The 71,388-nt window shown below is 32.4% G+C and overlaps 5 protein-coding genes, 2 long non-coding RNA genes and 1 pseudogene across 16 annotated transcripts; 2 read left to right on the top strand and 6 right to left on the bottom strand.

The window, feature by feature from the left end:
• Positions 1-12,461: 12,461 nt before the first annotated feature.
• On the top strand, positions 12,462-18,699 carry LOC129311033 (transcription factor MYB88-like). Of its 4 annotated transcripts, none has more exons than XM_054952975.1 (14): positions 12,462-12,649; positions 12,920-12,970; positions 13,158-13,352; positions 13,437-13,483; positions 13,582-13,638; positions 13,780-13,852; positions 14,113-14,168; positions 14,263-14,442; positions 14,534-14,697; positions 14,855-15,000; positions 15,597-15,733; positions 15,826-16,028; positions 16,138-16,283; positions 17,950-18,699. In XM_054952975.1, the coding sequence occupies exons 3-14, from the start codon at positions 13,257-13,259 to the stop codon at positions 18,058-18,060; spliced, it is 1,416 nt and encodes a 471-aa protein (XP_054808950.1). In that variant the 5' UTR covers positions 12,462-12,649; positions 12,920-12,970; positions 13,158-13,256; the 3' UTR covers positions 18,061-18,699. The 4 variants fall into 4 exon arrangements, with proteins under 4 accessions (XP_054808950.1, XP_054808951.1, XP_054808949.1 ...); XM_054952976.1 differs by having other exon boundaries at positions 12,463-12,649; positions 14,534-14,658; positions 16,132-16,283; XM_054952974.1 differs by having other exon boundaries at positions 12,464-12,649; positions 13,155-13,352; positions 16,132-16,283.
• LOC129311035 (uncharacterized) lies at positions 14,359-19,384 on the bottom strand. The gene is made up of 2 exons (XR_008593220.1): positions 19,019-19,384; positions 14,359-14,745 (listed from the first exon to the last, which is right to left on the bottom strand). It is a non-coding gene; the product is annotated as an uncharacterized LOC129311035 (long non-coding RNA).
• A 476-nt stretch (positions 19,385-19,860) lies between these two features.
• Positions 19,861-22,405, bottom strand: LOC129311034 (UDP-galactose/UDP-glucose transporter 3-like; annotated as a pseudogene).
• Positions 22,406-32,056: 9,651 nt separating this feature from the next.
• On the top strand, positions 32,057-35,060 carry LOC129311203 (probable serine/threonine-protein kinase PBL3). The gene is made up of 6 exons (XM_054953322.1): positions 32,057-32,366; positions 33,162-33,499; positions 33,614-33,749; positions 34,020-34,156; positions 34,243-34,366; positions 34,488-35,060. The coding sequence occupies exons 1-6, from the start codon at positions 32,306-32,308 to the stop codon at positions 34,937-34,939; spliced, it is 1,248 nt and encodes a 415-aa protein (XP_054809297.1). The 5' UTR covers positions 32,057-32,305; the 3' UTR covers positions 34,940-35,060.
• Positions 35,061-35,239: 179 nt separating this feature from the next.
• Positions 35,240-37,260, bottom strand: LOC129310859 (probable serine/threonine-protein kinase PBL11). Its single transcript, XM_054952766.1, has 7 exons — positions 37,188-37,260; positions 36,970-37,053; positions 36,584-36,885; positions 36,225-36,360; positions 35,988-36,124; positions 35,680-35,877; positions 35,240-35,593 (listed from the first exon to the last, which is right to left on the bottom strand). The coding sequence occupies exons 1-7, from the start codon at positions 37,258-37,260 to the stop codon at positions 35,240-35,242; spliced, it is 1,284 nt and encodes a 427-aa protein (XP_054808741.1).
• Positions 37,261-48,661: 11,401 nt separating this feature from the next.
• On the bottom strand, positions 48,662-49,244 carry LOC129310521 (uncharacterized). The gene is made up of 2 exons (XR_008593131.1): positions 49,024-49,244; positions 48,662-48,923 (listed from the first exon to the last, which is right to left on the bottom strand). It is a non-coding gene; the product is annotated as an uncharacterized LOC129310521 (long non-coding RNA).
• A 4,279-nt stretch (positions 49,245-53,523) lies between these two features.
• LOC129312007 (F-box/FBD/LRR-repeat protein At3g26920-like) lies at positions 53,524-56,823 on the bottom strand. Its single transcript, XM_054954543.1, has 3 exons — positions 55,157-56,823; positions 54,919-55,056; positions 53,524-54,419 (listed from the first exon to the last, which is right to left on the bottom strand). The coding sequence occupies exons 1-3, from the start codon at positions 56,153-56,155 to the stop codon at positions 54,102-54,104; spliced, it is 1,455 nt and encodes a 484-aa protein (XP_054810518.1). The 5' UTR covers positions 56,156-56,823; the 3' UTR covers positions 53,524-54,101.
• An 8,893-nt stretch (positions 56,824-65,716) lies between these two features.
• LOC129310447 (protein IQ-DOMAIN 29) lies at positions 65,717-70,441 on the bottom strand. Of its 7 annotated transcripts, none has more exons than XM_054952294.1 (8): positions 70,262-70,441; positions 70,028-70,126; positions 69,473-69,585; positions 68,480-68,773; positions 67,955-68,143; positions 67,717-67,797; positions 66,367-67,318; positions 65,717-65,964 (listed from the first exon to the last, which is right to left on the bottom strand). In XM_054952294.1, exons 3-8 carry the CDS (start codon positions 69,557-69,559, stop codon positions 65,933-65,935), a joined length of 1,635 nt encoding a protein of 544 aa, XP_054808269.1. In that variant the 5' UTR covers positions 69,560-69,585; positions 70,028-70,126; positions 70,262-70,441; the 3' UTR covers positions 65,717-65,932. The 7 variants fall into 7 exon arrangements, with proteins under 7 accessions (XP_054808269.1, XP_054808268.1, XP_054808267.1 ...); XM_054952293.1 differs by having other exon boundaries at positions 70,257-70,441; XM_054952292.1 differs by having other exon boundaries at positions 69,473-69,608; positions 70,257-70,441.
• Positions 70,442-71,388: the final 947 nt, after the last annotated feature.

Consider the following 71,388-nt stretch of genomic DNA (forward strand, 5'->3'; position numbering starts at 1 on the left):
AGTAAGTTTGCTCTGTAAAAGTTAAAAGTTTGCCAATATATATGATCCTAGAAATTCTGTCCTGTCCTTTTTTTTTTTTTTTTAAGGTCCCAGTAGGTGTTGGAGAGGGAATCGACTACGTATTTGGAGGACATGAATTCAGATAAAAAAGGAAGGCTAAAAAAATAAAATAAATAAAATAAAAAGCTTTACAAACATCAATCAAACCCACTTACAGATTTCAATTATATTCTTACAATGACCACTCTATTCAGCCAAGTTCTGACATAATATTGCGAAAGGGCTCTTTTAAAAGGGATCAATCATTATATACAGCTAATACTCTTTCCCTTTATCTCTCCTCCTACACTGTCACTTTGATTCTCTCTTGCTTGAGATTGCATGCAGCGTCTGCAGCTTTCTTTTCCTTCATTCTCTGATTCCCTATTATGAACATCCACTAAAGGACTTACACCTTGCTCTTTGTACTGCAAAATTAGGTAGGGCTGACAAGAAAAGACAAAATTTACTGGTGCCTTTCTGCTTGGGACACCTTCCTGGAAATTTCTCTATGCCTTCAGAACTGCTTAAGACTAAGCAAGCCGCTAGTTCACTTCACCTTCATGAATTTGTCTTTTCTTTGATCACAACTGTTTTCAGGCAACATTTTGCCATAATCTTAAGCTAGAAGATATTGCAGTTCTGATTTCAAAACTTTCAATTCAGGTCACCAATCTGCCAATTCTCTTGGTCACTTTCACAGAAACTGTTTGAAATTCAACAATTGTTGCTTACAGGACCCTTAAGCTATGATGGTCAATAGGTCACTGCCATAAGAAATGATATGTTATGCCACAATTTTTTGGACCGAGAAATAGAGCAAAGTCCCACATTCAGTCATCCCCATACTTTCTTCTTCAATAGTTATCAATATCATACTGAAACACTCGGGCAGTGCAAAAGAAAAGCGGCCAAAGGGACCAACCTCTAGTCACAAAAGCTACATGAAAACTGGGGTTTCTGCTTCATTGAGACTTTTGACCATCTTCAAGAACTCTTTTGTTTCAAGTTTTTTCTATATATAAAATATACACATATAGTGCTTCAAAAGCAAGAATATGCAGAAGTGTGGGTAGCAGGGGCAATGAGATAGAAAGAAGAGGTGGTGTCAAGTCATGGTAGAAGCAGAGAGCATTACCTGCTATAAGCCTCATCTTTATTGAAAGAGGATAAAGAGATAGGCCCATTTGGATCATGATAGAATGTGATTCATCCTCAGTTCATCTTTGCCACTTGCTTTGCAGGTCTATCATGAGGCCCCTATTCTCCCTACCTAATATTTGGCAAGCACCTACCTCTAAAGTTGGTGTCAAAATCAATTTCATACACTAATTCATTCAGCATTAATGAAACAGTATTCTGTTCTTATAATTCATATTATTTTGATCAGTCCACGGTCTAACTTCTTCATCACCACCTTATTACAACATCATCTGGCTCTATGAAAATTGGTTTGGTTATTCCTCGAGTCTTAAATAGCTCCTATATTTAGCGGCTTGCTACTTCATGCCCATTAAGATACTTTTACTTTTTTTTTTGGCCAAAAGATACCCGTAGTCCATACCATTTGGAATCAGAGGCAGTGGATCTATGTCACTTTCTCATGGAGACTGGAATTCTCAACGCTCAACACTTCAACTTAACGGACCCCACTTATTTATTATATGTGACTTTCTTGCTAATTATGTTTTTCAGACTCTGAAATTGACAGGGATATGACATAACATGTTCTCTTAACTGCCAATGGATTTCCTTAATGTTATGGCAGCGTCCTTGTGGCTGCAAGTCAAATAAAATTGAAGTTTTTGAATTCAAATTTATCAGCATAGGTAGCTTAAGCTGATACTATCAGGACCACTAAGACACTATTGGAATTTGAATTGGAAAGGCAGTCTGATTCTGATCAGTTTCCAAATTCCATAATATGTCTGGGAATCACAATATGTAGAAAGGCACAGTGTTATGATAACTTTACCATTGCAATACTGGTTTTCTGCAGAGAAGCTTCTGTATTTCTCTGCAACACAAAAATAGCAACATAATTTGAAGCAGAGAGTTCTTGAGAGCAATAGTAACATGGGAATCTTGTTATCTGAAAAGGGTCACAGCAAAAAGAGCTGAACTAGGGGGATATAAGGAAGGAGGGAGGCATAGGATTCCCAAAAAAACTTTTTCTTTTCTAAGAGCGTGGTATAGTAGAAAAGATAGGGAGAGAAAGTGAGTGAAGTGAAAAACAAGCCCACAGAGCCTTGAAAAGGTGGCTCTTTAGTATCAGAAGGAATAGGACGTGGTTCCCACAAGGATGTAGGAATCCCAAGTCGATGAACCCCAACATTAACATAAAGCTAAAAATAGATATATTATATAATAGAATTGGGCTTCAATTTCTGTTCCACACGTGGGGCCCTTGCTTCTCCTGGTTATCTTTCGTATGGGATCAACCAAAGAATATCTTCTTTTTCTTCTTTTGATCTTCGATTTTTAAAATGGAAACAAAGAAAAAGAGGGTTTTGGTAGGGACAAACATGCTTTGTGTTTGTATTAGCTGCTAATTTTTCTTTTGTTTCATGCCTCATGTCATGCTGGAAAACTCTTTAGATTAGTGGACTTCACACTCACTCTTATCTAACTCTTTCAAAAAATAACAAAAGAATTAAAATTGATTATACCCTCTTTTCCTTTTCTGCAGATTCACCCATCAATTTCTTTTGGCCAGATTAAGTGGATCTGTTTCTCATTTTATATATGAAATTAGACACTCAAGAATTATGAACATTAAATGAAATTATAAACATATCATGTCCACATAAGATGAAAAGTGCTATTAAAATTGCTTGTGAAAAAAATAAAAGGAAAAAAGAGGTTGTGTTTGTGCTGTTTGATGAGGTTGTTGAGAATATTTTGTAATAAAATACAACTTTATATGTAGGGTAAAATGCTGTCTTTTTCCAGCCTTCTTTTTGGAGCTTCTTGTCCACTTTCTTTGTAAATCCAAAGATTTAACTAAAAGGGCATGATGAAAGGAGGCCTAAACAAATCTTAATAGCGTCCTTTGGAATGAAAAAAGTATTGTAGGCTGAATAGCGTATGATCAATTGAATGTCAAAAGACAAAGCACAAACATAAAGAGAAATTAATATGTACTTGGGCTAAAATTTAAACACAGTTCACACACTAAAAGGTAGTTCACCAGCTAAAGTTGCTGTCCTTGGCAATGCATTTTTCTTTTTCTTAGTTTCTCTTCTGTAAGAAAAAGTAAAAATTGGGTAACATGGTTTGAGGCTTAAATGCCTTGATTATATATATTAATTCATGCACCCACAGATCAATAAACAAAGTAGTTTTGAAACTTTCCATTTATTCCATTTTAATTTATTTATTTTTTATGTTTCTCTCATTGGCTTTGCTACTTTATTTATAAGCATGTTTTCCTCCTTTTTTCCCACATGCTTTATGCTTTGTCTTATGCTCAGAAAATTAAAGAAAGGGGAATGATTGCTTACCCATTTGTGTGAAGAATGTAGAGATCTTATTATTATGAAAATATATCTTTTTCCACATGTGTAAAAGGTCTAAAGAAGAATTGAGGACATGAATTTGGACACAATGAACACAAGCAAGATCAAGGAAAAGCAAACTTTATTAGCATCAATAGATGATATTGCATTCTTCCGTGTGCTAGATAATTAGTTAAAAGATGAAATTCACTTCATATTTTCTGTACTAAACACACACAGAGGTCAGGCAATATTGAAAGCAAACGATGACTTGGGACAAAAATTTGATGAGAGGGTCACCACTCTGCAGATCCTAGTAAGTAAAATAACAACAATCAAAATCTCACTTTAGATGAAGCAAATCCATTTCCAGATATAAAAGAAAGTGATCGGATTGTGAATAAGAACTAAGGGTCCTGATACAAAGTTGTGGTAAAGTGAAGCTACATAGGCAAATCGAGAGATTAGACCAAATAAGTGGATGGCAATCAAGTTATGATAAGCTCATTGAATATTTAGCAGTTAATCATTTCTTGTTACATTTTTCTTTTTGTTAAGATTAGAGAGAGAGAGAAAGAGAGAGAAGCCCCACGTAGTAAGGTTGTGTCTTTTTCTCAAGAATTTTTTGTTTTGTTTCATTGCCCTAATTTTGCGCAAAAGAGAGACGTGGGACAGATGATTGGGTGGCAGTTTCAGGCTTGACATGATGAAAGTGTTATGAAAAGAAGATGCACAAGCCCCACTCTTTCTCATCAAACATCAATCTCTTTGGGAACTTGGGCCTCTCCACCAAGCTCTCTCCATCCTCCATTAATGATCTTTTATACTGTCATAATTGATTTGCATTTTAATTTTGATTTCAGATTTTAAAATTTTCACCTTCAACCACACACCACTCATAACTCTGTACCTTGTGAGATGATATTACCAACTTAATCAGTCTCCAGGCTTGCCTGCTTCTACAGTTGCTTATGTCTGCTACTTTTCTGGTATTGCACGTACTCTATGATCATGTGAATGTCTGCATTAATTTGTATAAGCATCTTAAATATTATTCTTTTACACATCTGCTCTTGCATTACATTTTCGCTTCTATATATATATATATATATCAGTTAACCCTTGCAGGGTATTACTTATATTCATTGATTGGTATGAGACTGATTTGATTTTGAGTTGTAACTATCCTACCAACAGAGATACTACTTTTCAACTGTTAGTAAGTAATTAATCTTTTTCAATGCATAATCAAAAAGGGGTTTCAATAGTCATGTAGTAGATAAGCATGGAAGCAAAGGAATATGTAAACATATGGATCAAATGAGCATCATTAATGGGTCCTGGTCCTGGGGAACCCTTTGCATAAGGAAGAAAAGGCCATTGATGAAATTATGCCTAATAGAACATATATATTGCTTTGAATTAGCTAGGCAGCTAGGAAAATGCTAATTCAAATAGACCCGTCAAGAAATTTCCTGTAAAGTCCACACATAACTGGCCATGTATGGCATTTAAAAGTGTTGTAATGTTAACCAGTCTATTTTCAAAGGGCCCCTTCCTTGAATGCAATTAATTTCCCCTAACTTTGCCTGTTCATGGCATGGCCATCACTATCATGAAACTCACAAAACAATATTAGGTAGGAGCTTCATGGTCGCACTAATGCCAATCCACAAGGACCCAACATTTTGCTCTCCCGTGAATGTGCCATATATTTTATGAACAAAATCTAGCTGTGACCAGTACAAAAACCAGAATTGCTAGGGCCATATATATCTATTCAAAAACCCCACTGTGACGCCATTTTTGGCCCCATCATTGAACGTTTTGAATTTATTCTATTGTACACATGCACACGGGACGACTTGTAGATTTTGTGTGTGTGTGTGGGGGGGGGGTACTATATATATATATATTCTTATTCAAATATAGACAATAATTAATAGTCTGTAAATGGGTCCTATTAATCTCAGGCGTGAGATTTGTCAAAGATTAAGATGAGTGTTAACGCGTTTCAAGTAAATTACTTTTACGGGTTTGGTGTGATCTCTTTAAGTCGATCAATGACACGCAACATGCATATAAATTTGATTTGAAAATCAAAAGGAAGAAGAGGAAGGAGGGGCGATAATAGGCACTAGCTGTTAGGGTTTTGTAGGTAATAAGAGGAGTGAGAGAGGAATGGACAAGTAAGAAAGAAACAAGGCACGAAGTGGGAGATCAATCAATAGCCGAAAACTGACAAATTCATGGCATGATGGAAGGAGAGAAGGAGGCAAAGGTTTCACCTTTTTGAAAACTAACCATGCTTGCTGTCATACGTATATATTATGCTCATGCGTATTCACGTTGTGTTACGTTTTTTGAAAAACTTTGAAAACGAGAGAGAGAGATGGAAGCTTTATTGTTTCTTTGATTTCTTCTTTTGTGCGTGTGGTCTCTTGTTTATTTACTGTCTTTGATAAATGCTGCTTGTGGGACAAAACATCACCGACTCTGTTATTGTAGTGGACGACTGGACGAAGCTAGCTAGGAGGTTACCATACTAATTCTCATCACTTGCTCTTTTTAAAACCATCATCTTCTTCCTTTTCTATCTTGTTGGGCCTTCCCCTTCAGATTCCCTCTCACAAAAGTTCTCTCCTTTATATAATGGGGATACCCTCACACGACAAAAAGAAACCTAGCCTTTTGTTTCTCATTTTTTTTCTTTTCCATATATCGTCATCTACTACAAATATGTCTTTATCATATTTATTTAATGTAATTATATATTACTGAATTCATACTTGAGATTTTAGAATAAATTAATTTAATTTTTTCATCTAGTTAAACCAATCATTTCTCGATTGTTTTTCACTTTGCACTTCATGCCTCATATTGTATTAGCTTAAGAAATACATGCATGAGTTGAGAAGATTAGAATGGAAAAGTTAGAATGAAATATTCATTATGTCATCAAAACCCTAGGTTTAGAAAAAATCTCCTCATCTTTTGTTTTGGGCCACGAAGCGGCCTGACCTCGCCCTTAAAATAAGACCAAGCAAGAGTATGCGGATGTCTTAGTCATTTCTCTTTCATATGGTCATTCCCAACAATTTCAAATTGTTTACATTTACGAAAATTATCGGGCATGATACATTTAAAAAATATTAAATAATATATATAATATAAAATATAAAAAAACCATACTATTCATAAATATTTGCTTCTTTTTAATTCAGGCCTGCAATCTAGTCAAATTTTTTTAAAAAAAACCACTATATATAGTTGTCATTTATTTTGCATCATTATAAAAAATTATCAACATAAAATATTAAAGCTAAAAAACTGGATTATTTATAAATTATGGATAGTAGCTCTTGCCGGATCTTTCATGAAATATTTTTAAGGAAATTTTACACACATTTTATTGAATTCCATGTAATTTTATTTTTATTCCTTTAATATTAACCACATATTTCAATATAATTATACATTAAAAAGAAACAAAATTTTAAAAAAAAACTTTTAAATTACGGTCTCTTAAAAAATTGATTTACGATGCCTTTTTGAGTAAAAAGGGGAATTCATTTCTCAAAAATAAAAAATTATATATCTAGCCATTCACAAGTCCTTCATACGTCATGTTTTCACTCTCATTCGCTGTGTTGAAATTTTCTTTGATTCTTTTAATCTTTTTATTTCATTTCTTTAGAATTTGCTGCGGATGATGTGATTGAAAAAGACTTAATAAATATTTCTTTTAATCCCCCATCATTTATATATTTCTTTAGGATATGGATTTGATAGGTCCATGAAGAGGAGAGGGACGCTGAGGGGTGTTTGGGTACTTTAAATCAAGATGCCACTTTTGGCGGGAGATTTGGGTGCCAAGACAGGGACCAATGAGGTGTCCATTTTTGTAGTTTTCCCATTTTGGGCTCCACCACCACTTCCCCTTTGTTTTTTTTTTGTTTTTTTCCCTTTTTTTAAATAAAAAAATCGTCTAATCAGTAATCTCCATTTTCAACATTCAAAAAAGCTTCATTCACCAGGATTATTCACTCTTGCTCCTCCTTTTCATTCATTCTCCACCTGTCGTGCCCGATTGTTGTCCACGTGGCACCGTGGAACTGGTTGGTATGACCTTTTTCGTCAGTTACCAATGATTTATTATTAATTAATAATGCAAAAACATCATAGGCTTGGTACAACCGCATATTGAGGGTTATTAGCTCCTAATACTATTTTTGACACCTATGTGGGATATTCATTGCCTGAATTTAAAAAAAAAAAACAATTTGTTGTGGCCTTCGGGGTGTACAATTAAGATTTTAAATTAATTAAGGTTGTTTTGCTCAAAACAAATTAATTAAGATTGATTAATTTATCATTGGTCGGCTATTTTGAGGCCCACAGCATTTGAAAAAATTGACGAATAAAATGTAAAATGATGGTAAATAAAAACAAAATGTTGGCTTTGTTAGGTTGAGGTCAATTCAATGACGTTAGTCGCGTTGTGTGGGCTCTCATTGCATCCCTGTTCTCCGTTTTGCCGTGGCCGTTTATTTTTTTTATTTTAAATTTTCTTTTCTCTTTTAAAGATAATAGCTTTACTTTTGTTGTTCGGAAATTAATCATTTATTTAGTTGTCTTTGTGAATTCCTTGCGTATTTTGTGTTGATGGCGTGTGGCTATATGTCTATGATGATTAATGAGCAGAAAGTTTTGACTTTCTTGTGAATGGCAGAATTTAAAATGTTTTATTATTGATCATACAATCCTTTGCCTCAGTCAATCCGAATTGCTTGTTCAAGAGTTAATTTTCAAACGAGAGAATTTTATTAAAAGATTGCCGATGTGACTTATTTGAAAATTAGGTCTAGAACAATTTAAATTTGGTCTAATTGAAATTGAATTATAAAGTAAATTGATTAAAATATACTTCTTTATTTAAATTGAACAAGACCTATAATGATATACTAGACTTCACAAGTAACAACGAGGAATTAATAAGTAATATTATGTATCTAAAAAGTCAATCACATTACTTAAAAAGTAACTTAACAAGTAATGATTTATAATAGATTAGATGTTCAACAAGTAACATAATGGCCTATTTTTTGGTTGTCATTTCTAATTCCTAATAAGTGATTGTATTAAAGTCAAGTTTTACATTGTGACCTCAAAACCTCATTATTGTTTACATGTTTGAGTCGCATGTTCAAGGGACTCGGTGTTGGTAAGTGGCTTTGATATAGGAAGCTTATAAATCGCATTTGAGGGAAAAATTATTAGACTGTTCAAGTGTGAATGAACTTAAGATAACATGAAAAATCTCACATTGAACAAAACTAAATTTAAATAACTGATGTAAAATAAAAAGAAATAACCTATAGCTTAAGCTTTAAGTTAAAATGTGATATCCTTTTATTAATTTTACTTTCCCTCTTTGTTAAATGTAACAATACAAGAAGTAATCTCCCTATTTAAATTGCATGACCATGAGCTAATTAATTAACCTTGGTAATTATTTTTTCATTTACTTTCAAAATCAATTTTTTTTTATGAAAAAAGTTTAAATAAGTCATGTCTTGGAAGCCTACTAGGGCTAAGGCATGTCTCCATACTTAAAAAGCATTTATAAGATACACTTACAGATCATCCACTAACAAAGTCCTTAATATAATCTTATGAATCATTAGTCAAATTTTTGCCAACTAGTCTAATCCTTGCTGGCACAAACTATATAAATTGATTCATATTATAATCTTTGTGATAATACATAAATAAGATAAATTATAAATAAGATAATTTTATATAAATAATATATAAAATTTGTAATAATTAATAGTATTCACAAATTATAAATAAGATAACTTATTTTTCAAGATTCACGTAATTTTACAAGTATAATTAATAAATAATGATAATATCAATGATTAAATTTTATTTATTTTACAAAGTTATTATCATTTTTTACATTTGTCTTTGTTAACATAAACTCTCAAAACTCAATCAATTAAAATTGACATAAGTAGTAAGAGCTTTTATTACTTAAATAAGTAGCTAGTGGTTTAAAGCGCAACTCGTATGTATTTAGAAATTTAGTTGGGAGATGTTTACACTTTGCCTCCTGTACCTTGAGGGAAATAATTTTAACTGTCGATGGAGTCTACTTTTTGTGCTGTCAAAAAGAGAAAAATAAACTCTTAAAACTCAATTCGCTTGAATTTTTTACATATAAATTAACAATGAAATATGATAAGTTAAACGATGACATAAAAAAAGTAATAATATATGCATGGGCGTTTGTTAAGACTTAATTAAATGTGCTAAATATCTTGTGATTAAAATTTCATATGTTAATAGGTAAATGATTAAAAAATTAATTAATATTAATATAGATTTAAATTCTATTATCAATATAAGGATTTTATTGATATGTATTGTATTATATAACTATCTTTATAAATACGCCGTGAGACTTTAACTCTAATAAATTTTCTTTTAGAGTAGAAGAAGTATGTTCTATTGATAGTAGCGATTATTTTCCTTGTGATACTAAAAATAAATGATAGATCTCTTTTAATTAAATTACTACATATATAATAATTAATATTTCAATGCCTAACCACTTATTTAAGTGATAGGAGTCTGAACATTAACATTAACTTTAATTGATACCTGTAGAATTTTAGAACCCAGCCACCAATAATTGCTTTGTTTTGGGAAGAATAATTTCAAAAATTGTTGATCTTTTGGACAATTTAAGTTTTAGAATTTATTTTTACAATTTTTAAAAATTACGAACTTTCCATGAAAAGCCCCCAAAGTAAAATGAAAGCACATGACATGAACATTTTCCCCTAAAGGTGAATGAAAGCACGTGACTTGAACATTATTTAATTTCAAACTGAAGAGTTAGAGTGGGTTGTGACCTGCCACGCTTAGCTGGTCATAGTTAGTCACGTGCATTCAACTGTCATCGACTCGATCATCGATACATCATCAATCGCTCTTCGATTTCATTATATCAAATTCTATCATAAAATTTATAATATGTTGTGTTATTTACAAGTTACAAAGCAACAGGTTTCATTTATCAAAATTTATACAATGTATGAAAATAATGACCTTTTTTTTAAATATAGATACTCAACATGTTTTGCTTTGTTGTCGTGTTAATATAATAACAAGGATTTAAAAAAAGCAAAACTAATATATAATAACATTATGAATTTATGATAACCTGCTGTAGTTATTCATTGGTTGCACGGATGCATTCTCACATTCAAATATGATCAAATTTGGCTGCTGAATGAACCTAACACAGATTTAAAAACGAGTATTAATTATCAATAATTGAAAGTATTAAGTCAATACTCAACTTTTGAGCCACGTGCTAAATTAACCCAGTTTTTCATTTTATCTTTAATATAGAGACATGTCATACTTGTATCACAAAAAAAAAAAAAGATATGTCACACCTCTGAATTATTTTGGTGGGGAGGGGAACAATATAAATTAATCTTCTTATACATTTTTATGTATTAACATTAAATGACATTTTCTATTTAATAATATAAGGACTTTCTTAAAAAGAGTCATTAAATTTATATTTTAAAAATAATATCAATAATGAACTTCTAATTGATTTTTACTTCGCTGTGATGAAAACAGTAATTTACTTTATTTGCAATTTATAAAACAGGACAATTCCATGCAATATGAGACACCTACACTTAAGATTAAGAAAACAACTTTTGTTTATTTGACCTGAATTTTTTAGAAATATATACAAATTTAATTGGCTAAAAATTAAACGTGTACAGTATTATGAAATGGAAAATTACACCACACTTTTTTGTTTAAAGAAAATCAACGTACGCCCGTATTTTTAGTTTTATTTTTATTTTGCGTGATCACTGGGTATAAAATATGTATTCAATATAGCACACGTCTACACGCAATATACTTTAAGAGTTCTATTCTATTGTTGACTTTTTTATTTCTAGAATGTATTAAAATAATTTAAACACTTAGTTTTTTTTTATTAATATTTATCTATATTACTTTTCAAATACCTACTTAAAATTCAAGTATGTTTATATTATTTATTTTTTATGTGCTCGATTTGTTGAATATAAACATAAATAGTTAAATACATATGTAAGTCTCACACACTCATATCCTTATACTTGTAAACTTCTCGAATCGTCCCCTACTTGTGCATGACGGGCAAAAAGTAGTGAAACATAACTTTTAAATTCGTGTAATATGTGCTAACACAAGTTTTTATTTAAAAAAAAAACTTACTTTGTTTCAAAAATATAATTTTTTAAGATTTCAACATACAAATTGAAGAATGGAGTTAATAAATTAATACATTAAACTAGTAATTGCATCGCCAAACTTATTCCTAATTATCATGTTGAATAAATTTAAATTATTGTAATAAATAAAGGTATACTTATACATATATATTAATAATGCTGGACATTTAAAATGACTTATAAAATAAAATAATCTTTTTATAAGAAATATTTCATTTAATTTTATTTAAAAGTTACTTTTAATATGTTGTACTAAAATTTAAAAATAAAACTTATTAGATTTATTTTAAAAATTAATAAATTTTTTATTTTTATATTAAATATAAATATTTTAACAAAATTCCTTTGGTCTCTCATTAAGTGCATTATATTAAAAATAATTTTTTTTAGAATACATCATATAAATTCGACCCTAAATAATTGATGATTGTATTAATGCAGTGTACAGAAGAGTGCACGCAGCATTCCCTACTTTGCTCATGGAATTCAGCGTTTTATTCAAACCAGGCCTCATGCCCGCGCACTCTCCCCACAATTAATCCCTTCATTTTATTATATTTTAATCAATCTTTATTCCTCTTTTCTAGATTTCTTTGTAAGAATAATACGACGCCATGACCGTTTTCAAAAAGTAGAGAGAGAGAGAGAGAGAGAGACAGAGTGTGTGTCTGAAACCAAATGAAGCCACATCACTCCTCTCTGCTCTGAAACCTTTCAATCAATCTCTACACATCCACTTACCAATTCCTTAATCACTCACTAGTCACTCGCTGCATTCCTTCATTCGTTGCCCAGGTATTTGTCTACTCCCACGCCCACTTGCTTCAAAGCTTCCACCTCCTTTTGCTTTCTGATATTCCCAAAGCTCCTCATTTTTTTTTCCTTTTAGATCTGTGCACTTTTCCGGGTAATCGATTACATACCAAATATATACGATTTTGATTTGATCGTTCAACCCTACGCGCCCTGTAGTCATCCATTCATGTATTTTTCATTGATCGTTTTCCTATCTGCAACGTTTCACTTTCACCTAATTTGAGCAACGGGTTTTGCTTTCTTTTACAGAGGATATAGGATCCGAGGCCACTTGTTTGGAGGGTTATGTTATAGCTTTTGGTAAGTTAACTTTTAAGAATGGAATTTGTGCTCATTACGGTTCCGTTTTTGAAAAAACCAATACAGAGTTTTTATTAGTAGAAGCGGCGTAAAGTTGAATGAAAGAGAAGGAAGAGGAAGCAAGAAGGGGGTTTTCCTTTTATAATAAATTTATATAAAAAAAAGTTTCATATTTTTATAAAAGCAGAGAGCGTCGGGTTTAGCATGCAGCTTGGCTCCAGTCAAAGGTAGGAGCGTCCGACAAGGAGAGCCACACCATTACAATAAACCCTTCAAGCACAGAGATATGAGGAAGCTGAAGCAGCAGCAGCAGCAGCAGCAGCTGGGTGAGCAAGAAGAATCTCAGAAGAAGGAGCGTCATATTGTGACGTGGACTCAAGAGGTCTTTCTATATTATATTCTATTTTAATCTATTTATTTATTGCCAATCCACTTCGCTATATCATATGTGGTGCTTGAGTTGCAGGAAGATGATATATTGAGGAAGCAGATAAGCATCCATGGAACTGAAAAGTACTGACTCCCTTTTCACTGTTTTTTTGGGTTACTAGTGCCACCATTTTCCTGGTTATTTGAATCTAAGGGATTTGAATTGCATTAACTGTGTGCAGTTGGGCAATTATTGCATCTAACTTCAACGACAAAACGACAAGACAGTGCAGAAGAAGGTGAGTTTTTTTGTTTTTCCAAGTTGACTGAGGTTTCATGGAATCCTCTGTTTCATCCTTTTACAGTCCAGATTTTTTTTTAAATGATTTATCGTTGTTTCAATCTGATGATGCCAAAGTAATTAGTTGTTAACATATCAGATGGTACACTTACTTGAACTCTGATTTCAAGAAAGGAGGATGGTCACCGGAGGAAGACTTGCTCTTATGTGAGGTAAACTGATGATTTGATGCCACTTCAAATTTTGGATTTCTTTCTTTTCTTTTTTCTTTTTCCTTTTTCCTTTTTCAAACCCTTTTTATGTTTTCCCCCAACTCCTACATTTACTTGAGGGATATCACATGATGGCAATATAAGATTCATTACTCATCAAAATCGTCTATTTGAGTTGCTTAGCAGATGATAGAAATTACATTTCACCAGAAACTTTTTTGTTCCCCTGTTTTCATCTAATATCATATTGCTCTACATAGGCTCAGAAAATATTTGGTAACAGATGGACAGAAATAGCAAAGGTGGTTTCAGGCAGGTAAACAAGAATCCAGTCTCCGATTCATGGAAGCATTAAATATACAATATTCCTGTTGGTGACAGTTAAGTTCAATGTAATGTTTTCTATCCAGAACTGATAATGCTGTGAAAAATCGTTTCTCCACTCTTTGCAAGAAGAGAGCAAAATTTGAAGCCTTGGCAAAAGAGAATAGCACTTCGTTCACTAATTCAAATAACAAAAGGACTATTTTCCAACAGGGTGATAACAGAGAGTCAACATCAGAGGCTGCAGCACCTACTAAGAAGATGAGGTGTGCATTACACTTATTGGTTTCAAATAAGTGAAATGAACATTCTATAAAGAACATTGATAAATATCATTCCATTTCTATTTCATTGTAGGAGAGCCCATATCCCTGACGCTGCAGAAAAGATCAACTTCGGAGATAGATCCCATAAGCAATATGAAGCAACAATAAAACAGCAGTCAAGAGCACTGTTTTCGATTTTGGGTCAGAATTTGCCAGGTCAGCATGAATCTTCCAGTGCCAAGATCAGCAGTGATGGTAATGTGTTTAAATTGGACGTGGGACTTATTCTTGCTATTGTTACTCCTGAAATAGAAAAAGCGGAAGGATTAGAATGTGACTCTTGGAGCTAGGTTATCACAGGTTTTGGAAATCATTTTATGCCAATATGACTCAGTTTGTTTCGACTTTTCAGCCCATAATTGCAAGACTCAAGGAACATTTCTTAAAGAGGATGATCCAAAGATAAGCGTGATAATGCAACAGGCGGAGTTATTAAGTTCACTAGCTCTAAAAGTTAATACAGATGATGTGGGCCAGAGTCTTGAAGACGCATGGAAGGTGAGGGGTTGGGCTGAGATTCTGACCATTGTGTGCTTTGAGTATTGAATACAACATTGCGTGGTTCTTCAAGAATGATCTTCCTGGTTTGTTATATCAAAAAAGAAACGTAACTAGCCAGGAGTCAAACCTGTTCGTAGGAAAATCATGAGAGCCATTTAACATAGCTGATATTGACTTTGAAAACTCAAATAACTTCACTATTCAGCTTGTTAGCATATTTTTTAGATACTAATTCAATTCTGCAAGACCTTAACACATTCATTGCTATGCACAAGCTGATAGTTATGACGCTCACCCAGTCAATGGGGAGCAATTGCAAATATTAGGCATTACAAGTTCCTGCTATTGCCTGATAGCAAGCGCTATCTGAATCATTTATATTGCTGATGTTATCTTTAAAACTTAAGAAATAGCTTCATTGGTCAGATTGGGAGTATACAGTCAGTGTTAAAAGCTTAATAATGATAAGTCCTGAAATTTAATTATGTATCACAAGTTGTGGTCCCTAAAGCTCAGTTCAGGAGCATATAAAGAAAAACGTAGTTGTTCATATTCTTCCAACATTTTTTGATGCTTTAAAGTGATGATGCTAGGTTCTTCAAGAGTTTCTGAACCAAACCAAAGAATCAGATATTCTTAAATATAAGATTTCAGATTTACAGCTCGTAGATCTTAAAGACATTATGGAGGAATTTAAGAGTAGTAATGAGGGGAGCCAGCAATGTTGGAGGTATTTTTAAGTATTGAAAATTTAATTTAATGCAGGCTCAACCTGTAGTTTTTTGGGGAAAAAAAATCTAATAGTTCTTAAATTTGTTAAAGGCAACCAGAACTATATGAAGACTCTCCAAGCAGTTCTGAATACAGTACAGGATCAACTCTTCTGCCCCATTCAGCAAGTGATAATCTGGAACACTCTCTGCTTCAGGATATTGGAACTGACCTAAAGCCTATCCAACTTGGAGATCAAAAAAGAGTTAGTGAACGTGGGAAAGAAGATCTCTCTTCTGCAACTATGGGTCAAGGTAAGATAACCCTGGGCCACTATAAGGGCAAATATTGTTTTCTAATTTGTGGCAAGCTAATGTTGTCATGAATCATAATTGGCAAATAACATATTTCTTTCAGTGGCAGATATCTTCCCATCTTGTGAGGAACAAATAAGCAATGATGGCATTGCTTCTACCTCATCAAGCACAGAGTTCAATTCCCCAATTCAAGTTACCCCTATGTTCAGATCTTTGGCTGCAGGAATTCCCAGCCCCCAGTTTTCAGAAAGTGTAAGTTACCCATGCACTTTGAAAACGTTTAACAATCTTAAGGTCCAACAGCTAAATTATGGTAGCATTGAGTTGTGAAGATTATAACAATCCTCGTAAAACTATGGGAATTTGGGAGACAAGTGAACCCTTTTGTCAACTGTAGTAATTCTAATAGTTCTTATATAGTTTCAACATTAACTGGCAGCAAGGCTTCCAAAATGCTGTTTTGTTATTAGGTTACTTGAGTAACCTAAGGGTCATTTTTGGCAGTAGCTATAGAGTTGGCTGCGGATGGAATTTATCTGTGAAAATCGTCAATATTCGCGCAACAAGTAATGCAGTTGCCTTATCACCCTTAGGATTTAGAATAGTGGAATCAAGATGATTAATTAATTATTATTACAACTGGAAGCTGACTTAAATTTGTCTACAAATGTGCTTATAAAGCAATCAAGTCAAATAAGACTGACTGGAAATGTTTCTGCCTTGCCAGAACAATATGCAGTTTGTTCTGGCCATACATTAGGTTTTTTGTTCTTCCAGTTCAGATAAATTTTAAAGGGAGGTAAATTTTCCGGTGACACTGAAGCTCTGCTTTTTGAATCTGTAGCTTAACGGATCTCGTTGACGAAAATATTTTATTTATCTTACTAGTACAAAAGTTTCATTAAGACTTCCTTTTTTTTTTTTGGAACACCCAAACAGTTTCTTTCAAAAACAATCTTTTTTTTTTTTGCGTAAAAAAGTATATCTTATTGTAAATAAATAAGGAGTATTTCAAATGAATAAATTACACTCATGACTCATTGCTTTTAGTCCCAAATAAAGAACAATTACGATAATTTTTGTCACAATGGTGTAAACCTATGGTTAAGTGCTCACTAATTTTGCTTCTAGTTTCGGATATGTTGATAATCTAAATGAAGAAACTGATTTATTTCCTTGTAAACTATTGATTAAAAATGTGGACAAGGGAGACATTTACCTGGCTTAGGGTTAGCCTATAACACAGAAAATTACTAAACCGAGAGAGAGAGAGAGAGATCAAGACGTCATATTAAGTGACAAGAGTGTAAGCTGTTGAGTATTATCCCCATCATCTCCTTATAAGATTGAAGGAGTGTAAGCTGTATGGTGTATGTAACTTTGTCTATTCTGCTGAGCTACGTGGATAGCATGTTACTATACTGCTGAATGGTCAAAGGTATTATTGCTGAGGTAGTAATAGAGTTTCACATCTAGTGTACAGAACAACATAGTTGGGAGGGGTCTTGATCTTCCCTTTGCTCTCCATACCTTAAGGGAGACTAGTCTCTGCTATAACGGAAGATTCTCTTAATCCCACCAAAATAGAGTTTCACATCTCAAATATGAAGCAAATTCTTTTCTTACTCATAAAAATATGTTGCATACACCCTATTATATTATGAGCAGGGGTGTTTATCAGCTGATGTACTTGGAATTATTCACATGAAACTTCCATTGTACTATTATCAGTAATCTTTGACTCAACAGTACGAGACACGTCCCAAAAGTTGAAGAATCTGCGTTAATATCCCAACGGAAATAAAATTACAAATACAGACACATGCACTTGTGCATATCTGTTTTTTTCCCCCCAAATATATCGAAGTTTGTTGTACGACTAACCCCTTGTTTCTTCTTTCTTTGACAACTTCTGCAGGAAAGGAACTTCCTAATGAAAACGCTTGGAATGGAGTCCCCATCCATGAACGCCGGTGCCAACCCCTCACAGCCACCACCTTGCAAAAGAGCCCTACTACACAGTCTATAATCTAATCCCTCTATTCAGTTGGTAATGGACAAATCAACACTCCCTTTCCCCTTCTAGGTTCCTTTCTCCCTACCCTTTGCAATTCGGACTGAGTTCTTTGCTTGGTTTTGAGATGAGATCCATCAGATTGCAACCTTATGGTCTTAATGATCCTAAAATTTTGAAGGCACCATCCTCTTCCCCTCCCCAAGAATGCTCTGGTGCGTTCTTGTGAAAATTAGACATATCTAACAATGTCATTCCTCCATACCCCACCAGTCAGACTTACCTTTTCTTTGGTAGTTGCACTAAAAACTAGTTTGCTTAGTGTGTGATTATTTGGCTTGTTTTTCTCTTGATACCATTCTGGGTTTGTTTTGGTTCAATCCAGCTCTTGGTCATGATTTGTTTTTTTGTACAGAGTCTGCTATGTAAGCAGCATTCATCCTGAGTGTGTATACACCGGCTCATCGCCTATCCTATTCAATATATGAACAGAAACAGAAATAGAAGAGAGAGAAAAAATTAACCAATGGCAAATTGGATTCCTATTTGTTGTTTTGGGTGTGCATAAAGTATAGAATAATATATATTTGGATTTTGATGTACTGAAACCTCATAACAGTTGGAGTGGAAATGCATTTTGGTTTTTGGCGTGCATTTACTGTTTCTGTACTCTCTTTACTTTTCTGGATTAGCTCATAACAAAAAGTGAAGAACATCTCTGTAGAAGAAGAGTAGAGTTTCGCATGGACTCCACCACCCCCGTTTTCCCATAAAGAGGATAAAAACGAAAGATAAAAACGCTAGAAAACCATAGAATCATAGGAAGCCTATGTCAACCAACTTATTGATGTTCTCTCTTTCACACTCTTCTGCAAAAGACACAAATATTCAGCCACAAAAACTTTCATATTGTGTTTGCAAAAAACCAATAGGAACTTAACAAGAAATGAAGAACGAAATGAAGGGAACTTACAGACAGAAAAGCTCGTACTCTGGATCTGGCAGAGGCTTGCAGACCCCTCTCTCTCTCGCGCACATGGGTACATGGTTTGTTCGCCATGGAGTAGTTCAGTGAAGAATTCTGGGAGAAGTTGGTTGTTATTTAGTAAGGAACAAGAGGTTGTGAGAGGTTAACGGTGGTGGAAGACAGAAGGCATATCATATAATAATGACGAAAGCAAAAGTAATTGGTTAAAAGGAAGCGAGGGAACTCTCCTCAAAATAAAGTTACATTCATTTGTCCCTTCACTTTATCAACGGAAGGTGCACCACCTCTCCCCACTTTCCATTTACTTTCATTTTATCTTGCCCAATAGATTTTTTTTTTTTAAAAAAACAACTGATATGTCATATAAAATCTATAATCACATTATTCATAAATTACAGATGGTATGGCTTTTTTTTAAAATATATATATGTATATATAATATGAGAAAATGTATTTAGTACTACTTATATTTCACATACATTTACCATTGGTTTAAGTTCCCATATTTCGAATAGAGATATATGTCAGTCAATGATGCAAGTAACGAAAGCAATCATTCTTCTAAAACCTTGACTTGTCTGTTGTCATCCCTACCACTTTCTCCACATGGATCCATATTGTACAGTAAATTCACATTTCAACATTAGTGCCTAATTCTTCGTATTAATTGTTTTAGAGGAGTGGAAGGGTGAGACCTCAGAATGTGATGCCATTCAAACTAACCCTGAAGTTTATTTAAGCAGAATTGAATATGTTAATCTGGAAGATGTCATTACTTTGACGCGATAATGTTGGGATAATCTCAACCCAACAAGAATCAGACGAAATAGGTAATTAACTTGAAGATTAAATCTGGAAGTCATGTTTACAATTACAGACCGTACAGCTCTACTATAAGTTACAAGAAGCAACTAATAATAACCGGAAGCGAATAAGACGACACTGGCCCCAAATTGCACGGCTCAAAAACGGAAAAAGAGAAAAAAGCAAAAATAAAACTCTAAGTATAACGACAATTGGCTTAATGCACCTTTCAAAAGTAAAGGAGATGATAACAAGGAGGTTGAGCAGGTGAGCTGAAAAGGGTCAAAAGGTATTAACGTTTAAATTCAAGATTGCTCAAGGATCTCTTTTTTCATGTCGTCTTTCTCGTCGTCTGAGATCTCAGCAACTTGTGCCATTTGAGGTAGATCTGGTAAGACAATCCAGAGAACACCATAAAAACGCATCTCCATTGCATGGATGACAAGGGATTCCCGCTCATTAATGACGAGACTACAATGCTAACAAACTTGCGAGTGGTGGTGATGGTGGTGTTTGCCAAAGATCCAAATCGGCTTATCGTCAAAAAGACGAAGTTCTGGCCCACCGCACCACAGCAACAATATAGAAGAATATCCCATGGTGCCTCTGGATGCTGTCTGCAAAAGCGGATTGCCTCATATCCACGCCCGTAAGGCAACACAAACATGTATATCATATTGTATATGGTGCCCCACAAATTCATGCCCAACATTATAACCCAAGCACTTGTTTTTGGGTACCTGAGCAACACAAATCAAAACTTTAAAAAGTAATTACCATAATAATTTAATTTAACATCAACACATCAAACAGAAACTCAAATATTTAACTTAGCAAATGCAACAGACAGTTCAGTGTTTCCCGCAACAAACATCGGAGATGTACATATAACAAGCAAAAGAAATTATACATATCAAACATGTCCAACCAGAGATAATATTAGGGGCAATATTGCCAACATCCAACCAGATATCTCAATCTCATAGAGGTAGAGATAGAAGAGAAAGCCAGAAGAAAATATATAGGTATGCGTTTTAAGCTGCACAGGCTAGACCAGCCAGCAAGTTAATCAAGCAAGCCTCAAAATCTGTTCCAATCAGTTTGGATGCCTTCTTCCGCACTGTATTGGATTTCCCTTTGACAAAATCATTTCATAACTTCTTTTTTCTTTTCCTTTTTTTTTTCCCAAGAAATTTCTTTCAAATAATTAACACAGAAGAGCCGCTAAAAATGCAGTTTTACACTCATGACACAAGACACGAGAGGGAAAGAAACAAGCAGAACAAAGAGAGAAGCTCAGTCGAATTTGGATAGCCATATGCCAAATCAATACATGGAAATGCTTTCCCTTCCATTACCTTGCTTTTAAGGAATCCTGAGTAGCATTTGTAAATCCATCAAAGGCAAGATTCAGGAAACATAGCCCATAACCGAGGGGAGCATTTGGATGTGCAAGCTTTTTGATAGTCTTGGAGCTTGTCTGCAAATCAAGCACGAAGACATAAGAAACTGTAAGATGGAGCTATATTCATGGTTCTAACCTGTTCTTCCAAGAAATGGAGAACAACACTGCGGCAAAAAAATGTAAAATCATTCGCTTGGTTCTTCTAAGAAGTTCCTAACCTTTAGAAGTGCAAATGTCGATACCCCTCCAGCAACAAGGAATGAACAAAGGTATTCCTGAAAAGCGTATCTTATAACATAGACAATTGCACCCATCAGCATGACTGCATGACGTAAAACAAATAACATGGTAACATTTAAATTGTAGAGTACTTTACATAGTAACAGATGCAACTGGAGTAAAACGGAAAAAGTAGAAAAAAGAGAAGGCAAAGCACGAACTACCGACCTGGAATCATTTTTGAGGACTTGGCAAGGACCTACAAGTAGTAAAAATAACATTATGACGATGATAATCAAAATTAAAAGACAAAAAAAAAAAAAGAATAAAAGAGGCTATGAAAGAAATTTGAATAAGACCATACCTGCGCAGGGTAACTAATATATTTCAACGCTTCAATTCCCATTGCTGGGCCAATTGTATTAGTAATGCCAGCACTCCAGTAAGACCACCAAGGAGCACCATCAGAACTTTCGCCGGACCATATCTTTATCACTGGTGTAATAAACCAATAGGGTCAAAAAAAGAAATATTTACAAACCACTGTACGCAAATTATAAATAGAAGGAGCAATTGGAACATAAACTCACTAATGTATGACCAGAATAAACATACTACATTCTGCGCCAAGTTTAGAAATGCAAGGTGCTTAAACCTCTGGCCATCAGGACCAAATTGCTTGGTCGACCTACATATGACGAAGCATGAGATACATTAGAATGTTAACTTAGAAAGCATGCTGCAGAAACTCACATGTGGATTCAAATAAAACTTAAAGAAGAGATCGAACGTATCAACGGCAAATTAGGAAAAGAATAATCTGCACTGACAGAGTTTCCTGGAGAAAGCCCTGGTAGATATAGGCAGATCCCGGCTATACAAAACAACAAGAGTAATACACAGCGGATTCCGGCGCCGTGAGCCTCCATCAATGCCCAACAACAAGCCGCCGGTTTCTTTCTGCAAGATTGCCTTCTGGCAGAACGGAAGGGAACAAGGGAGAGAAGAAGGAGAAAACGACCGTGTTTAAGGGAGGCGACGTCATTATGTCGATGAAGGGAAGCGCGGCAAGTTACGCAGAAATTCCACGTGGTGACATATGATTGGATGTGTCCGCGCAGTTCTCCAATGAGAGTGGCGGTACCAAGTCGTAAGTTTTGCCCGGCAAAGTTCTCTTGATCTCCACCGTTCAATCGAAAGCACCTTCGTGGAGCATCTTAAAAATTATAGTTACTGAATTGTCGATAGATTTTACTTCTATTACTAACCCAATTCATGAGGCTAGGAATTAGTGAGGCTAAAGAATGTACTAATATTTTGACCAGAATTTAGGTGAGTGTAATTTATTAAGACTAATGCATACTTTCAAATTTAATGAACACTTGCGAAAATAATATAAATTAAATTCTTGTTAATTGGATTAACTTTTTGTTGATATATGTTTGATGGTTGAATTGTTGCTTTGGGAGGGACTTCTTGGAGCTTTCCGTCTCTACACTTTTGTCTGGCCCAAACTCGGCTCTTAAACTTTTCTTTTGGGCCAAGTTTCCATCTCCGTCACATGATGTATATTTTTCCTCAAACAATTCCAGTAAAACATATAGTACAAGATTAATTGAGAATAATAAGATTGCGAAATTGGAAAAAAAAAAATGATACTAGTTCGGAATTCATAAATTCACCAAGTGGAGCCAATAGTGAAGGTCGTTTTTTTATTACATGGGCTGGCAACTAAGAAGGTCTCTGTCGCCATTATCACGTTATGGCATAAAATATTAATACGATTATCAAAATTTGGTTTCTATAATTGGTCATCTGTGCTCTTCACGCTACAGTTATTGCCAACGACTTACGAGAATTATACACTAAAATATATAAAAAAATAAAAGATAAAGATAATAATCAACATGATAATATCAATGATTCAAAGAAACTTGTTAGATATTTTAAGTGGAAGACTACCCTTAGATTGGAGATCTTTTCCCACTATATGCCTTTTGGAATGATGGGCTCTTCGTACAGTGACGTGAGCATGTCGAATGATTGCCAGATTGGGATCTTCCTTAACGATCAATTCTTACATGGGTTTATGCTCAGGAAGAATAATCATAATTGAAATCAGTTTTTGCCTCTATGTCTTCGTGTTGCATTATGGATTGGTGAGTTTACAATTTAAGCTCAAATTATAGTCCTTTCAATTTGAGCTCGAAAATCAATTGCTTTAAGAGAAATTACTTTAAGAAGTCCTCTCAAGCAAGGAAAAAAGGAATATTGTATTAGCCTCTAATCCTTCAAATTGGTCTCTTTTCTTTTGGATGTTTATTTTTTCTCCTTAGTTTTGCAATGTTTATTCTGTAACTTCAACAGTTTCTTGTAGATTTTATGTTTTATGTTTTAGTGTATATTGCTTCTTTTGGGTTGGGGGGGTGATTGCTTCGATGAAATCTAGAAAAATATCAAGCTTTTTTCCTGGGCTAAGGTTCAGTAATTATTTGTAGACCCTAAACTTTATTGGCTCAAGTGTCTGTCTCTGAGTGCTCATGCTTGTAAAGTCACTCACACGACAAATGAGGATTAAATCTAATAAAAGGGGTTAAAGTTCGAATTCTTGTCCGAAGAGACGCTCACATGTATATTCGAAGGTGTCTCGAACAGTATTGTTTTTAATAAGAAAATATCTTTAGCTTTTTTTTTTTTTAAGTCTCTCACAATTCTTTCATTAATAAACTTTTTGGCTCCACTACTCAATACTCCAGCATAGAATTGACTTGTGGCAACAATCTACGGTGGGGTCTGGGGACATCAAAACTGGTTTTAGGGCTCAGATCAATACCATTTCTGGTTTCTGGATTTGGTCTTGAAAATGTTGTTGTCATACTTAACAACTAGTAGTGAAACATGTAAAATTTAAAAAAAGAAATCTAATACGTCTGTTAATCACCCATTAATAGTAGTAAGATAAGATTCCACCAGTCATTTAATTACATAGTACAGCCTCAATCGTAACATTAATAAACCAAAATGGTAGGAGCCTCTGAAGTAGTCAAGGGGTGCAGAGATAGTGACTAAAGCAAGGGGGGGGGGGGGGAGAGAGTGTGACAGATGCATGAGTGATGTAGGAGACTGGCTCTACATGTTAGCAATGACACGTGCCACGTTGCCTTTTTTATTTTGTTTGTTGTGGATCTTGACCCAGTTGAATTTTACCTGGTCAACTATTAATATAATTAATAGATGCTGAGAATTTATCAACGTTGAAATGTAAAAAAAAAAAATTAATGATAAATTAATGGGCAGTAAAACAAGTGATTGAAATTATGAGCTTTTGCCTGCAGAGGATATTATACTTTGCGTTGATAGATTCATTGAACTAGGTAGGGCAAGGGATAGTATTTAATAGCGTTAGATGGCTAAATATTACTCCCTCAACTATCCTTCTTCTGTTGTCTGTTACAAGGACTCTTCAATTATCTCACCAAAATTAAAGGAAATGTTGAAGTCACTAATTTTATTTAAAAAAATAATAAATTTTTAATTTTATTTTCATTTAAATGAAGAAAATTTAAATGTACATTAAATTCTCTCTCGTAATTAATAAGTTTAAAATAGAGATAATGTAATTAATATATAATCAAATGTCTTATATTGAAAACTAAGTTTAATAAGAGATCTTAGGTTCAAATTAAGAAATGTGACAACATTAGTGGCAAGGAACTCTCACCCTTGTGGTACTTACCATACTTCAATTTAAATTAGTTTGAGGCTCATGAAGTTCTCACAATTAAAATGGAGCAGGCCTAGGATAATTGGTGTTAATGAGTGTTCACAAAAAATCAAAAAATTAAAAAATCTTTTTAAAAGGCGCCCAGTAAAAGAAACAAGAGAAAGTACGTGAATTTGTAATTTACTAAGCTCCTGAACTTCGTGCTTTTCTAGATCAATCACTGAATTTTCATGTTTTTAGTGAGTTCTTGTAAGCTGCAGCAAGTGCTGGTGGGTGCCTAATTACTAATTGTATGAAAGTTTAAGGACTAGCATACTAATAATATGAAAGTTCAGGGATTGATTTAAAAAAAAAACAGTTTATATTAGGGACTACATGATTAATTTGATTAAATAAAATTAGAGGAGAGGATTTGAAAGGTGAGGTCACATGAAAATCAAGGGCTGACTATTAAAATGAGTGAGAAAGGGAAGGAAGGTTTATGTTTATGGTTTGAGTGGAAGCTGGAGCTATCTTGTAAACGAGATGTGAGGCTGTGACTTGCGGTGACTAATTACACGTTCACACTCTGGTGCCGTGAACCTTGCGTTTTCTTGTTTAACTTTGCATATCTTTGTGTTTGTTCCCCGTGAAAACGACGTCGCATCTTCCCATCTGACCAGTGTAATTAATCTGGGTCGTTGAATGGGGCCCACGCATCTCCGCATTCACATCCCAATTCTTGACCACCAAGTCATCTCAAGCCAGATGCGGATTGAATAGCTGTGCTTGCGGCTTACTCCTTCAACTCTCCATCGTCATTACCGGTCATAAAATTAATTTTATCTTGAAAGATATTTTTTATTTATAAATTACGGTATCAAAATCAATCATAAATTCCTCTTGTTATACTAAATATTAGTGAGAGAGAGTACTCATTTTGTTTTTATTATAATACTCTTTTATTTAAAAATATAAAGTATTTTTTAAAAAGTTAAATATTAAAAAATATAAAGTATTTTTTGAAGAGTTGAATGTTAAAAATGTAAGATATTTTTAATCTTTTAAAGTATAATCATTGATTTTTTTTCAAAAGTACCCCTATTGATAGTAACTTTATATTTATTATATGGTATTTAATAGGGATAAATATGAAAAGATAAGGTTAGTTTAAAAGTAGATAGTTACTTTATTGGGGGATGAGATTTGATTAAAAATACCTTATATTTTTTAATAGAGGGAGTATACTTTATCTAAAATGGGAATAATTTTTTAATGTTATTCATAGTTAAATGAAACCTTTTTAAATCTACATTATATGTTTTTTCCTTATAGTTAATAATTTTGAATGGAGATAATATTAAAAAAACTTAAAGCACATCAATTGACTTACAATGAGAATCATCTATATACAAAAAATGTATCAAATAATAGAATTCTTATTATTAAATAAAACTGAAGTGAAATTTGATTTGCAATTAATGTGAAGGGAAAATACCTGGGGGCATGCTCATTCGTATTCCACAAGCCATGCTATTTACACATGAACTCACAATGTGGTGGATCTCATCCCGTGCTGCAAATATGACAAGTCAAACCACGCATTATCCGTTTTTTTTTTTTTTCAAGGAAGGGATATCCAAAAAGGGCCAATTGTTATATAAATACAAACGAGTTTGCCCAATGCCTTTTAATGATACTGATGAGTGTTCCAATTGGATGGATTTGTGTCATTGTAATTGGCAAAATATATATATATATATATATATATAGCTATATTTTGCACCCGTTGCAGGGAAATTTTATTCCATATGAAAATAGAAAGCACAACGTTTGAAAGTCAAAACAATAATACACATTTTAGCATAACGACAGTTCATGTACTCTCTCCACTTCCATTTATTTATAAATTAGTTCTAATTCTAATATTTATTGTCAAAATTAAGAAAAATTATTAAAATCTAATTAAAAATTTAATTTTTTAATTTGTTCATGTTAAATATATCTTAAAAAATTTATATTTTAATACATCAATTTTGAATCAAGAAAAAATGTAATATAAATCAATGTAATGCTTTATGAAAAGAATTGTAAAAATGTTATTTCAAGCACATTATAAATAGAACGGATAGAGTATAAATACTTTGAATTTCATTAATGTGGCTGCAATTTTTTGCAATTACGTGACATCCTATAGCATATAATGATTTTTGATCAAAATATAACATATAATGACTGGCTAATTAAAATGGTGTAAGTATAAAAATAATTGAATATGAGACGGAGGAGAATGTTTGGATTAGATATAAGAAAATTAAAACTTTAGGAGTTGATAGGTTGGTTTTATTATTTTGGTGCATTTCCCAAGAAACTAGTACCTTCTTACTTTTCCTCCAAAAATTACTACAAAATTTTTTTAAAAAAATTGCATAAAGATTATATTGAGCAAACTTATTTATAAATAAATTTTATAAAATTTAAAAAAAGAAACTTGAGTTTAGTTTAAAATTAAAGTCAAAAGGCAATAACGCATTTGTTAGAAAACATTAATCAATCAAACAATTTATAATTATTTTATTAATAATTTATAATTGTATGTTTAACTTTTTATAATAATAATTTTACATATTTAATAATTAAATTGATAGTACATTATTAAAAAGTTCAACACTATTTATTTATAATTATTTTATTACTAATTTATAGGTATTATTTTAATTTTTTACAACTATAACTTTATATTTTTAATTGTTAAAATAATTATAAATTATTAGTAAAATTTAATACTAATTGTTTATAACTATTTCATCATTAATTTATAATTTTTACTCCAATTTTTTATAACTGTAATTTATATATTTAATAATTAAAAAGTTTGAATATTTTATATAAAAAGTTAAAGTTATAATTGTAAAAAATTAATATGATATTTGTAAATAATTTTTTGATTGATGTAATGTAATTTTAATAGGGACATTATTGTCTCTGTACTCTAGTTTTAAATTATATTTAGATCTCAAAGGATTTGGATATACTTTTTAAATTTTATAAAATTTATTTATAAATAAATATACTTAGTAGGACCTATATATTTTATCTTAGAGATAAACTTTATTCTGCCAAAAAAAATTGGGTGAATTTAATCTTGAAATACCATTAGGCTAGGAAATTGTCTAAAGACTCAAAGGATTAGAAGAGATGAGTGGTGTCATTATTAAATAAATCAATTTTTATTAGCATTTCAAAGAAAAAATTATCATATTTATATTTAGTCATATAACCTAACATTTTAATACGAGCTTTTATCCCCAAAAAATGAGGTTCAGTTTTATAATTAATTAATTGATTATGATTTTTCCACATGAAATGCTAGACATTAACAAGAATAAATTAACATGTGTGGGCCCCTCAAGCATTATTTTAAAATTCAATTTTTGAAGATATATATAAAAGAACATTATTTAAAAGAGAACCATCACTGAAATGGCATTCAAATTTTTTAAAAAATTTATCTCACAATTGCCAGCTGTAAAAACATCTAAACAAAAATTACCATCTGTATATTTTGTTATATTTCGTCATGAATGATGTATTGTGCGTTTGGCCAAAAATGAAAAGAAAAGAATAATGTACTGTGTAAATGTACTGTGAATCCTGAAAGCGAAGTTGTTGGGAAAAAACCGTGAAAGCAAAGCCGAAGTCGGTCAAAAGATACCTTTCTGGGAGCTTTGTGTGTTGCATCCATCTAAACCCACCAATTATATATTCCAAAATATATAACTCACAAATCGCAATTTTAGTTGGCCCAGAAAAAAACTTTTAACATTATTTTGAAAAATTCATAAAGTAAAAAGCTCTTTACCTTGAATCATAAACTATAAACGCAATTTCTTGGTCATACAATTTAATCTGCTGTCTCTAAACCCTTCAAGATAATTTATAAATTTAAAGTGATTTTGTGTAAATAATCTGATTTTTTTTTCATATATGTAAATAGGTGTTATATTAAATTAAGGACAAGTTTTAGAATGCAGTATTAAAAATATAAATAATTAAATAGACAATTGATGAGTGATAAAGATGATTAGACGCAGTGTGGCCCCTTACGTGGAATTCTAGAGTCTAAACAAGTGGTCTCTCGTGGGTTCCTTTTCAAATTGGAATTCTGAGATGCCCTTCATTTGACGATTCAAAATACCCAGTTATTATTAAAAATTAAATTCAGGAACAAGAAATATCATAAAATAAAAGCAACTTCATCATGTTTTTATAATATTTAAAGCCACTATAACTAATAATGGAAAAGCAGACGCTGAACGGAATAATGATAAAAATAAGAATAAATATGAGTCATTGTCGTAGGAGAAGGTGAGGCATCCAACTTTATCATGTTAGATATATAAACTAATGCTACATTTATTCAAACAAATCATGATGCTCCTTTGAAAAAAATAAATAAATAAATTATAGTATATCATTCAGATTTTTCTTTTTTGTTCGTACAATGTGGGACCCAGTGTTGACGTTCTTGCTTAGATAAACATGACGATTAAACCATTATTGCAAACTTTTGCACTCTTCACATTTTACCCTTGCCCGTTTCTTTCTTTTTAGAACATTCCCTGCTATCCAGGACAATTATTATCAAAACTAACTTCATATATCTCCTGAAAATACCTTTAATATATTTATTGACTAAAATATATTTTTAATTTTATATAAAATTTTAATTTAATTCTTTAATTTTATAAAATATCTTTTTAATCATTTAACTTTAATATTATGAATTTTAAATGATTATTTTTTATATCAATTATTGTTATTTTAAAAAAAATTAAACTTAATATGTCAATATTTAAGAATGTATTATTATATTTGAAATTTTAATATAAAAATTTATTAAGATAAAACTAACAATATTAAAGTTAAAGAATTAAAAACAAAACTTTATAAAGTTAAATGACTAAAATAAAATATTGTATAAAATTAAAGGATTAAGTATATATTTTAATCATATTTATTTAAGGCGACTATATATTCTAACACTTAAACTTAAGATTTTAAAATAAATTAATTCAATTTTTTTGACCATTGCAATCAAGTAGCCCTTGGTTAACCTCCTCCTCCAATGTTCAGGATTACATAAAGATTTCAACAAATAGATGACAATAGGTGAGATTTAATTTATTTGAATTTATATAATTTTTTTATATTTATCTTTATTTAATAGGTTGTCTTTATTAAAAAAACTAAGTTAATTACATATCTCAATTGATGATATTTTTGAAAAAAATCTCATCCACTACGCATGAAAGACTCAAAAACACCTTATATTTTTAACATCTTATTTTAAAAAAATATTTTATACTTTTAAATAGAAAGAAGATAACTTTATCAAGTATGTCACTGTAATTAAGGACGAAAAAAATGTATATTCCTAAGTAGAAGGTTAGTTAGCTCCACACAGTTGTTGAAAATTCTAATATTATGAATACCCCAACTTCCAACACCAGTGAAGATCATGCAAAATAACATTTGTTATTTAAAATTTCATCAACTCTAATGTTCTCGTCTTCATTGTGTTCTTATTGTGGATACCTTTATCACTCTTATTTTTTCGTCTCATCAATCATCTCTTATTGTTGTTTCTCCTTAATTTAAAAATAAACATAAACTCATTATTTTTAATATTTTCTTTTTGCTTCAAATCTCATTTTGTTGCTGTTCTTTCTTTAATATTTTTTAATATTATCCAATCAAAATATTTTAAATTTATGAAATATAAATATAACATTTTAAATTTCAAATCTAAATTCATCAATCTAAATATTACCCAAAGATGTATTTTACTTTTACATGTATAACCTCCTCCTCCTCTCGTCTTCACCATTGTACAAGGTTCCAACTAATTTGTATATATAATTTTGAAATCTAATTTTGAATATGACATCTTGAATCTCAAATCTCTTAAAAATGTATTGTGAAATAAGAGTTATTATAGAGTATTTAATTATTTAAGCTAAAACCAACACCTGATTATTAATTTCTCGTTCAGTTATATTACTTTTTAATTTTTGGATCACAAATATATTCAATAATATCCTAATCTTACAATTGCATTTTACGTAACAGCTGATCACCCTTTGAGTCTATTATTATTCATTCAATAATAATATTTTAATCTTAACTATATTTTCGTGCGTGGAATCCCTTCTTTGTTTCCATTTGACTTTTCATTTCACACTTCATTGTAGCTTAAGATCCAAGCGACCAAGCACCTTCCCATTTTCAAATGTGAAATCTACAACTTAAAAAAAAAAAAACAAAAATACGACAGAATTAGGTTATATGAGATTCGTTTTTATTGACTTATAATATTTAAACTATTTTTTATTTTTGATGACAGCTAATGATTTTTTAATTATATACTCCTTAAATATCTTGCATAAATATTATAATAATGACAATCAAAATTTTAATACATTATTTTTAAAAAAATAATAAATAAATTAGGGATATTGTTAAAAAATATTTACAAAAATATCTAATACTTTATATTATAAATAAAAAATATTTTAAAAAAATCATCTCATATTATGACGTGGTCCTACATGATGATTCGAGATTTTATCATCGACATGATCATGTAGAAATGATCCTTAAAAAAAGTGTTGACATGAAAAGAAAAAGATTTGTGCGAGTCAAGGCCAGTGAAAAAATTTTAAACTTGAATCAACGTGTTCTATACTTTTATTTTATTCATTAAAATGAAATTGATGCCAAAATTAATTGGAGGGGCATTATTGTAAAACCATAAGCACATGAGCCAACCACGACGGACCCGGCCTGAAAGGAAATATGGCCATTACGCGGTTGTTGTGTCTGCATAGACGAAGCCAAAAAGGACTGCTTCTTTCTCTGCTTTTTTCCTTTGTTCCCTGTCCACGAAGGCACCGATTCTTCTTCGGCTCTTCAATAAATTTAATTTCTTTCCTATCAGGAACCCACTTTTTTCCGCTTGCTTTCTCTCTGACTTCTACGAAACCAAAATAAAGTTGGCTACTTTCTCTGGTATTTCCTCTGTAGCATCAATAGAAGAAGCTCAAGCAGCTGGAGAGTGGGAGAATTCTGGCAGAGATTAATGGGTAACTGCCTTGATTCTTCTGCCAAAGTAGATACGGCTCATAGCTCCCGAACTTCTGGTAACCAATCCAATTCTTTCTTCATCACTTCCTCTAGGTTAGCCTCTTACAATTTTACAGGACGCGTGGTTCTGCTCATTTCGGCTTATCAGTATTGATTTTAGCAGTTTTCTGGGATTCGGATTTTCAATGGGCTGATGTTATGTTGAGCTTCGTGTTTTCTTGATTTCGCACTTTTTGAGTGCAAGGCTGCTTTGGATTTTGGGATTGAATCTTCGAGCTCATTTTTCCCAGATTCATTTTTCTTAACGATGGTGCTGAATTTTCTGGGCCTGTGTATAGTCCTTGGGGTTTTAGATTTGTAAACTTCAGCTTTGGGTTCTTAAAAGCGTTATAATTCTTCAAAAATATCCTCTTCCATGTTTTGATGATCATGGGTCTTGTCTTTCATCCCTTCGTGGGTTGTAAAAAAATCTTATTTAATAATTTATCATAAATTTCTAGTTCTCTGACATGGCTTTTTTCAGAAATAAAGCTGGTAACAGGGTTTGATGCTGTTGTTTTCCGAGCAAGTTCTTTGGGCTTTGGGAGATTAACTTTAGTCTCTTCATGTTTATTGTCTCGGAGGATGATTGATGTGCGAATTCTTCCTCTTTTAAATTTAGCTCTACATCTTAAAGTTTGATGCATGTTGGTATTTCCTTATTGGCACAATCTTCTAATGCTTAAGTTATGAAGCATATTAGTACTTACCTACATGGGTTATAGTGTGTGGTTGGTTGACTTTGAAAGGTCTTCTGGAACTGTGCCTTGGCATTATGCATGTACTAACTATTTTTCTTTTTCTTCTGTCAGGATCTGGAATTTCAAAAACTAGTCCTTCATCAGCACCTTCCACCTTATCACTTCCATCATGCAGTGAAAAAAGTAATGCCTCAAGTCTTCCCACACCAAGGTCCGAGGGCGAAATCTTGTCTTCTCCAAATCTAAGGCCCTTTACATTCAATGACCTAAAGAATGCCACCAGAAATTTTCGTCCTGATAGTCTTCTTGGCGAAGGGGGATTTGGCTATGTTTATAAGGGATGGATTGATGAAAACACATTTCAGGCTGCAAGACCTGGATCAGGGATGGTTGTTGCTGTGAAAAGGCTAAAACCTGAAGGCAGCTTTCAAGGTCATAAGGAGTGGTTGGTATGTTTCTGCTTTCACACTTTTTTATCCCACACCCTTTCTTGCCTTCTATATGTTTTTGTTTGTTTTTGGTCATACGAATGGTCTGATTACTGAAAACTTGTGAATTTTCAGACTGAAGTTAACTACCTCGGGCAGCTCCACCATGTAAATCTGGTTAAATTAATTGGGTACTGCTTGGAGGGAGAGAACCGGCTTTTGGTCTATGAGTTTATGCCCAAAGGGAGCTTAGAAAATCATCTATTTAGAAGTAAGTTAGGGAAGCCATGGCGCTGTTGTTTTATGATTTGTATCTCTTCAGTTATTCGTCATTTCTCACCAAATAGGGTCAGGAAAATTAAGACATTAGCAATTTTACGTGTTCGTAAATGATTTTGTATGTTCCTAACTATTTTATGGTGACATTCACCTGTCAGTTCAATGATAGCAGATAGGTTAAAAATCAATTTTCATTTGCTCATTGCGCTTGGAATTGTAGAAATTAGCATATTTGGACTTATGAGTTCATTATGTTTGACAGGAGGGCCTCAGCCACTCTCTTGGTCAGTGAGGATGAAAGTGGCCATTGGGGCTGCCAGAGGGCTCTCTTTTCTCCATAATGCCAAATCACAAGTCATATACCGTGATTTTAAAGCTTCCAACATCCTACTGGATGCGGTATGTTCAATGAATGAGGATATAATTATAACTTATTTTTTATTAGATTATGTGAACTGATCACTTGTCATGCAATGGGATTGCAGGACTTCAATGCTAAACTCTCTGATTTTGGCCTGGCTAAGGCAGGCCCTACTGGCGATAAAACGCATGTGTCTACTCAAGTTATGGGTACTCATGGATATGCAGCTCCTGAATATGTTGCTACAGGTCTGGTTTAACTTCACATAAAACATTATTCATGCATTAAATTAGTGGTGGTCCTCAATTTTATGTTCATCATTTTTGCTCTGTTGTTAAACATCATACTGAAGGCCTAATTAATTGGCAGGTCGGTTGACAGCCAAAAGTGATGTCTATAGTTTTGGGGTTGTGTTGCTTGAACTTCTATCTGGACGGCGTGCAGTTGATAAATCAAAAGCTGGTGTGGAGCTGAATCTAGTAGACTGGGCAAAACCATATCTGGGTGACAAACGAAAACTTTTTCGGATCATGGACACTAAATTGGAGGGCCAATACCCTCAAAAAGGAGCCTACACGGCTGCAAATCTTGCTCTACAATGCCTGAATAGTGAAGCAAAGGCAAGGCCTCCGATGACAGATGTTTTAGCAACACTTGAACAGATTGAAGCCCCCAAGAATGCAGGCCGACACTCCCACTCAGAGCCACTGAGAGCTAATGTTCCTGTAAGGGGCTCTCCTGCACGAACCAGGTCCCCACTACATCTGACTCCAACTGCATCTCCATTGTCATCTCACCGGCAATCTGCTCGTGTACACTGAAATACAAACATCTTGTGTAAATTCCTTATTCTGTTATTATCAGAATGTGTTTTCTATAGGATTTGGTGAGATTTGTACTTTGAGCAAATTTTGAGCTATATGATCATGAGTATTGGTACAATCCACAAGCCGTGTAAGTATAATTTTACCGAAGTTCCTTTATCCTTTTTCCTATTGCTCGTACATATTTGCAGATAGTGGGAAGAAGTGTACTCAAAACAAGTTGGAAGAAGCTTTAACTGTTGGCCTTTGCATGCTTAAATCGTTGAAGAGCTGAAATAATAAACAGAACTTGGGGTTTTAACAGTGAGAATAAGAATGAGTGCTGGTTCTTCTACTATACAATCTCTTGTGATGCAATCCAAGGTTTAGCTCTATCTGTTCCAAGGCACCCACAACTTCAGCCATTGTTGGGCGATGCTTGGGGTTTAAGCAGAGGCAGTTTAGTATTAGTTGAGCCAACTCATAGGCACCTTCCATCGGAAAATTTTGTCCTAGTCTCTTGTCTATAACGCGGTGAAGTTCCAATTTGTTACTTAAAAATGGTTCAGCCCACCGGGCAAGATTACCCACCACCCCATCTGAATGTTTCCTAACTGCACCAGAGCCAGATAATATCTCTAGCAGAACCACTCCAAAGCTATATACATCAGCCTGTAGAGTTAAATGACCTGAAAAATAACAAAAATATGCCTTAAGAAGCAAGCGTGCTTGTGCTTTTGCTTATGAACTGAGTATACCTGAGTATCTGATGAAGTTTCTGCATGACCCTTGTTTTCCATGATCGAGGATGTGTCAGTTACCTGTGGCCACATACTCGGGGGCAAAATAGCCTCTAGTGCCAAGGATTCTTGTGGATACATGGGACCGGTCATCTTCAGGTCCATCTCTAGCCAGTCCGAAGTCAGAGCTTTGTATTGAAGTTCTGCAATATCATTCTTACCCAGTCGATAATATAAAGATGAACACCTTTTATTCATCATTATACTAAAAAAACGAAAGGTTGATATCTGAAGAGGTAGAGTAAGCATCAATTTTAGCGGCTCACAGCATCTAGCAGGATATTGGAAGATTTAATATCTCGGTGAATTACTGGTGTTTCATAGGTGTGAAGATAGTCTAAACCCCTTGCTGCTCCAAGTGCTATATTAATTCTTCTATTCCAGTTTAGCGTTCGTCTGACTTCTGCACACGCCAAGACACAACACAATAGTATAACGAACATGCTTGATGCTCAATTCTTCATCATGCCTCTTGGATCTTAATTAAGTCTCAAAGTGCTTACCTTTCGTGAGATGGTCCTCCAAGCTTCCTTCAACCATGTACTCAATCACAAGCATTCTATGCTGACCCTCACGGCAATACCCTATGAGATTCACCACGTTCGGATGGCTAATTTTGCTCAAATGTATCACTTCATTCTGCAGGCACAAAAAGTATTCAGATACAGACAGACAAGTACACATTTTCTTCTTCTGCAAACCCAAACACCCGCACAAAGATGCAGTTTTTTGGTTGTGTAGACTCAGTCAATCACGTGTGAAAAAAAAAAAAAAAACAATATGATAGACCCCCCATGAATCATCATGTGAAAGCAAAAAGCATTGATTTATTGGTCTATAATCTATACAGACGAAACAAGACCAGCCATTCTTCGTGTCCTCGTGCTCCATGCCTTCTTATTCTCTTGACAGCTATGGTGAATCCTTCATTTGGTTTTGCAGCATTCATGGTGTGGTGCGAGAGATATCCCTTATAAACATCAGCAAAACCTCCCCTGCCGATCAAGTTCTTAGTGCTGAACCTGCGCGTGGCAACTTCCAAGACTACATAGGAAAACTTTTTTAGCTTACGAGTTTGGAACCTTATACCCTTGTCTGCTTTCAGAGCATGCAAATCCCTACTATCAGCTATATATTTCTTCTTTTCATCCCTGTTCCTCCTTCCTGACACACAAATCATTCGAATGACTGACAGAAATGGAACGAAAGAGAAGATTACAAATTTGAACGTCTTGTAATAATTTGTACCTCTTTGATTCTTTGAAACAACAAAAAGATTCCTCTGTTCATTGAGAATCCATGGTCTTCCCACGTGGGCATGTCTTCCAGCGCCTGAAAAAGATACAGTAAACGAGTTAAATAACAGCACATCTGAGGAAACCAGAGAAAGTCAGTTTAATTAGTATTAGTGGGCTATATTGTGAGGACTTTTTCTTGAGGAACTTGAGCATGAAATGCAGCAATACCCATAGGATGATGAACTATATTATTGAGGGGCTGGTTGGGATCCAGAGAATTTCTGCTCAAACAAACTCCCATTATTCCTTTTGAGAGCTAAGCTCCCATACACACACGAAAAGAAGAAAGATCCAAATAAGGTTATTTCAACTTGAAATCCAGAGAGGCTGGAAAAATAATAATTTGGCTGCCTAGTTGAACCTGGTATGGTGAAGTGGACTATGTTAAAACTGCTTGTGGGGTCTTGTACTGATGTGAATACAAAAATGGTAACTTTTTCACCGATGATAACGAAGTGACATCATTTGGATGGTTATGTTAAATTGATTGATTGAAAGAGGTTTAAAAATCTCACCATCCAATGTGCCACGGTTGAAAGAGAATGTTTGGTCGCCACTTCGCATTCTGACTTGGCCCATTTCATTGGGGGAATTAAGAATAAGATAGCAGACTTGTAATCACCTTTTTATTGAACATCGTACTTTATTATCATACATGCAAAAATAAATAAATAAATAAACCTACTGATTTATCGAGGTCTCTTGAATGGAATTTGTGGGCTCTTTTCTTTTGTTGAGGTCGTCGAGGCATTAAAGCCATGATTCCCAAGTGTGGCAACAGTGGTTGACATTTAATTATTTTCTCAATTAATCACTTTAAACACACTCTAGGGAACACCAAAATGGTTCACGTTGTAAGAGGAGATACCCATTATTGTGAAACATGGTTGCTTTGGTCTACACTTATTTTTTTTTTATATGACAATTTGACTTGGTCAGATTCAACTATTGTAGAGTTCAATGAAGGTAACTCTCTCAAACAATGTTCATAAAGAGAATAATATGTGTGCTATTTGGATTGCGAAATTCGATCTTGGTTATAACTTTAATTGTAGTATTATTGAGGTTTCTCCTAGAGGACATATCCAATTGTTATATCGAGATGTAAAGGATTTTTTATTTTATTATTATATAAATAAAGGTCATTGTCTTTTGCCCCGTTGTTAACTTTTTTTTTTTGAAAAAATTAATCTTTCAGTCTTTCAACTTTTAAATTATTTATAAGTTGTAACTCAGTCCCTCAATTATAACTCACTGTGACTTAGTCTCTTAATTATGACTTGCCTATGACTCAGTCCCTCAAATTTTGAATAACTTACAAATTAGTCCCTCAATTTTTGTTAATTTTTTTTTCATGTTAGCTTATATCTCACATCAATGAACAAGAGAAAGGTATTTTAAAATAATATATGAGCATTTTTTATCTCTATTATTTGATAAGAAATTTTTTTAAAAAAAGTTAAAAAAATAAAGACCGAGTTATAGGTAAATCAAAAGTTGAGGGATTGAATCGCAGTAAGTTATAGTTAGGGGACTGAGTCATAGCGAGTCATAGTTGAGGAATTAAATTACAAGTGAGTTAAAAATTAAATGATTAAAAAATTAATTTTTTCTTTTTTTTTTAAAAAAAAACACTCAGACGTTTTTTTTTTTGCTCATAAACTCAAATTTAAGAGTTTATATTTAAATAGCAATAACCTTTTCCACTAGTACACATCCACTAGTACATCAACGTCTATTGGTTCTTTTTGTTTTATTTTTAATCTCCTTTTGTAAATTATTTTTCATAAATATATGTCTATATATATAGGCAAAAAATACGTCTTCTGTCTCTTGGCTTACTGTGAGAATTAGTTATTTTAATATATTCTATCATTTTATTTGTGTAAATTTTGTCGTATTATACCATTTTAAAAGGTTTTATATATACTAGTGACTAATAACATGCAAATGAGTGAAAAAAAAATGTCGATGTGAAGTGATGATCATGTCATATAACGGTCCGCGCATGTGGATGTGGCATCTACATATGTCACCCAACAAAGTGGGTTCCACCAGTTCGCCTTCTTCCTTTCTTTATTTATTTATTTATTTTTTTTTTTTTATGTAATCGCCTTCTTTCTTTTTTATGCTGTCCTTCTCTTGAGTTCAAGTCCTCGTCATCAACTAAATTCTTAAATATAGTATTGTGAGAAAATGACGAAAATAAAAAATTAAAATAAATAATGAAATAGATTTCGCATACTCTAATTTTTTGTCACCTTTTTTATGAATCTATTACTTCGTCAAAAATAAATAAAAAATATCAATTACATAATTAACCCATCATTGAAATAATATCGTTAGTAAAAACATTAAATACAATATCAGCTCTTTGCCTTACGAGTTTCGAAAATAACTCACCAAAATTCAGGGGAAAAAAACCCTCACAAAAAAAAGAAAAAATAACAGTAAATCCCAAAATAGTAAATTAATATCAGTTAAGTCCTGAATTTTTTTTAAAAAAATAAATTAAAAATATCAATTCAAATTATTATAAATTCAAAAATTTTAATTACAAATAAGTATTTAAATATTAAATATAACTTTTAGATTGTAACAAAAATTTGTATTTGTAATTGTTTGAATTGATATTTATAATTCATTTTATAAATTTTTTTTGAAGATTTAACTATCATTAATTCATTTATTTGGGACCTAACTGTTATTCTCCCAAAAGAATGAGGGTGTGTTTAGTTTTCTATTGGGCAAAAGTCAATTTATCAAATGTTCATTTGACAAAAGTTAATTGTAATAAAATGTATATTTGAATACATTATTTCAAAAGTTAATTTAAAAAATTAAAAATTATTTGGATTAATGATGATTTATGCTTTTGAATATATAAAGATAAAAAAGAACATTGATTTCAATTACAAAATTAGGTATATATTTATTTCCCTTATTAAATACTCCCAACCTTCATCCATGTTTGAAATCTAACTTGGAGTAACTTTTGAAAATTCACTTCCAAACCACATTAGGAAGTTCAAAAGTACATTTTCCTACTCATGCAGTATCCAAACAGTCTTGTATATCTCAAATGTTAGAATGTGCTTTCCAAACATTAGATGTGGTTTACCCAAACAGAAAGTAAGATTATGTCTGACAGAATTATGCACACAAAGATTGTCTCACAGTATATGGTTAAAGAGTGTAAATGTTTTGAAGTTTTTTGTGAATCATAGGAGTCTCATCCCAAATACTAATTAACTTTATTTATTTTATACATTATTAATAATAAAGCATCTAATGCTATATGCATTACATGTTGCATCTTCTGCTATATATAAGGATTAATGAATTGTTCTTCCTTTCATCAAAAGGATATATAGCTACTACACACACTTGATTTGATCTTGAAGCAACATTCAAGACAAACTCACCTTTTTAATTGTAAAGTTAAGGTTGAAATTAAGGCATTGAAAAATAGAGCAGTGATTATTAAATCAGTTAAGACATTAGTTTAAGGGTTAATGATCAAAATTATAATTGAACCATGATCAAACTAATTTATCAATAAATTATAGTATTTTTTAAAATTAATTAAGACACTAGTTTAATGAAATTGATTCAATTGAGTGGTTGATTCGGAATTTCATACTATGGTTAAAAGTCATTCCTAGCTCATTCACATATCTTACCTATACTTATAATTTATTTCTTCTATCATAAAAAGGAAAGGGAAAAAATAGGTCTTCAAATAAGCTCTTTGCATTTATATTGCATACTCTCTCTCACACTCACACACACACACACAAATATAGTCGCAATTCCACTACTTCTACAAGTAATATTTCTGATTATTGGCGTGGAATAGTAATAATCATGTTGCATACATGCGAATCAAGATGGCAAGAAACAATAGGAGAGAAGAAAATGTGTAGATCAGCAAAGAAGTAGGTTTTAATTACCTAAAGCTTTTAAGTTTCCTTAGAACAAAACATATTGTTCACATGATTATTGACTTTTTGAGCACAAACAAGTTTTGGTGCATGCATTAAAAATAATGCCGAAATCTATAGATATTTAATTTTGATGAGAAGTTCTTTATCTGTAAATGCTACAAAGAAGATTTTTTTTAAAAGGAATGTAAATCAATTGAACTAGCTAGTTTAATTTATACAGCTTGTGTGTATTTATGTTCCATAAAAAATTAATATCAATACTAATTAGTACCTACCAAACAAATTTATGAGGAAATGAGGCTAATAACCTTTGGAAGGGATGATGGATTATAGATATTAGCAATCTCTATTTCATCTTTATATCAAGTGGCATCAAGAGTTCCCCCAAACAAACTTCAGTAAGGCAAGAAGCTTGAGCCCACAGTGAAGTGTTTGTGAGGAACTCTAGGGTTCACCTGATTTTCTTAGGGTTTCCAAGTCTTCTTGGTAAGGAACCATACACCAACATATCGTATTTACACAGTTCTGATACATATGTGATATTTATATGCTCGAATGTTTGAGCACGAAGAAAAGCATCTCCATAGAGCAGAAAGTCATCAGGCGTACAAGTCATGAACCTGGACACATGTTTAGTCTATATGATGGATGCCACACCAACATAAGAATCTTAGTGAGTCAGAGTTCATTTTTCTTTCAATCTGTCCATTTTTCTAGCCAGCACAGATTTCTTCTGATTTCCAGATTCTGGCATGTCAAACTGTGGTCACCAACAGAGTACCTATTCTCTGCAAATTGTTGAAGACTAATAATTAAGTCACTTGCATCAGGCTTTTGAAAAATATTACTACTCTATGTATGACTAATTCTTTATGCATCAGTCATGATCAGTTGACTGACTTCAACGTTTATAAAGAGCTCAATGGAATAGTGGAGGGTAAAAATTTGATTCTGATGTGAAGATGATAAGCTCAAAGCAGCTATCTAGGGTTGCAGATAAGAAGGAAAAGTATTGACGCCGTCCTACTCCAATAATGAAATATAATATTCTGTTGCTATCAATCTTCCCACAATCATGACCAGATTCAAGTATACACGAGCAGATAAAAGAAACTGATAATAAAGTGGAAGTTACACGCGTGAACTTTTGAAGCTCTTGAACTGCTGGTCCAAAACATAGCTAGTTTCACGTGGAAGATGGAGGCAGATTGGTATAAATATGGTGTTTTGCTTCATAGCAGACAGATCAGAGCACAGAAGATGAGAGTGATGATTCATGAGATATGATGAAGTCAGGTGTCCCCTAGAGTTCCCCGGAACACTTCATTGAGTTTCGAGTCTCTATTTCGTGTGATGTGTATCTCGCTGAAGTGTTTGGGGGAACTCTGGGTGCCATCTGACACCCTAAGATCTACAGCTACAACATTAATATGCTCAAGTTTCAGTAAGTATATATATCTCCAACATTCTTTAAATTTACTACTGCAATTGAATTCAATCTTCACTTTATAGTCTTGTGCTTAAAATAGGGGTGCTGTTGTATAAACTCAGATTAATTCAAAATGCCAAACCATATCCAGTCATTAACTATATCAGCACACAAGTAATGTTATACTCTGTATTTTGCTCATATATACAATCAACGATTTTCCCCCCTTAGATTAGGCCACCCGCTTTCCTGGTTGAAGGACTTAACGAGGCTCAGACTGCAACGATATTCATTTGTTCTTTGATGGACTTGAGAAACAGTCTGCAAATGAAAAGGATAACTTCAAGGAACTAGGATATATGTAGATGGTCAATGACCAGAGAGATACATCTGGTGATGGAAATTCGAATGAGAGAGCAGAATTTGCAGCTTCATTTTTTTTTTTTTAGAATTTTGTGCTTTTGTAAGTTCCTCTACAAAGTCTATTGCTAATGCTGGAACGTTAACAAAAGCATTATTCTCTATAGCAGAACATGTACTTAAAAAATTTAATGTACCCACCACATCAAATGTGTGTGTGTGTGTGTGTTCCATATGATGATACACGTGCCGTGTTTCATGATACACACAATATATTTAAACATTTCCTTTATTCATTGTTTTTTCCTGATCAGAAAGTAACTCAAAAACTTAAGAATTTGAGTTAATATTGCGTGACCTTTAAGATATGATGGCTTGCAAAAATTTCAAACCAGTAAATGAAGATTTGAAAACTCTGTAATACAAATAACGATAGGAATTTCAGTTTCAACTTTACAATGATGTCCCAAAAAAAAAAAAATCAACTTTACAATAGTAAGATCACCTATTTTTAAATCGAATTTATGTTTCCAGTAAATGTAAGAATTACATGAGTACAAGTCCACGATGTAACTATCTATTGATGAAAGAAAATATATGTACAATGTTTACTCTTGAACTTTGTTGGTAAAAAAAATAAAAAATCTTGATCCTTTTTGAACAAGTGACTTGTAATATATTGAAAAAAATGGTAAAATGACAATTAAAGACCCCTAAAGTCATTTTTCAGTTAAAAACCATAATATATTAAAATCTCAATTAAGGACCATGGTCTTACTTAAATAAAAACATGCATAACTTTAAAAAATTTCCCTCCATTAAACACTAAAATGTTGATAACAACTTATGACTTGCATGCAAAAAATCTTCTCCCTTACTCTGCTCACTACTCTCGTCACCTTCAATCCTAGTTTTTAATGGAATAGATTGTCATCTGGGTCACCATATTCTCCCATCTTGGTAATTTATAAGTACATGTATTACTTCTTTTTCTTGATTTTAACATTTTTCCTTCTTCTTTATCTTTGTTATAAGACCATTGTGATTGTCTGTGGTGTATGAGAAATAAATGCTCCATTTTTTATCATTTCTCTTGTATGGCTAGGGAAAAAAGGTAATTTTGTTAATGATTATATATATGTATACATAAGAAAATATGAGAGCATTGTGATTTCTGATGAAGATAGTGTTAAAAAAAATTGAGAAAATATGAGAGCATTGTAATTTCTGACGAAGATAATGTTAAAAAAAATTAAGTGAAAGAAAGAACTATATTATTTTTTATAGTCATGCTGCAAAATTTTTCTTTTTTATGATGAAAAGTGCGCTAACGTTGAAAGATATAATATAGATACTAAATTGTTGAAACCATAGTTGGGATTACTGGAAGGATAGTTGAGAAATAATAAAATTGTATGTTGCTTTTGGTTGTTCTAGGTTTAATTCCCATATGGCAAGTATTTCAAAAAAAGAAGTATTTAGTTATTTTTATATTGAAGGATATTTTTTAAAAGATTAATAAAAGAAGATGACCTATGAAGGCAGGACATCAATTTCTAAATTGAGTAGAGAAGGTATAAATAATCAAGAGTGTTGTTGAAGATGATCTTTTATTCAAATAGCCACACTATATATATTTTTTGACTGTATAACTAGTTATAGAAATAAGTTTGCAATCTAAGTAGTTTTTTGGAAGCACACTGCACAACTACCATTTAGGTAGATGGTAGGAAGGGATTTTTTTTTTTTGTGTAGAAAGGGATGCAAATATAGTGTATATGTACTGAAATTAGTGTAATGTAATGTTAATGTCTATTTCAAGTTTAAATATGTGCAACTATAAATGCTTTGATAGCAAAATATGAACCCAATGACTTATAAATTTCATGCTTGTTAATATATAGTTAGATTACTTGAAAAATTAAAAACATAACACTGCTGAAATCACCATTGTGATATAAAAATTTTGTTAATGTCAGTTGGATAAATAAGGAACTACATGCACTGGGGAATAGATTGTTCCCTACTATAAAAACAAAGATACCATACTAGGGAATTTTTCTCAAGTGACTTGAAAATCAAGATAATCCACTACTGAATAAAACGAGAGTTATTTGGACATTTAACAAAAACTACTTAGAATTAACTGCTATATCATGTACATTGAGCAATAAAAAACACTTAACTATAAAAAGTTTTAATTTATATAATATATATAACCAAAACATTACTTATGAAAGTACATGTCACATTTGTCCAATCTATGCTTTCAATCTTTTTGCTTCTCCATGCTTGGCATTTGAAATATATGTCATTACTTGTTAGGCTACTTTATTGTGTGGATGAGTCACTAGCCAATATAATAGTTCAGATCTTATTTTACTCAATTGTTACTATATAATTAGAGCAAGTCAATGAACAAACAATAACAATAAAATTGTGATGCCCATAAATTTTGTTTGTCACTCTTTCAACTAACCTTTGTTAATAAAAGCAAGGTATGATCGACCCATTCTTCTTGTGTAATATTGTTCTATTGTCTAAGGCAAATAATGACATACAATCACCTATACATAAAATTTTTTCAAGATAAAATATGTGAATATGGGTAAAAAAATTTATTATTGAATATATCTAACATCATTAATGAATACTCATGATAAAACTATTGAATTTACCTTACATCAAATCTGAAATTTTCTTAAATCACTACCCACATACTATATAAATAAGGTGAAATTAAATTATAAAATAACTGCTGTCTAACAAGTGCTCGTTAAGTTGAATATAGAAGGGGAATAAGCTATGAAAAGAAGAGAGGCATGTGAAAATGTTTCGTTGGGTAAAGCAAAAATGAGTCTTTATAAGTCATTTGCAGTTTCATGGCGTGTACTTCGTTCGACTCATGAATTCTCGATTAAAATAACAATGAAATCTTGATTTTTAATTATTTGAGTTCGGCGACTTCACAATCATAACGAGAGGAATTTAATTTACCAAGCAAGAAAAGATCATGAATATCGTATAGTTGAGGGATCTATGTGCACAAGAAGAGAACAATTTTCAAAAAAAAAAGGAGATCCAACTTTTTTCTCAATTTAGATTTAGTTAGCCAGAAGAAAGGAGGGGGGAGCAGAAGGAGCAAGATCAAACAAGGATAACAGAAATGAAAGGTCAACAAAAGGGAAAGGCAAGAAGAAATTTGAGAACTTTACCCAGATATGAAGAACTGAGCTGTACAGAGCAATAATGAGTGGATTAACCAATGTCGATTGAAGACTAGTGTTTGAATGAAGAAACAATGTTTGTGCAGTACTATGACAAACGCCGAACAATCTTCAAGAATCACTGGTCGGCAACTATGAGATGGTTAGAGAGTAGAAAAAGGAACAAAGATCTTGGAGCATCTATGCTAGTATTTTGATTTTTTCTTTAGAGGCATTTAAGACAATTCACATTTTTTAAAATTTTAATGAGGATCATGGTCCTTAATTAGAATTTCAATATTTTATAATCTTCAATTGAAATTAATGATTTTAGGGGGTCTTTAATTGTCATTTTCTCCCAAAAAAAAAAAAACTCCAATTGCAATAGAAATGTCATCAAAAGGAAGATTGTGGGGGGTTACATCTTCTGTTATAAGGAAAATAATTTTGTGCTTCCCCTAAAAAGTACATATTACAATTCCACTTAAGATAGCACTCAAAGCAAACTCATATTTTTTATATGATTATCTAGTTGAGTTACATTCGAGCATTGTTAGGTGTAATTGAAAATAATTTTTTTAAAAATGTTTTCTATATTTACATAAGCATGAACTTGAGATTTTATATTTAAATGGCTATAACTCCTTCTAGCACTAGGATCAATGTCTGTTAGTATATAAACTCACATTTTGATAGTAGATCTAATGTATATGCATCACCATATCACAAATAAGAAATTATTTTATAGCGCTTTTGGATCAATGAGAATTTAGATTTGGATTTAGATTTAAATCAAATCCTTCAATTGAATATATAAAAATTTATGAATTTGAATTTAATTTAAATTCAAATCCATTTCTTGTTATAATTTTTTTGAAATTTCAAAATTCATTCTAAACATAATTATTTAAAATTTTAATCACGGTAAATATCTCGTTCTCTTCGAGTTTTACTATTGATAAATCTATGATTATTGTATCTTTTTCTATCTCTAGTCAAATAAAAAATAGAGATAAATTTATCATTCTTAATTTTTCTTTTTCATTTCAAATTTCAACTTAACTCTCTTTTTTATTTGAAATTTTTTAAATTACTAAGACAAATGCTTTTAAATACATAAATTTAAAATGAAATTTAAAATGTAAAATTTTAAATCTATCAATCCCTACGCTACGTTAATTCATTTTGTCAAGATTGAGTTTAATATTTGTTCAATAATATAATCATCGAAAGTAAGTAGCCTTTTTATGTTCAGCTTTAAAAGCACGTTAATTTGTCATAATTCGTTCTATGATCAACTCATTGTCGTAGCTACAATCAAGATCTCTGAAATAATATATATAGGAGAGAAGAAAGCATGTATTATTCTCATGGAGAAGCAAATAAGTTTTAACGACCAAAAATTTTATGAAAGGACTTCGTGTGAAAATGGATGTACGTTAAAGCCTGTTCCTTGTCGCTTCTCAACAATTTCATGAATTATTAGAACAAAAGTTCACTTTCACATAATTTTTATTTATTTTTTTATAATGGAAATTAAAATCCTGCATGGCCCAAATCTATAGATGTTTCAATCATAAAACCTTGACTTAGGGGTGAGACTGGTGACTAAAAGGAGCCATGCCCTCTAACTAATTAATTTTTTACATAAAATAGAGGGAGTTATATATTTCCGATCTCTTAAGTTGATACATTAAGCTTGGAGTATATGTATAGCAACTGCTTCAGTTTTTTGAATATATTACTATCATAAGATATATTTTACATTTGATAAAAGAAATTATAATAATTATTATTAACAAACTTTGTCAAGCATTATAATAAAAATTTAAGATATATTGAATGCTATATGCTTGATATTTATCATAAAATCACTTATTCAGGAGTTAATAGATTATGGTGAAGATATTGTTATAGAAAAATGTACTTTTTTGTCATAAACAAGTTATTAAAATTTATTATATAATTGATTTTTATTTTGAACATTGATATAAAAATTTTATAACAGTTGAGCATTATTATCATGTTGATATAAAATAGTAATTGGAAAGAGTTAAATAGTAAATTTAGTGAGTAAACAATAAAGCTTCTTAAATTGAATAAAACTTTGGATCTTAGTGATGGATTATATTAAAAAGAAAATACTATAGACATGATATCTAGTAATTGTTATACCATAAAAATCGATGAGCAAAACTTAAAAATGAAGCTACATATTTATTTTTATTATATATTTTTAAAATTGAATATGTGTGTGTTGAAATATTTATATTATAACAACTTTCCTTCAATTATCATACACTTTTCATTAAAAATTGTAAAATATTTTTAAACAAATTTCATCCTTTAAAAATTAGTTAATTATTTTAAACTAGCTATTTTCATATTTATTCTTATTTTATTGAGTGCTTCACTTAAAAATAAATATAAAATAATTCATTTATTAAGACCATTAAAAAAAATAAATTAATAATTATATTTTAAAATACTAAAAATGTCTTATACTTTTTAATATTCAACTTCTAAAAAAATATTTTATATTTTTTAATAGAAAGAGTATATATTATGTCATTTCTCCTAGATAAGATGTCTGGCTCCGCGCATGCCTTGACTTCCCAACACTACAAAACGACCAGCTCAATAAACGGACTTAAATCAATCAAACTAGTCGTATGGTCATAAACCCAATGTTTGTGAAACTAAAGCAAAAGTGAGGATTTAGATAGTTTTAATAAAAAGTGGGTCTCGTCCTTTTACACAGTTTGAGATGAATTGCATTATTTCCCCCTTTGACAACGGAGAAAGGAAAAAGAAACTACATAAAACCAAGCACATCAGCTTGCACACCTACAATTAAAAGCCATTTCAGCTGCTGCTGCTGCAACATAGCTTCCTTTAATTTGCATCAAGCAGACCATTCCCTCTGAAGGAGGCTTAACTTCGTTGCAGGCTGTGTTCCATCCTCATCAAGAGTTTGAAGATAAAGATGAAAGTTTAGGTGTGTAGCTAAAAACATCAAATTAATACAAGAAAGAATTTGACGATCTATATATAACACTCACCAAAAGAGAAAGAGAATTTGAGGGCAAATTTTTGGAAGTGATGATGGGTTATATATGTACATGGTATATTGGTTCTCTGTTTCAACTATCAAGTGGCATCAAGAGTTCCCCCAAACACTTCAGTGAGGTAAAAAGCACCATTGATTCATCGATGAGAGCCGAGGCCACAGTGAAGTGTTCGTGGGGAACTCTAGGGTTCACCCGATTTCTTAGGGCTTCATTTCAAGACTTCTTGGCAAAGAAACATGCACCAATGTGTCGCGTATTTATAGTTCTGATGATACACACGTGTGATGTGATTAATGTTTGGGCAGCGAACAAATTAAAGGCATCACCATAAAGATGAAAGCCATCATGCATGATCATGAGGCACAGATGAACCTGGACGGTTTTATAGACTACATGCTGAATGCCACCAACATAAGAATCTCAGTGTCAGACTTCGCTTTTCTTTCTATCTGTCCATTCTCTTACCTTTTTTAATTTCTGCTATATATTCTTGGCTTGAACACCTATGAACAGTACTTATTTTTTTAAAAATCTTTTCATTAATTCTTGAGAACCTTTTCATTCCGGTATATATGTAAAAATTGTTGTCACCATGAGAGGATCTATTCTCTGCAAATTGTTGAATACTAATAATAATTCAGTCAGGTACGTTTCCTTCTGGTATATATGATTAGTTCTTGAAGCATCAGCATCAGTTAGACTAAGATAGATCATTGTAGAAAAAGCAACGGAGAGAGCTCAGTAAAGATTTGATTCTCTGATGATATGGGAGACGAACAAAGGAGAGCTGAAGGCCACACTTCCCACTTCAATAGTGATATATATATATATATATATATATTCTGTAATTCCATCATCTTTGCCACAATCATGAACAGATTCAACGACAGTTCATCCTGATAGAGAAATTAAAGCTCCAGGTACACGTAGACTTCCGGTCCAACCTGTCTAGCTAGGTTCATATGGAAGATCTGGGGACAGATTGGTATAAGTATGGTGTTTTGCCTCTGATTTCTTCACCGTCAACACAAAACAAGATGAGCAGACAACAGAGATGATGATGATTCACGAGTTGTTATGATATACATAGGTCAGGTATCTCCTAGAGTTCCCTCGAACACTTCACTGAGTATAATTCTTGTACTACCACACTCACATCTCACTGAAGTGTTTGGGGGAACTCTGGGTGCCATCTGACACCCTACTCTACAGCTCCAACATCAACATGCTTGCTTTTAAGGTTCAGAGGTTATACGTCTTCAACATTCTTAAATTTACTACAATTTCTTCTTCACCGTATAGTCTTTAGTACTGCTTTGTATAAACTCAGATTCAAAATGCCAAACCCAGTTCAATCAATATCGGCATACAATTTTACGCTGTTTTATGTTTTGCTCATAATCAATTCTTCAATTTTTTTCCCCTTTTGATTATTAATTGATCACAGTCTATGTGATGGAGTTGAAGAGCAGGATCTGCATATGAAAAGGGAAAACCGAGGAACTAGGAGATGGATGGTCATTGGTTATGGAAGTTAGAAAACGAAAGCAGAAAGTTAATTTTTGTAATGATTACATTGAAAATGTAAAATATAGATTGAATTTGAATTTGAATTTTGTGCTGATGTAAGAGTTCCTCTACATATTCTGTTATTTAAGCAGGAAATAATTATAAGAAAGGCTTCTTTTGTTGCAATAGCCAATTGCCCAATGCCCAGTTTGTGATAGCCTAAACAAGGTTCATCAAGTTTCAAGTCTTTGAATAATTATATTGTTTATTAAAAAAGTAATTATATTGCTTTATAATTAATTAAAAGTAATTTGTGTCCGGCAGAGTTCTTTATGATCAAAATGCCGAGCCCGGACTCCGGCTTAGTCCAATAATAAATCGACCGGATAAGGTGGCTTGTTTTTCTGGCCTAATCCAATAATACTGATATAAATTGAATGATTTATAAATTGAAGTTTTAGACTTTTAATCGTTGAACTAATAACTTTATGAAATATTAATCCAAAAACACATCCAATTTTAAATCAATACATATGACAATGATTTTAAATTTCAATAAAAAAAGGGGAAAAAGCATGAAGTTCACTTTGTGAAGAACTAGTTCAGGTCTTCAAGACAATAACTGAAGATGAATTCTATATTGGGCTCCACAAAAGAATTGATTTTATTTATCTCAACAATTGATGGGAATTTAGCATGATTTCAACCTTTCATGAAACAAATTAAGGTTACAGAAAGCTCATATGCTTTAACGTGATTCAACAATTAACGGAGGCTCTTAAAATCATCCCTAGTTAATTAAGGAACAATCTCTGGGAAACACCCATATTAGTATCATCAATGAAATAAAAGAACATTATCATCCAGAAATAGTCAATTAATTATGATTACGTGTTTAGAGAAATAAATTCTTACCCAAATTAAGCATATTTTATCTAAAAACGCTTTTGAATAGAATAAAAAAAATATAACTTCATGACACAAAAAAATAATCTTAAATTTCTAATTGCAAAATAAAAATAATTTTTTAACTTAAAAAATTATTTTACTCCCACGTTCCGTTTTGCTTTTATCAACATTTGTCACCTTTTTTATTTTCATATTTTTATTCCATCTCTATCTCTACCTTCCAAACACCAAATGGAACTGACCATATTACAAAATGATCATTTATGGAATGTGACTGTGTGGTAACGTTTTAAAAATGGAATCCACGATGAACTAGAAAACTCAGTAGATCACGGTTCTTATAATTTAACCAATTTGACTAGTAATTAAATTAGTAACATGATAATTAAATTAAAAACAATATTTAAATAAAAAATTGGTCAAAATGATCCAACAATTATGAGTCTCAAATTTTTCTTCGGGTTTTCAAAAACCACCCAGATCAAAATGGCTAACTTGGGTCAATTACTAGAACAGACCAAATAGTTAAATCAAATTGCTTTCTTCTAACAACGATCTGACTATCCAAGCTGGTTTGGGTTTGAAAATATGGCTGCATGTAATGGGATTAAAATGTTTTATTGCTTTGGAGTTTTATTGGGAGAAATGAACAGCTTCATTTAACCATGGTTTAGAAATAATTTTATAAAATTTAATCATGGATTTGAATGGGTTACTCTACTAACTCCTTTAAAAATGTCAGGTATTTTTTTACAATTAAAGTTTTAAAAATATAAAGCATTTTTAAGTTTTAATGTGTACCTAATAAGTTTTTTCCCCCTAAAAATTAAATATCCTTGATAAATAAGTCATTCAACAATTTACCTTCAAGTGAGACATACCCTATTAAATAAAGATAAATATAAAAAGATAATATCAGTGTAAACACAATTAACTAATTATTGAGTCTATAATTCAATTAAAAATTTCTTATAATTTTTTAACAAAGAGAAAAATTATATTTTCTCAAAGTTAGAGTAGGAGGAGGTAGATGATTATTAGGAATGGAAGGGTGAGAGGGGTTGAGAAGGAATGTTATAATTTTGTTATAATATTATTTATTTTAAGCTATTTCATATTTGACCCTCAAATTGGAAGGTTAGGAAAAAAAAAAAAAGATTTAGAATAGCTAAAGGATAGTTTGGGAGCTTATCCTCAGCTATTTAGAAATATGTAAAAATTTCTTATATTAAAAGACGGACGAGAGTGATCAGGACACTTATAATTAAAACAAGCATGAAAAAACAGATCCATGAAGTTACAGAGACTCGCCCTAACTGTCGATCACATTTGATTGCTTGCGATTAACAGTGAGTAATCAGTTAACTGGTTTGATTACAAAATTAAATGAATTGAATTTTTTTAAAAAAAAATTGTATAGCCATATGATATTTTCACTCCATCAATTTGAGCGCTGTTTGGCTCAATTGAAAATAACTCTCTCAAATACATTATTATTATTTTTTTTTACATTTATACAAATTTAAATTTGAGATCTCAGATTTTAATGAACATGCTTGTATTAGGATTAACATTTGTTAATAAAAAGAAATAAAATTTAAAAACTGAATAAACGGAAGCAAATAAATAGAATCCAATCTGGATGGCTTGGATTTTCAAATTGGGTTGGGTTCGGTTGAGTCATTCGTAACTCTTTTCTTATTTAGAAGTAACTCTTTGCATTTGGCCATAAAAAAACTTCTTTGCATTGAGATGCGGTCATTGCCTAGGTCATTCATGGGAGTCTGAGCCATTGAACCTGGACGCAGTTTCGGCTTCGGAGGGAAGGTTGAGGAGAGAGCGTTCCTTTCCTCTCCTCACTTTCTTTTCTTATTCTGGGATGGAATATCTAGCTCGAATCTCAGCCATCTTCACACTACACGCACCCTTATTCTTGCCTTGCTATATTCATCCTACAAGAACGAGCTCGTTTGCTGGAATCATTACCGCATATCTTCTGTTGTTTTACCTTCTGATGATTGTTCTCTATGTCCCCTCTGCACTTCACCCTCCTTCTCGACCAGGTTCACTGAGTCCTCTATTACCTTCGTCATCGTTTCTGCATTATAAATACGTTTCACTTCCTCTTCATCTCCCACCATACCATAACACATCAATTTGTTGGCTGTCTCTTGGAGTTCCTCTGAACACTTCACATATATACATATATATATATATACATATGGGACCCACACACATTGGGTGGGTCCCTTCTTCAATGAAGTGTTTGGGGGAACTCCCTGCACCAACCAACATTGCTTCCCTGTGAACATATACATATGCATATACATACAGCAAGAATTGAATTATTAATGAAGCAAGCTTTATTCTATTCCCAGCATGTTCGTGTACATATAGAAATCATCACATATTTGAAGTGTTTGGGGGCGCTCTGGTATTCACACCTTCACTCCGTGGATTATTTTCTTCTGCATTTTTCACATTCTCATCATCATTATAGATCGCACCATCTAGAAATTGAAAAGACACACAAATTTCCATATTCTCTAGCATAATCTAACCAGAGTTATTCCTTAATGTCAACTCAAAAGCTTAAGTTGTTATATGTATATATATATATATATATATATATTCTGTTTCTGCCTTGTCTGTTACAACACCGAGAGTTGGACTGCCGCACCAGCTTGTTGAATTAGATGGTGTTCTACCTTGTGCTTTCCAGTCCTGGTCCAACTCTCGTACGGCTCTATCTGCTGCCATTTTCCATTTCCGAGGTAAAGTCTGGGACGAGGGTCGATTTTCATTATCTGAAGTGAAGTTGCATTCTTCAGAAGATAAATTGCAGTCTCAATCTCGCTCGTCTGGCCTCTCATGCCTGTTATCAGTACCTCTTTCAACTGCTCGTGTGCGCATCTGGGAGGCCAGTTTCTGTCTTTCGCTTCTTCTCCAACATAGGAGTTTGCTCCTAGCTGTAAAATATATCAAACTCGTGGTTTTCAATTTCTTTTTCATGTTATTACAATTACAAGGTATACATATCCGGTCAGATTCAAGTATTGCCGGTTTCAATGATACTTTCTTCTAATTTGCTTTTTTTTTTCCCTGCTTATATGAAGTTCAAATTTCCGATCATCCTTAGAGAAAATGGAGTTCCTTGGTTCAGTTTCTTTTTCCTTCAGCAGTTTAACTACACACATTCAATTTGACATATAACGCAACCCAATCACAAACCAACAAACTAGTCATATATTTAGACTAGCGCCAAGCTACTTGTGTCCCACAATGTCTGTATATTTATGCAGATATGCCCCACATTTCCTGTTTCCCAAGCAGTACGTACACGCACTAAGTAAATGCAAGATTTACATTAGTTGATGTAAAAGCTTAGAAAATCACGTTTTTTTTTTAATTGACATTCTAATGAAGTGTAAGGTATGAAGGAACGTTAGTTTTTATAAGTTGACTTACATGTAGCTCTAGTTTTTGGAGCCTTGGACACGCCTTTAGAATTAATGCTATCCAAGAAAGGTCATGCTCGTGCTTGTTTAGTTTCAGAATTATCAAATGTCGAAGATTATGAAATCTGGGGATGCACAAAGCCGCTGCCTGAAACAAAGAAAATGAAACATCAGATAATCCAACGTTCGCAGAAATTTCAAGTTAACTGGTTCTCCCATCTTCAATATTATTAGTCTAGTCATCTTACCATGTGACAGGTGGTTTCTAAGAAGAGAGTTTCCAGATGAGGAAGATCATTTGGAAGCTTACAAAGTGGCAAAATATCGCTATAACTGATCCTCCAATCATTCACACCAGTGAAAACAGTTCTTAGCTTCGGAGTATCAAGGAATTGGAACCATACGAATCTGCCTTTGTATTCTAGAGTTTCAATATTAAGGCTTGTTAGCTCAATTGTCTTCAGTTGAGGACAATCATTCACGCTCAGATACTTGAGCTTCTGGCAAAAGGGGTGCTCAATTCTCAAATAATGCAGATTCCAACACATGCAGAAACTCAAGGACTCGATATTATCGCAATTACATAGCAGATTCTGAAGGTGGTGGTCTGACACTAAATCAACGTTCACGAGTCCCAAAGACGTCAGTGTGCTGAAACCTAAGAAAATGGACCATTGAGGCCCTGGGGCCAATACGCAATGGGCTAAACGCAGGCGTTTCAGAGACCGAATCCCACGGAGAAGAGCACAAGGGAAGGCATAAAGCCCTTCACTTGGAGCACTGAAGACATTTTGTTCCAACAAGCACAGATCAATCTCTTCAACTTGCCTCTTAAGAGCAAAACCAATCCACCGATCGAGTTTACAGGCGTAGTATCTGTTATTCCCAAATGTGAAGTGAACCTTGAGAGTCTCAATTTTCGGGACCCCTCTGACACAGTGCAAGTAGTAACCCACGATTTTCAAGAATTCCACGGTTCTTTTCATCTTTACAATGTCTCTTTCCAAGCACAGCATTTGGGATACGTTGATGTCAGAATACTTGTCATTGTCAAGCATGTTGTGTGCATCAAGCACGAGACTTGTGGGACATTTGAACAGATTTCTCCATCTTGATGAGACTGCACCGGTTCTGACGGCTTCTCTGGTGGTTAGAGATGACAGAATGAGAGCTATTACAGAATCAGGAAGCTGGCTGATGCGGTCTTCATTACCATCTATTTCCACGTTTTGGTGATCAATCTCCATAATGAGTCACTCACTTGTTGATATTTCTTCTTTTGGCGAAGATGAGAGAAGAATTGGAGCTCGAGGGGGAGGGAGGGAGACAGGAATGAAAGAGAAGGACTATATTTAGAAAATGTAAGCGAAACTTATGACGACATTGGAGTGTCATGATGGTTTGTGGATGAAGAAACAGGTTCCAGATCGAGAAAGAGATAAGGGAAGGTTTTGGAAATTACGAAGGACGGGCTTGTCCGCTTGCCAAAGTGAAAGGGGAAGCGAAGAAGACTTTATTAGCCGGCCAACATGACCCCATTATGAACATAATTCACATCGTCTTAGTCTTTCCTTTTTTGTTAAAAATCCAAAATCAATTAATTAACCCATTAGAATAAGGGAGCCAAGTAGAGGGTTATACAGTATACATCCACTTTTTGTTTAATTTGTCATTTAAGATTTTAGTACATAAATTAAGAAATGCTCCATTTTTTAACTTCTTTTTTTTTTATGTCTTTAACTAATTAATCTATTTTAATAATTAAGGCTTCTAAAATCAAAAAAATGTATAATGATAGGACTTTAACATGAACCCACTATCCTGGCATTAATATTGTTCAACATCAAGTTCTCAGACAAATTTGGTTTGAATCAGTCAAAACTCTTTCTGGTTAAAATTCTACCATGTTGTTGTATTCCTAAAACTCAAATTAGAGACTTAAGTAAAGCTATACTCCCTCCAGGTCCATTTAATTATAAGTCATACCTAGCATTTTCATCATAATAAAAAAAAATTATTGACGTTGGCTAAGAATTTAACAAGCTTTCAACTTTACATATATTAAATAAATATATATATATTTTTTAAAAATAAAATGCTCTAACATTTAATAACTTTTCTAACATTTAATAGGAGTAATATAATAAAAAAATGGACAAAATAATTATTAAAATATTTTATAAATAAGATCAAAATAAATATTATTTTTATGTCTTATAAACAAAATTAAAGAAGCATGTATATTATCTCATTATCACTACTATTATTAACGAAGCACGTGTGTGTATTTCTTATATGTAGCATGTAAATTCGGGTCAAGTAATTCCATTGAATGAATAAATTATTAAACAAACATTTTGATTGATTTAATAAAATATTTTATTTACATCAGATCATAATTCAACTATAATTATTTTGACTTTTAACCTTTGAATTAATAGTGTTTCAACCAATCTAATTTTCAGTAGGTTGATAGTTTTGGATAGAAAAAGCGGTGGCTAATGAATAGAAGTGGAGCCCAGCGGCGGCGATTTGAACACAGTAAAACGTGGTTGGGGAAGTCCGTCGGAATGCTGCTGTAATTGGGGGACGGTGAGAACGGAGAGGTGAACTTGGAAATGAGTTTTATTTTTGGGACCAAAAACATAGGAAAAAGCGTTGAATTGAATCATTGGGACGAATGGCAGATTAAATTACCTCAATCTTGCCGCCCAATTCAGATACGGCACGGACTTCCCTGCACCTTCCATTAGGGTTGAACAAAACCCCTTCAGTTCGTTTCAATCTAACTTAAAGATAAATTCAATTTTATCTTATTCGAATAAAAATTGATCTTTTAAGGTTAAAAGGGTCAAACTCTCAAATTAGACTAGATAAGAGACCGAGTACTTCAATCACTCAGTCTTGTCCAATCTTACAAAATTTATTTAATATAATTATAATTAATTTATTAATTATTATTATAATAAGATAATTTATAATAATAATTAGTATTTTTTGTGTTTTATATTTGTAAAGTTATAAATACTGAATAAAATTCCATCATTGACCAACCTTAGTCTTCTCCTCTTATTTGTGAAATTTGTTGTAATGAACTTTAGACATGATGAAAATTATTTAATGTTGTTGAAGGTTGTTTCATTTGAATCATACTTTTTGTTATTGTTGGAAATCGTTGTAGATTTATAAGTGTTATTGTTTTGATAAATTTTATATGACTATAAGTAATTTATTATGTTAATTGAATTCATAATGTTAAAATAAATTGCTACCTCTCATAGATAAAAAAAAAAAGTGAGACACTGAATAAGATCATGACTAGTCTTCTAATCCTACTAGACCAGTCTAGTCTTGTTCGACTTTGGATTACACTAGGATTAGACCAAACCACGAGTTAGTTAATTTGGTCCTTTTCATGAAAAGTGTAACATTCGAAAAATTTTAACCTTAATTTATTAACCTAATTAAGGTAGTTAGTGAGTTAATGAGGTGTGTAGCCAAAAGGGCTTAACTTGACATAATTGATGTGATTTTAGCCCTAGAAGTGGGTTCGGATCGATGGCAGGCCACCCAGGCAAGGAAGAGGACGAAAAAGTAAAGAGTTGTGTTCTGTATCACATACCGCGGTGCGTGGTTAGTCCGTCGTGACGCACAGAGGCAATTCAAATGTAACGGGCTCCTCTATGCCATGCGCCGTGACGGAGAATAGCGTATGCCGTGGCGCACTGCCAAAAATTAGATATATCTAATTCGTTTCTGTGTGAAAACAGAAGAGAAAAAGAGGAGGAAAATGAAGAGCTTAGTTTTGGCTCTGCTAAGGCACAATATTTGGTCCCATTATTGATAAATTGGAGCTCCCAAACACCAAAAGTAAGATTATGGTGACTTCTTCTTCATTTCTCTCCCTTATTTATGATTATTTATGGTAGGGTTTGAATTAACAGATGGATTTTCGGTTCACAGGAGCATGGGTCTGATTTCATTGGTTAAAATGAGATTAATAGGAGTGACTTAATATATTGGAACACCAAATTGATGATTTTGCAAGTGGTTAGTCCATGGGAGCATTGAATGTCCAAAAATTAGTATTTATAAGGTAGTTGGGAGAAGTTAATGTGCATTAATGATGGTTTAAGGTGTCATTAATGATAATGTGCATTTGTAGAATCAAATGAGCCCATTGGATAAGAATGGGTATTGATTATGAGTTGATGAAAAATAGTGTATAAGGAGTTTTATATTGATAAAGCTTAAAAAGATAGATAATGATGATATCCTTGTATTTTGGATGAATAGAAATTCGTTTTGGCACTTTTCGGGCTTGTTAAAGCTTTAGGAAGTTGATATAGTGAGGCGTAAATCTTTGACCTCTCAAAGGTTTGAGATAACCGAAAAAAACTTAACTTTTATAGTTAAATGTTACTTGTGTTGTACACATTTTATGAGTTTAAATTAATGATGTATATTGGTACTTGATTGTGAAATGGTTTTAGGAAAGAGAAAACCTTGATTCTACCACCCTTGATGTTTTGTGAAATTACTTGTGATTTATTACTATGAGTGGAGAATTGTGATGAAATAAGAGTTAATTATGAAAATATGTGTTATGTGAGTTCATGTGTCGATAATGAATGTTGAAAATGTATATTATGTGTGAAATATGTATAGTATGATCAATTAGCGGGAGTTCGCTTAGGGAGAGGAGTAGATTGATTGGAAATCCACGTGGTATTAGCAGTGACCGTTGAAATCGGGAACTAAACTTGATATTGACCGTTGGAATTAGGAGGTAATCCTTGTTGCATGGTTGATTTGGGACTGTCTTACTTGTTCTATGAGGGACTCGAACCTAACTAGTCTCCACCGGTTCATGAGAAGGCTAGATTAGGGGTACGGCATCCCATAGTTGTTAGTATTGAGAGAAACTAAATTACATAAGTGATTGAGTTAACCCTGGCCGGGTTGCTCCTCACAAGTGGAAGGCTAGGTTAGTTCGTGAAGGACGTAGCCTTGTGACAGCCATCGGTTTCGCGTCGAAGGTAACAGGAAGATATAAGGTTGGCACATGATCATGCATATAAATCCGACCACATGATTATTAGTTTTGTGGTCCGCCACGTGTTAAGGGACATGATTATTATTTTTGTGACCCTAAGTTATATTTTTGAAAATAACGTGATATGTGTTTTGTAGCAAGCCTAGTCACATGATTGTTAGTTTTGTGAACTGTAGCCTAATGATATGTGATATATGTATTTATGTGCCTAATTTCATCTATTTACAATTAATATGTAACTGTAAGGGTTAAGTAAAACTTGGTTACTAAGTGGTTGTACTCACCTTTCAATTTTCAATATTTTCAAGATCTAGCTCATTGGATTCAAGTTGGGAAAAACATATTGAGGCTTAGGATTAGTGGAGTAAATCCTCTATATGCCTCTCTTTTGCTATTTACATGTGTACTTGTTAATGTCTTCGCCAACTAGGAGCAATTGTCATAATTGGTGCACTACTTACATGATTTTGTATTTAACTGATGCATTTTGTGCCCTGGGTTAGTGAGTTTTTTTTATGAACTCGTGGATAGAACCAAAATACTTGTTCAAGTAAGAACATATGTATTTTTGAGAAATATGAATGAAATGATTGATTTTGTGAAACTTTTCCTCCCCTTTTATATTTTGTGAAAATTGGGGTTGAGTGGTGATTCTGTGAAATAAGTGTGTTTGATTCATGTGGTGTGTTGCACGAGTTCGCAAGAGTCTATTGAGTATGGAAGGAGGGTTGGTGTAGGTTATTGGCACGTGTGGTTGAGTTGAGACACCCCAATTAAAAAATTTTGTGAAAATGTGTCAAAATGAGTTTTGGTGTCTAACTTTTGATAGAAAATGAATTTGAGTGTGAAACCGGTGCCAGTAGCCAGAGCTAGGAGAAAGCTCCGTGTAGACACCAAAACAATCTCAATTGGACATCGAACGAAGATTTGGGACGTGTCAAAAGTTTTCCCCTGATGCTATCAAATGATAGCATTAATTTGTCAAAATTCATATAATGCGCCACGGCACATGGCACAAAGAAGACATGTCGAGGCGCACGTGTCATTTTTTGCATAGAAATGATTTTTGAGTTATAAAACTCATTATTTTAGATCTCAATTAATTTTCAAGCTTCCGCTTTATTTTTAAAACTTTGATTTGAAGTCTTTAAATTATGTTTGAGATTTCAAATGATAAATTGGGATTCTTGTAAAATAATTCTTGAGAAAATTCTCTTTAAAACCTTATATTACTATGATTTGGAGTTAATTTATAGTTTAACCTCAATGAGATTAAAAAAAAAAAACCATACTTCAAGTTACGTCAAAATCCTAACGGGTCGATCCTTTGTACAGCCCTACCTCCCATCAAGTTTTATCCCCACCTCAATGTGGATATTCCTATGGCCTCATTGCCACCTTCATCTCCCTAGTTATAAATTATAAGTGTGTGATTGGTTTTTAATTTACATATGACAAAAGTTTATTTAAAGATTCAACTATTTATTAAATTTGACAAAAATATACCCCAAATGTAATTTGAATATATTTTTAATAGTTATCCAAATAGGCCATGACAAGTGTATCAAACTTTTGTCTTACTCTTTCTGTTACACTTCAAAGAATCACTCTTATATTTATTTTTAAAAAAATTATATTTTTAAGTGTAATGTTCTCTTTTAACAATTAAACGACAATTAATTAATTAAAAAATTATAAAAAATACCTTAATAATTACACAACAGAATTTAAAATTTTCAAATAACTACTTATAAGAAAATTAATATAAATTAAGTTTACTAAATTAAAAATAAATATCAAGATATAAATGTTATTTCTTTCTCATATAAAAAACTAAATTGTCATTCTGACCTCCCCTTTGATTGGCTACTAACAATTGTCGAATCACCATTATTGACAACTCAAGCAAATAACTAAAATATTTTAAAAATATCTTATTAAAATATTAATTATCTTATGAGAGTGAAATTTTTCTTCCTTGTCATATATTAATGTTGTTTAAACAATGATATTCAATCAAAGAAATTATTTTTACTCATTGGTCTAAAATATTAATTATATTGCGAGTCCCCTCAAAAGCAAGAAAGATAGAGAGAGAAGCAGGATTTGGGGGATTTGAGTGGAAGAAAGATGCAGCAGAAGAAGCCAATATATATAAATGATGCTAGCTAATTGAAATAGATTAAAGAAAATTAATTAAGACAAATCCAAGTTCTTTGGTACGTACCTGGAGGATATCTATCAATTACTCTAATCAGCATTGATCTGGATCATTTCTGGAGTTCCACCAAACACTTCATAAGAGAGATATCTTCTTCCGATGGAGTGATCAGTGGAACGCTAGGTAACACCAGACTTATATGCTTCTTTTCTTCTTACTTCAAATCTTCATATATATATATATATATATATATATATTGATGACGTGTTTTATTTTTATTTTTACTTATCTTTGTCAGAAGATAAATTATTTTTAGTATAGTCAACTTGGATTAGAAGGCGGACAAAATGGATGCTGCCGAAATAATGACCAGTTGCCAAAGTCAAAGCCTGATAAAATTTTGAGTGTGATTCCTTTTCATTTCATTTCATTTATTTTTTCAGTTTTTGTGACAATATTTAGTTAAAGGAAAAATTGGTACGAAGGACCATGAGATAAAGATATTTGGAAAAGAGGATTAAGGTCCTTCAAGTAAATTAAGGTTAACTTAATCCTTAATCCTTTATCTCATGGTCCGTTTTAGCAATTTCCCTATAGTTATATATCCTAAAGAGTTTTAAGGAAAAACATAATATTGAGTCCCTCCATTTTGCTTGAATTTTGTTGTAAATCTCTGCATTTTTTTTTAATTTTAGGTCCGTATATTTTTATTTTTCAGTATTCTAAATCCTTCTATGAACGGCGTTATAAGAATTTAAAACACTAAAAAATAAAAATATATGGACCTAGAGCATCGAAAAAAATGTAGAGACCTATAGCAAAACTTTAACAAAGTATAAGGATATAAAGTCATGTTTTCTCAAATTTTAATGAGGCCATGTTTTTTTTTAATAAAGAAAATCATGTATAAGTACCAAATAAAAGACTTGTTTATAAATAAGTTTGCAATTGTCATGATTATGACAAAATCATACTGTCCTAATTTCAAGCCTATTTAGTTGTAAACCACAATATTTCAATCATGCATTTGTGATGATCAGTTGTAAAAATGATAGGAGAATGATATTTTTGTAAGCTTATGTTTACCACTAGTCCTCACAAATTTAATCAAAATATCATAATTTATGCAACTAAAATTTCTTTAAAATTAAACAGCCATGAAATTCAGGCAATGTAGTTTTTTCATGCATATGACAAATTATCATAGTATGTAAATTCAATTCATGATGCACACAAAATGTTTCACTACAAAGGTACAAGTCAAAATGTAATATATTAATGCGTCAAAGTTGATCCTACAAGAAATCAAGTATAATGACAATTAGGCAATAAAATTCCTACTTTCGTTCACATTAAGCTAAACAAATTAAAATCGATTGATTAACCAAAATTAAAAATTAAAATGAATAAAATGCATTAAGATTCTTAATCCAACAACTATAAATGTCTAAGGCAACTTAGAATTATTAATCGCTTGCTAGCTTCATAGATCTTGCTTTTACCCAATTAATTAATTTCAATGTTAATTTTGTTAATCTAGAGTGTTGGTGGCTATAATGGCCTTTTGAACTTCAAATAACCCTCTCAAATTAATTATATTATTTCTAACATAATTATTCATTAGGCAATTTCAATTTCAACTCACTCTAATTTAATTATATGAAGTAATTAGGTATATTTCTATTCTAATTGTAAATTAGATAATAATCTAATTCCATATTACTCAATATAAAGGTCCAAATGAGATTCTCCTTTGCAACACCCAAATTCATATTTAATGATGGCCACACATTAAATAGATAATTAAATGCAAGATATAGTAACCAAGCTCAAAATTAAACATAACTAATGGGTAAAAACAAACTCTAATCCATCAAGTTCATAGTTACTCTAAGTCAAATAAATTTAGCCACTAACAACTATTAAAACAAGACAAATCAACAATATTCAACAAAAGTTACATCAAAATGTAGAAAAAAGGAAGAAGAAAGCTTAAGAGGAATGATTTTTATTATAAATCACAAGACCCAAGTGTTTTTCAAGCTTTTCCAACTCTTTCTTCACCTTTAAATGCTCCCTGGATATGCAACTGTTGGTTGAAGATTAAATAGATCGAAAATGATAGCTAGAAACCCTTAAAACATGATTTTAAATAAAGTTGTGTGCTTTGCTAAAAGCTAGTTTAATATCGTAACATTTAAAATTGGTGTTACAACATCACTAAGCAGAATTTAGTTTCTTGTGGGCTTTAAAATTATCAAATTTGAACCTATAAATTGAGCCTTTCTGTATAAATAAAATCTAGATTTAATACCATAATTGATCCAATAACTTTTATAATTTTTTTAAACTTTATCTACTTTCAATCTCACAAATAATTATCCAATTAATCACATATTTGCTAATTCATTTCACAAAATAACTTTCAATTGCATTAAAAACACTATTAAATTTATTAAAATATTGAAAGTCATTAATTCAACTTGCCCAACTAAATCAATAAACCATTGAATCAGTCTCTTGATCAATTTAATAAAATATTTTATTTATAGCCAATTTGATTACAATTATATTACAATTTTGATCATTAACTTTTAAACTAATATCTTAATTGGTTGAGTAACAAGTTTGATTTTTGTGACCTTGCAAATTACTACCAAGTCTCAAGAAACTTAATGTATATTTGCAAATTCATGAAATTAATTTATAAACAAATCCCTTGTATGAGATTTATACGTAATTTTTTCTTTCTTTCTTTTTTTTTAAAAAAAAAACTTTCCAAGTCAAACACAAATACAACAATCATGTGGGACCACGTTTCCCATAAGTATATCTACCAGAAATTTTAAAATTAAAATTATTAAATTAAATAATCTATATTTCTAACCGTAAGTATAAAAACAACACCAAAAAGATATATGAAAATCACATTCTATTTTTACACTCGTTACATATTTTGTTTTTGATAATACATGACATCCTTTCTTTTTCAACTTTTTGAATGCATTATATACACCTCATACAAAATTATTGAATGATAATAAATAGAAAAAAATAAATATATAAATATCTCAAAAATATTTAACGAGGTTGAATACTGTGTTTTCAAGCAGATAAAAACGTATGAAAAGATAAGATTCGATATGACAACGAAAATAAATGATTCCTCGTACCTCTATCTAAACTGCTGGTGTCATACCCATTATTACCAACTATATAATATCATCAACCAATATATATATAATAAAATATAAAACAAAATAACATAATTACTATGTGCTTCCAGTTATATTCACATCGTCTTTACAATGCAAAACCTGATACCAAATACTAATGGTTCAGTTGGTTTCCATTGTGGAAGGGAATGCTTGACATCGTGACCAAGATTTATTCAATTCAAGTGCCATAATCTGAACCAAAAAAGCAAAACAATAAAAAAGAAAAGAAAAAGAAAAAGAAAAAGAAAGGAAAAGAAAAGAAAGCAGTGTAAATTTGATCAGAAAAGTTTTTTTCTTTTTTCTTTTTCCAAATCTTTAAATAAGGTCATCTGATAGAACAATTGCGAGAGAAATACAAGATTCAAAACCCATAAAAAGAAAAAGGGTTCATAAGCTGAAATCAAGTATACAATCACCAAAATATTCCTTGTGCCAGATATACCAGAACCTGCTTAAAAGACAAATCTTTCTCCTGTATCTATGTTCACAAACAAGAATGATGGTTACAGAAATGCCGTAACATAACTCGTCATAATTTTCATCAACTTTCATCTCTCAGTCTATCCTCGTACTGCTGTACCACGTAACATCACCTTCTCCACTTAGGTTGGATCAACTTCTCTGAAATTAGATAAAATTTGATTGAACACAATCAGATTTTTTGGAATTACAATTGAACACAATCAGATTGATGAGTGGAAACAGCAATTTGCGTGCCATTGCTAAGGTTCAAGTTGCGCAGGGCAAGTCAGCAAAACAAGCAATCAAGAATCAAGATACACATGTTCTATTTTATAAACCATAAAAAAAATTTGGACTGAGAAATTTCATTCTGAAACAAGTAGGAGAGCTTTAACAATGTTGTCCCAGTCCTCAAGCAGACTAGAAACAAGTATGCATTTCCTTATGAGAATGTTCTTCAAAGGCATGGCTATTATACATATAGGAGGAAAAGAAAGAGTCAACCAATTTTTATCAAATCCAAAAACGTATAAGCAAAAGTATAAAATCTGGAATTCTTACCACTCCCATCCCTTGAAGATGACAGAGATCTATCAGTTCTATTTACTCCCTTGCTGCTCAAAGCTCCCAGACTTTCTGCTAGTGGAGAAATTGAACCTAACTTGCCATTGACCGAAGATGAAAGTGAATGCCGCCTGGTTGAACCATTTTTATCTACCAATTCACTAACAAGCCTAGGGGAGCCTTGTCCTCTTACCCTAGCTTTTGCAGATTCAGTAGGAGCCATGTAACTGGGCAGTCTTGGAGTTTTTTGCACACCGTCATCTTGACTGTCAAACTTAGCAGGCAGTGAAGCTCTTCTCTGGTAATTCTTAGGGCTCACACTGTCAATACCATCATCTTTACCATTCTTCAATCTAGACTGCAAGTTAGATATGGGAGAACCATGTTCATCTTCTGCTCGTTGTGCAAGGCCTTGCTCATAATCAGACTGTTTGGATTTTGACATAGCTGATTCTTTAATTTTTCCTGCAGAATCATTTGGTCCTTGTTCTGAAGCATCAGTGACAGTATGACCAGATTCTCTTCTTGGTAAGTCTTTTCCTTTCCCATTAACAGTCTCAGATCTATCAGAAACATTCTGCTTGAGTGGTTTTCTTAAATTACTTTTCTCAACTTCCTTCTGTGCATTTTCTTGGCCTGAATGTGATGGGTGAGTTGAAACCTTTTTTGGGCGCTGTTTATTTTTGCTTGAATCTGAGACGGAACCATCATTAACTTTTACACCAGAACTTTTCCAGCCAATTCTTTTAACTTGGCCGTCATTATTTCTGTGACTGTTGCAAATTTTCTCACTAGATGCTGAGTCAAGTTTTGTTTTTGATTCCAGACCCAGAAGAGGTGCCCAGAAGTGAGAATTCGTCCAACGGTCAAGCCAGTCTGAAGCTAAATTACGTTGTTCAGGATTATAGTCGATACATAGAGGAGAGACAGAGGATAATGAAGCCAGAAGCTGAGAGATAAAACAGCTTATTAGAAAAACGTTGGTTCAAAATTAGGAAAATGGGAACAGTGGAAGATTATACATCAGTATGGGCCTTTTTTAGGCCATATAAATGCATAATCATAGTACAAAAGGGAATGAAATTGGCTTATAAAATGCATCAAGTTATAAATTTTCCTCTTATGACACATGATTCACAGGCTTAGTGAATGAAAAACTGCAGCCACGTATTTATGAATTCCAATAACCGTTGCTGCAAATTAATGTGTTTCTCCATAAAACATAAAAGAGATAGGCATTTAGGTCAAACAATTGGTTTTCAAACTTAGTCCCATATCATGTGAAAATAAAAACAAGTAGCAACTAAGTATTCTCAGTGTAAAAAGGATTACGCAAGCAGTTCCCACCTTGTTAACAAAGACACTTTTTGACAGCTTCTCTGTCTGAGTAGATGCTGATGCTTCAACAGCAATTAAGCATTTAGTATCCTGACCAAAAAAAATATAGTGAGGAACATTCAGTAGAGTAACAAAAGAGAGGTAACTGACAGCTTTAATCCTTTCATCCATGTTTAAGATAATATGCCATAATATGATAATATGCCACAGACCATTGGATTAATTAAATAGATCCAGGAATCCTTACCTTGCAAATTTTATGCACTGCAAGACCAATATCAGAACGCCTAACCTTGTTACCACGAACCAATGCTTGAAATTTAACAATTCCTTTCACACAGTATAAAGTAGCAACAGCTTGTTTTCTGACCAAGTTACCACGGATAAGGGCTTGCAACTGTACAACACCTTTGAGTGTTTGAAATTCCCGTCGAGCCTTCAAATGAGTATAGATACAATAATCATTCATAAGGAGAACAAGATTTATAAAACCTTAGAATACTTGCATGCAATAATTATTTAACAAGAAAAATCCAATGGCTATAGCAATTATATTATCAAATTATCATAGCAGAACTCCAAAGAATAACACATTAACAGAACTTTGGACTGAAGAACAGAATCACAATCCAGAGAGAAGAAAGCACTTACATCACTAGGTAAAAAGTCGCCCCTCAAAAGATTTTAAAATAGCAAACAAAATGGAATATTTACGAGGTTTAATCATGTTTAATTTCTAATGGAAACATATAAATAAGATGTAATTACCTACCTGATAACTTCTAAAAGCAGTCTGAGCTTTTATAGCAGCTTGGTTAAGCTTGATTTTCTCAGGATCATCCTGTGAACCAAAACCAACAACAACTTGTGCACTGGTCTCCTCATCTCTAGCTGAGAGAATAACCCTGTCGTTTGACAATTCACTGACTAAGCCCTTTTCGGAAAGGCATCCCTTGCTTGCAGTAGCTCCTGAAGTGGGTTGGGATATCACTGTTGAATCTGCAATTGGATCAGACACATGTGCTTCAGAGGACACTGCCAGCACATCCTTGGTACTTGAGGGTTTCTTGCAAAAAAAAAAAAAAATTGAAACCAAAATTAGAACTTGCATATTACACAATCTGAAGTACCCACAGCCTGTAGCCAACAGAGTCGTAAACTTAAAATTATGTACAGAAATTTTATACTGCATCTGTATATCCTCCGAGGGGAGGTGGGAAGATTTGGACTTCAACATTGACTTAACACAAGCTTTGCCTCCGTATTTCTTGCTACTGCATATTTCTAAAACATCACCCAATCACAAGCTTCCCCCAGTATTTATCTCTTCTACATATTTGAAGTGCATGACGACGACAAATTTATGATAAGGCAGCCTTTAACAACTTGAAATGTATCATTCTTGAAGCACACATGACCAATTACTTCTTTTGAAAAGAATGTGCAGATTACAGACATAATTGACCTAGGGAATCAGGTTTACAAATTAAAAAAAAAAACAAATCAAACAATCAAAAATTTTGGGGAGATATCAAAATGTGACACAAGCTGATGCATCCAATCAGTCATAATATAAATCCCATTGATCACCTGGTGTCGATAAAATAGACTTATCACAAGTCTAAGAGTTTCCATATAAACACGGCCCAATAAGGCACACATGACCTAGTAAGAGATTCATATTTTCATCCTTTCATATACAATGTAGGATAAACATGAGATAAGAGTGTCAATTAAAAAGCCAAACAACAGAAAAAGAACTTACAAAGGAATCTTTCCTTTTTGATGAATGAGACTTTGATTTCTTCCCCGAAAGTAAGGCCTTGATCCATTTTCCAGGAGTCTTTCCCATCACGGCAGATATCAGGGCTTCAGAGACTAAAGAAATCAGGTATCAAAATCTGAAAGAACATTATACAACTGAAACTCGTGTACATTTTCGTGAACGAAGGTTGCACATAAACTAGGAACCAAGCATTGAACAAGAACAAACAAAAAGGGGAAAGGACAACTAGGCGACAAATTACTATCTTCAATTTAAAACAAAAAATAATGGAAATAGGAGTGCAGGACCATAAAGTTCCAGCTCAGTACCTGTTACGTACAGAATAAACTGAAAATTCCAAAGTCAAGTTCCACTATCTATTTTTTAATACCGACAAAGAACCAAGTCAAATGAGCTTATATGCTAGCCCCAGGAAGACAACTATTTCCACACCCTAACGACAAAGTTCACATTTTTTCTGAAAACGAACAGAAAAATAAACAAAAGACAGCAAAAAAAAAATGTAAAAAGCAAACCTGAGTTTGGATATGAAACCTGCTTAAGCCAAGCTGGGGCATAAAATGACTCAGGAAAGTAGAAGCTAGATCAAAGCACAACCTCAAAATGCAGCAGCGGAACCCTAAGCTTCCATTGCTGAAGAACAAAATAACGAAGCAACAAATCAATAAAAAGATTGCGAATCAAGTAGTGAAATGTCGGAGTTAAGGGGGAAAATGAAGAGCGAGGCAAAAGAAAACATTTGAAAGAAATTTGATAAATTCACCGCACTTATGACGATGCAGCTGAGAGCAGAAGAGGGTGGGCTTTGGAGGTAAGTTTTGCTTTTTACTCGCTCCAGCAAACACAGGCGGAGACTGCAGGTGGTAGCAGTAAATCCCCTGAATTAGCGCAATAGATAGATGCCTTGCACAAGACTGACCCCCGGAAGAAATTGGATCTACACTGACCAATCTATTAACAGAGTAATCAATTCGTATAATACAGTATTATTTTCTCTCCGTCCCATTTAAACTCTTTTCTAAAGTGTTGTCAAAAGAATTTATAAAAAAAAACACACACACACACAAAATAAATTGTTTAATTAGTGATGGTGATGCTATTTTATCGTACATTGGTATCTTTATTAAATGCTATCGTTTTTTCAACTTCAATTAAATTCCATCATTTATAAGGGATATTTTTAAAAAAAAAAAATATTTTAATTACTTTTAAAACTTTGCAATGAGATTCATAATTAGAGATAAAACAATAATAATAACAAACTTTATCATATTATTATGTAAGGGTTGATTACATGGATTAAACAAAGCTATTAAATTACCATATTGGAATGAAACAAAAAATCACAATCAAAATGAGACCCCAAAAAAAAAAAAACCCACTAAAGCAACTCTAATATGAGAATACGACTATACGAGATGGTGGTAGAAGTACGGAGCAATAATTATGTGAACCAATGTATATCTCACACTGACTCTCTGTTAAATGTATAGAAGAAAATGAGTTATGGATGATACATCCATTTTTTCCCGTGCATCATAAAATCTTGTTAAAATTCAAGTTCTCATAAAATTGCAAGAAACTTCGTTTAGAGAAATCGTACTCGTACTTAATTTATAACTTACAATATCTTGACTTTTAATCAATTTTATATTTTATAATGAAATTAATGGATGTTAGTGATAAAGAAATTATTTCGATTCCTTAATAATTTAACAAAAGTAAATCCTATTAGTCTTTAGGTTTATACCAATAGAATGAAATACTTTACTATATATATATACACGTATAATTATAAACTTATTTTTGAACAACAATAATAATTAAAAAAATTTATATACTCCTTTTATTAATATTATAAACATGTTAAAATTTACTTGTTTTAATTTAATTGA

Source organism: Prosopis cineraria, unplaced genomic scaffold (assembly GCF_029017545.1).
Source record: "Prosopis cineraria cultivar Desert tree isolate PC_DT_omini unplaced genomic scaffold, ASM2901754v1 PC5, whole genome shotgun sequence".
In the NCBI taxonomy this organism is placed as follows: Eukaryota; Viridiplantae; Streptophyta; class Magnoliopsida; order Fabales; family Fabaceae; genus Prosopis; species Prosopis cineraria.

Excerpts from the sequence above, each read along its gene's own strand:
- LOC129311203 (XM_054953322.1), top strand. The coding sequence starts at position 32,306 with ATGGGTAACTGCCTTGATTCTTCTGCCAAAGTAGATACGGCTCATAGC. Across the intron at positions 33,500-33,613 it reads AAGGTCATAAGGAGTGGTTG|ACTGAAGTTAACTACCTCGG; the intron begins GTATGTTTCTGC and ends GTGAATTTTCAG. Across the intron at positions 33,750-34,019 it reads AGAAAATCATCTATTTAGAA|GAGGGCCTCAGCCACTCTCT; the intron begins GTAAGTTAGGGA and ends TATGTTTGACAG.
- LOC129310447 (XM_054952294.1), bottom strand. The coding sequence starts at position 69,559 with ATGGGAAAGACTCCTGGAAAATGGATCAAGGCCTTACTTTCGGGGAAG. Across the intron at positions 67,798-67,954 it reads CAGTGCATAAAATTTGCAAG|GATACTAAATGCTTAATTGC; the intron begins GTAAGGATTCCT and ends TTTTTTGGTCAG. Across the intron at positions 67,319-67,716 it reads AAAGTGTCTTTGTTAACAAG|CTTCTGGCTTCATTATCCTC; the intron begins GTGGGAACTGCT and ends TTTATCTCTCAG.
- LOC129312007 (XM_054954543.1), bottom strand. The coding sequence starts at position 56,155 with ATGGAGATTGATCACCAAAACGTGGAAATAGATGGTAATGAAGACCGC. Across the intron at positions 55,057-55,156 it reads TAGAAACCACCTGTCACATG|GCAGCGGCTTTGTGCATCCC; the intron begins GTAAGATGACTA and ends TCTTTGTTTCAG. Across the intron at positions 54,420-54,918 it reads TCCAAAAACTAGAGCTACAT|CTAGGAGCAAACTCCTATGT; the intron begins GTAAGTCAACTT and ends TATATTTTACAG.
- LOC129311033 (XM_054952974.1), top strand. The coding sequence starts at position 13,257 with ATGAGGAAGCTGAAGCAGCAGCAGCAGCAGCAGCAGCTGGGTGAGCAA. Across the intron at positions 13,353-13,436 it reads TTGTGACGTGGACTCAAGAG|GAAGATGATATATTGAGGAA; the intron begins GTCTTTCTATAT and ends CTTGAGTTGCAG. Across the intron at positions 16,029-16,131 it reads TTCTGCAACTATGGGTCAAG|TGGCAGATATCTTCCCATCT; the intron begins GTAAGATAACCC and ends TATTTCTTTCAG.
- LOC129310859 (XM_054952766.1), bottom strand. The coding sequence starts at position 37,260 with ATGGGAGTTTGTTTGAGCAGAAATTCTCTGGATCCCAACCAGCCCCTC. Across the intron at positions 36,125-36,224 it reads GGAGGACCATCTCACGAAAG|AAGTCAGACGAACGCTAAAC; the intron begins GTAAGCACTTTG and ends TGGCGTGTGCAG. Across the intron at positions 35,594-35,679 it reads AAACTTCATCAGATACTCAG|GCTGATGTATATAGCTTTGG; the intron begins GTATACTCAGTT and ends TTAACTCTACAG.